The following is a 70,810-nucleotide window of genomic DNA, read 5'->3' as shown; positions in this document are numbered from 1 at the left end:
AAATTATGGACACCCCTAAGTTCTTTCAATGAATGAAGAAAAGAATGTCTGTTATTTTATATATATATGACACAATCTGCTCCACGGGGACCAAATAAATAGGCATTTTTAGCTATCACATGGGGCCTTCTATAAATCACCAAAGGTCTAAGCATTATTGGTTCTCAAGTTTGAAGTTTAAAAAAGTCTATTTTCTTATGTATTTTAATGTTTTTACAGGTCCATATTTTCAGGGCTGGATTTACCAGGGGCTCCAACATTTGGGGGCCCCAAAATTGCCCTTCCTTTTAATTGCACATTCCTTTTAAGCCCCAAAACACCATGTTTTTGACCAAAATTTGGTAACATTGCTATTGCTATTGTGCGCACTAGACCATTACCTAGCGGAATTCATCTTGGGCTAAAATAGTCGTGGTAAAATCGGAACAAATCGGATCACCCTCTAAATCAAAATTTAGCCTCCAAACTCTTACCTGGCCCAGGGCCCCAAAAGGGTAAATCTGACCCTGCATATTTTTGCCTTTATTGATCTCAATTGCAAATTTTGATGCATTTGGCTCCATGGACCAGATCGTGTCACATACATGTGTATGTCAAATATTATATTTTAAATGTTTCCACTATAATTGTACTTAGGTTGGTTTTCTTTGCTGATGAGTTGCACAATAATCACTAATCAATTGAGAAATTGTCAAAAGCCAGAGTGGTAACTCTCAGCAAGACAAACTTTATGATTTTGGGTATATACCAGAAAACAAATTGTATTAATCATATTATTTTATTATGTTGAGAACTATTAGGCGCCACTTTGCCTCATATAGGGTCCACAACTTATAAGTAATTCCCCCTAATACTTTTTAAAATAAGTCGAAAATTATTTTATGAAATGTAACAATTTAAAAAGGTATGTATAGCCCTATTTGTTTTACACATATGGACTAATTTATAGTGTCACATATCATTGCGTTCAGTCACAATGTAAGAAAAGAGGCTGTTTTAAAAGTTGCACCTGTACCTGAGCCCATAGCAGGTATTTCTTGAATGAACTTAACACATGAATAGACCTGACTGACTGTATTGTTGACTCCGAGTTGACTCCTATGGACTCTGTGTAAATCGGTCTCCTTTTTTACATAATGAACTATTGTGACTGAATGCAGTGACGTGTGACGCTATAATTTTGTCCATATGTGTAAAACAAATAAAGCTATCCATCCAGGCTATCCATACCTTTATACATGTTTGCCTTTTGTTAAATATTTTTCGATTTATTTCAGAAAGTATTTAGGGGGAACTTATAGTTCTAATGGTGCTAATTCATCAAACTCAGGTATGAAATCAAAGTGAGTCTGAATACTTTGCCAGAAAGAGTTTACAATATTACAACTAGCAAAAAGATGTACCATGGTTTCCTTCTGTTTTACAAAATGGTAATTAATCCTGTTACATCACTACTTCTACAGCGAATAGTCCTACATCATGTACTTCACCATTTTATTTGATTTTGATTTGGGCAATGATAAATCCAATTTGTGTTTAACTTATTATTTTGAAGGACTAATTAAAATAATGATTTTATATCCATGTTGCATTAAAAGATATAGGTTAAGAATGTATTGTAGGCCCTGTACAAACCACATTAGAATATTGAGAATGTCTCCACTACTCTATGAACATGATGAAGCCCAACTTGGTATAACACAAAATTTGAATCATTTATAGCTTTTTATATCCACTATTCAAAACTTAATGTGTCACCTGCATTCATTGATGAAAGCAAGTGATGCTTTATTGTTGTCTTCACTCATTAAACGCTTCATTGCATATGATAGTAAACACAAATTCATGTACCGTAAAAAGTTTGTTCTACTCCCAGTTCTACTCTGAGAATCTTTTACATAGAGTCAGAACTTCTACCGCAGAAAGCATGTCATTGAAATATGGCTCCATTATTAGCCATAGAAGTAGTGATGTAACAGGATTAATTACCATAGAAATGGGCTTACACTATTTATGAATGTATTGCCCTGCACTCACTGTTAGCGAACATGGATAAAGACCAGTATCGCAATTCTATAGGAATTATGCTGAGTCCATTGCATATGTTTCACTCACACCTGTAAGATAAGTGTCTTTGAAAAGAGCGGTATTGTATTTAAATAATGGTTGTACACACTACACATACACAAATGATGAGTGTCGAGTACGGCCTGATTATAGTGCAGGGCAATAGACTACAAAAATAGTGTAAATGAGGGTAAACAATATTAAAAAATGTTAAAAAGTCAGTATTTTTAAAGGTTTTTAGGGTTGGTCAAAAGAGCAATTGACCCCCCCTTATTTTAGGCATATTGTTTAGGCAGACCGTTTGTATTGATATCAATTCCCCCAAAAAAAAAAAAAAGTAGATATGTATATCTTCAATCGTATGGTAAACAATGATTAAAAACTGTATAAAAGTCACAGTATTTTAAAAGTTTTTGAGGGTTTGGTCTAAAAGAAAAGTCCAATTGATCTTTCCCCTGCCCCCTTTTTTATTTAGGCTTAATTGTTACTTTCACTCTCCATTATATATCACACAGATATTGAACATTAAGGCCCAGTTTCTCAAAGTATAGCTAGTAGTCTGGCTTCCAAGCCATACCAGTGCTTACAATTTCACACCATACATCACCTAGAAAGATAAATCAATATAATGGATCCACATTGGTAGGGATAGCCTGCTGGCTTAGGAAGCCTGACCACTAGGCAAGCTCCAATAAATCAGGTCTTAGAGGGCTACTCTAGTTGAAATCCATAACACGTTGTTAGGGATCGGATAGCAACGTGTTTTTTTATGGGACCAGAGAGCACATCAGACACAATAAATTGTATTCTGAATATGAGGAATGTTCTCTGATATCAAATGATATGTACTATGAAAGTTTTGACCTTTTGTATTGATATACATTTTATCCAAAAAAAACCACCTAAAAGTTTTGGGAAAATATATATCGATCGATATCTTCAATTGTATTTTATTCACGACTTGAGCTTTCACTATCTTGGCTGATGGCAATATCACAAGTGATTGTTGCAATCTGGTCCACTTTGTTTCCAGCGGAGGTTGAATGCACTCTCACTTCTCTGGCCACAGTTGTTTTTAGAAGTAAATCATATACCGAAGCTTAGCCTAACAGCGCTATGGGCTCCATTGACATAACTGGAACTTTAAAGCACAAACTAAAAGTGCCCTCCCATAACAATCCATCCAGCAAATACGGGCACGTATCCTTAATTCTTGTTGGGATTTCAGATGAGGGAGCTCTTTATTTGTACATGAAATTAACCCGAAATTACACCAAGGAAAATGAGCCCAAGTGTACCATTAGGCAAACTGTTACAGTATGTTATAAGTGTGATAAATAGAATAAGTGTCACAGTTGATTGTTCTGGCCCATTTGTATTGCCTATAATTCTCTATGAATTGGGGTTAAGAGTCTTTGTTAAGAATACTTCACTTAACAGTTGATGTGATTTTTGTGTGCTATGATCCACTGGCCACTGAGAGTGCATCTAATTTCAACGGAAACATAATGCATAAAAGATGCAAAAGTTCAAGCATGATCGGCCAAGATGGCAAAAAGTTCAAGACATGATCTACTGTAGCATCTGTTTAGTATGTTTGATACTGCCAGCTAAATGTGGCATCTCAATTATGATATCAGACTGCAATTTAAATGGGACTCACATAGTAACATAGCAAAGACTTTAAATGTTTTCAACATTGTTTGGAAAAAAGTTAGAAAAGGCTGCCAGAAAACGTTTAAATATTGGGTTATATAAAAGGTACAAAACATTTTCATAACATTCCAAAACATTTTTTTTTTTTAAAACCTTTCAGCATGTAGGCCTAGAATTTAAGAATTGAATATTTGGCGAAAAAATGTTGGAAAAACTATTTTACAAAAACATTTTGACAACATTCTAAAAATGTTGTGAGGGTGTACTTTTATACAAAACATTTTCTGTATGACTGTTATATAATCTGACATTTAAATGTTATTAAAACATTTACAACCAAAGCATCGGTTGAAAGCATTTTAAAAGCGTTTTGTGTTTGCTGGGAAACCATGGATATGTAGATCCATGGAGACATGCAGAAATGGAGTCATGTTTGAAGAAAAAAATCCCCATGGTGGTTCTCCTTTTAAATTTGTTCATGCTACATGTGAATAATATGTTACTCTTACTATTTGCAAGCTCAAATTATTAGATATGCATGGGTGACCTCTGGACCACTAGAATTCTAATTATATGTCAAATTGTCAAGATATTTACCTCAATATTTCTAACCATTAAATTTTTGCGATTCACAATACAATGCACCATTAACAGTTGCTCTTGCTGTGCCAATTTTTGACCTTCATGGTCGCCATCTCCTTTCTAGCCACATATGTTGTCATTTCCCATGATGCACTGCATATCTTGGTTGGCCTACCGCTGGGGGCACATCATATTGTGAATTGCCTGCGGCAACATCAGGGTTATGAACTGTGCAGGCCGAGAATACTACCCTCTGGTGCAGGAGGCCATTGAATCAGAAAATACCCTCCAGCGCTCAACCATGATCAAGTACTTGAGCTCCCTTAACACGCCTGAGTACCGGTACTACAAAATACTACTTAACATCCCACGTAGTGTGAGGGTGATGTGATATATAGGCATGGTGTCACTGACCAGCTAAGCCCAAGACCCGTGGCAAAGTGTCGCTGACCCAGTGATTGGCATGCGAGAGGTCTCAGGTTTGAATCCCACCCAGAGCAAACAACTTCTTTGTTTTTTCTCCTTATCCTTCCTTCTTTCCCTTCCCATTGCCAAAAAGCCCCTAGCGGGTTAGGGTTAGTGACCACTATCGAAACTCAATATCGAAACTCAATATAGGCTCAGTTAACCCTAATATGCCTGAGTACTACAAAATACTCCATGATGTATGCGCTGTTTGTGCCCATGTGGTGTGATGACGCAAGGCAAGGTTTTGCTTGTCAGCCAAGCCCAAGACCTGTGGCAAAGTGTCGCCGACCCAGTGCTTGGCATGCGAGGGGTGTCGGGTTCAAATCCCACCCAGAGCAAACAACTTCTTTCATTGGTTTCTCTCTTTATTCCTTCCTTCTTTCTCTTCCTGTCACCATGAAGCTCCTGGCGGGTTAGGGTTAATAATGCCCTAATCTGATCAATAGAAAAGACATTGAAAGTCAATACACACAACTCCACCAGTTCATCTTAGGAGCCCTTTTCAGGATGTGTTTCACAAATATTGAGGTAAATTATCTGAATATATTTGTGTTGAATGATAAAATATAATTTAAATATGTGTTGCTTGTACTCCCATAAACACAAAAATGCTTCTGGATTTGGTGTAGCATTTTAGAAATGTTTAATTATTGTAGACCAAGTTAAACAGATTTCAACAGCCATGTACTTTCCATATATATGTTGTGTTGATTATTCCATTTCATAAATAGATATGTTTTAATTTTGTTTTTGTTTAGATATGTTACATGCAGGTGCAAAAAGTATCAATTTGAATTACAATGCCTGGCACTGTGGTTACATGTATCTTGCATTGAGCTCCCCAAATATTTCATGTATGTAGTGACAAAAATGTGATGCAGCACATCAAAGAGGAATTTATGACAAGGTGCTTTTCAAGACTAAAAATATAGGAATGCATTGATTAGTTTGAGTAAATAAGGTGTAACTGGATCATGGAAAGCTTTCAAAGCAGAAATACTGAGCTCAAATTGACTGCACAGGCCAAATCCCACCCTTTGATGTGATACATTAAAATTTCACACAAAAAGTTTCAACACAACTACTTAAGGATGAGTAGTAGAAGCTGTTGTTGTTGTGGACCTCACTTTATTAGTATGTACAGTGACTGTATTTATAACAAGATTAATCCCACAGAGTAATTTCAAAATTATTTCAAAGGTAGCAAAGATCTCAGTGGAGATGCTAGTTTCCTGATGAAGGTCAAAGAACATCTAATTCTTGAGTTGAGATCAACGGTTTGAAAACTAACAATGTCTACCAACTTTTATTTTCCTTGTTTGAAACTTCGTTTGCATTGCATATGTGTATGATCTGATCAAAGGGGCACAAAATGCAGCAATTAATTTGAATTAAGCAAATAGTTCAAAAATATACAAGTAATTGGGCATGGGTGCAGCCCATCACTCAGAAGACCCGATAGTCAGAAGACCCACTGTTCAGAAAACCCATTATTCAGAAGGCCCACGCTAGTCATAATTTTCTGAGTAGCGGACCTTCTGAATAACGAACTTTCTGAATAGTGGTCTTTTGTTGTATTAAATTATGTCCCGCTACTCAGAATTTTTTCTGACTAGCGGGTTTTCTGGCTAGCAGGCTGTATCCAAGACCCAGAAGATCCGCTACTCAGAATGCCCACTATTCAGAATTCTGACTTGTTTAATCATTTTAAAGAACTAAGTTACCCCTAACCTCAACCCTAGCCCTAATCCTAACACTGAGAACTGGGCTTTTGGAGTGGCGAGTTGTCTGAAGAGGGTGTAATTCTGTAAAGGTTTTCTAATGAAATCAAGCCCTCTAGTCAGAATTCTGAATAACACCTTCTGAGTGACAGGTTTTCTGAATCCTGGGCCTTCCGAGTGACGGTTGCCCCCGTTGGGCATAGAACAGCTCATTCATTATTAATTGTATACATAATAAGAGCTTATAATTTCAAAAGTGCTGCATTAGGTACTATGGATCACACAATGTCCTTAAGTAAATATAATTTAAGTTTATGTTTCAACCAAATGTGACATAATTAAAGAGGTACATATTCATAATGTTAATGAAGTTACAGTTTATTGTCTTTTACTTAAGCATTGAAGAGAGAAAATACTCCTTTAATTTGTTGTATTCCGCACAATAAAAATACCAGTTAATCAGATCATAGACCCCTTGTCAGTTATAATTTCTTTGCTCCAGAAGTTCCATATCAAAAGTAAACCAAAACATATGTACTGGAAGTCCCTAGTCGACATGTTTTTACTGAGCAACAGGTTGGTGGTTGATAATGTGATCCAAATCTGACATAAGACAGTTTGAAGGAATAAAAAAGTGTCTCACTGGTCTCTCACCTAAAATGCATGTTTATTGATGGTTACCGGCCATAAAAAAAAAAAAAAAGACTCAGTTGACAGTGACACACATCAAAAAGAAGGGAATAAAAGCAGGATGATGAACGGAGCTCAGTATAAACATGTTAGACGACTCTACCATTTGTTTCTACACAATTCATTTTGTTAGTGCTACAATGTTGTATCTGTATTTGTGTCACAAGCGCTTTTTTCATTAACACATTAACTACATTTTCACCAAACCAAAAATCACACATGACATTCTAGCACTAACTCTGACCCAACAAATTACATGTAACACCTCTGGTAAATCAATCTTTTGATATTCGGGATAGCCCGAAACATCATGGCCCTAGTTGTTCCTTCCTCACCATGGGGCCATGAACGCAGTACCATGTTAGAAAGTCTGGCACCCTGAACTCATGTTGCGGTGATGTCAAATGGAAAAATGTAGCATGAAAAAAAAGTACTTAAATATGGATTGAAAATCAATGTCATTATCTTAACTTGCACAACTCACACAACATGCATGAATTCAGGTTGAAGCGCAAGAATTCTCACATCCAACTTAAAGGAGTCTGTTACATGCAGTTGGACATGTAAAATGAATTTTGCCTTTACAGGTAAACTCTCATATTGTCTCCCTCTATTACATGGAATCCAGCAGGTTTCAATATAAATCACTCTATGACATTCAATCTAGTATCAACTTTGAGCTGCCTTTATCAAGTTTCCCAAGAATAATTACTACAAATATATGTTGATGTAATGACATTGGGACATTATACATACACCCTTTAAAAATTTGCTGCATTGCATGTACACAAAAACATTGGAACTTGCCCACAAAATCAAACATATAAATGATTTGCAGTAAAAGTGATGTAACAAGACTATAAATGTAATTCACAAACGTATGTCAATGTATTACCACGCACTTGTGCTATCATTACAACTGTTCCACCGTATTCCTATGCATAGCACTGTAGATCGTCAAAGAGTTCATGTTTGTGTAGACACATCACTATAATGGTGATTAATACTGTTACATCATAACTTCTATGGCAAATTGGTACAATTTCTTTTGAAATAATAATGAAAAAAAAATTACCAATTTAAATACCAAGTTTTATCTCAGTTTCACCTAAAAGAAAATATTCTTGTAAGAGGAAAAAAGTCCCCCAAACGGTGTGGTGTACATCTTTGATAGAGCATAGTGGGTCTTATCCTCCACCTCCAACCACACACACCCCTTGCTGTCAGAACTGTTTCATTAGCAAGCAGAAAAGATGCAGAATTACACGTAAACTCATGCAGGGTGAATCATACCCCTTCCACTGACATGGGGTATGATGGTACACATCACTCATTTTTAAAATGAGGGTATAACATTGCACACCAAAATCATAATTCCAAATTACTTCCTGTACAAACACAACAAAGTTAACTCTCTCAAAATCAAGAATTATCATGACATATGTGTGGTATATCAAAAAGAGACCATTTCAGGCAGGTAATCAATTTTGAGTGTTTTACAATGTATCTTAAATATAGAGATATTTTGCTCCACAACGCCGCTTTCCCCAATGAAATTGGACATTCCTAAGCGAAGGTATCGAGTTCAGTATGTTATGGAATTATAAAATTGGAAATTGAGATATCGGCCATTAAAAATATTGTTAACAATGTTGAGAGTAGGAATTACCTTGAAAAATGTATCAAAAAATACAAGATGCCAGTTATATACCGGTCTGAAACTATCAGACAATATTTTAAACATTATTAACATCACAAATTTGCAACAAACCCAAATTGTGCAAAAAATCACCCGGGCAGATTTTTTGCTATTTCTCCATTTACGATCCTGCCCAAAAAGTGTTTCCTTTCGATATACCACGTCACATATTTACATGTTTGGGAAATAGCTATATACCCGGTACTGCCATCATCGTAACACATTTTCATACCATTCCATTGTCACTACTATCAACTTGCCTAATGGAATGTTACCTTTTTACGGTTATATCAGAAATCATCAACACACTCGATATTTTTGTTTCGTTTTATAATACAAATCTCAGAATATTAAAATACTAATAACAAGGCTTTTGAACAGATCCTTCCTGCCGTGCAAATTTTAATTGCTCTTAATTTTCCAGAGAAGCAACAATTTATTTTCTAAATACATACATGTAGGCTTTATTGTGGTTTAACCTTTTATCTGACAGCCATATCAAGGTACGCTTGAGCAGCGCAGCTTTCAACAAGGTTCAACCATGTATATGGTTCTTCTAACATTATATATCTAAATTATATGACAATTTCTTGCTCAGTAATGGTTCATAATAAAAAATAAACAGTTCAATTTTTCAGGATTGGAAATCTGAACCCCGGGATCTGAACATCTGATACAACTAGCATTCCCGGGTTTAAAGAACACTCTCTGATACAGCCTCATAAAAAAAAAAAAAAAAAAGTGATTTCTTTTTACTATCAGAAACCTAGGACTATAACATGATTGTGTGCCTAAATCTGTTGTTTTACAAAGATATTGTCCAATATGTATACTTTTGGGCTGTAGCCCAACATTACAACGCAGTAGCTTATGGGATGCTCTATACATGTGTATCTCATAAATTCTACATCCAAGCCTTTTTCATGGATAATATTGAATCATATACCTTTAACAGAGATTTTGTGAATTGCATTTCTTCATATCATACACCCCTTATGGGGACAATTTCGACAAGTGCGCCTACCCACCGAGTTGTCAGGTGCCAAACAAATATTCCATTATGTGTTATTTTAAGCATTAAGTTATGCTTCCTTGATGCATGAAAATGGTTAGTCCCTTGATTTACATTAGGCTGAGGCACAGAGTTAGCTTTGGATATTGTCAACCTGCTATGCTAATTGCCGGAGTCATTTTTTTGTAATTTTGAGAACAATAAAGAACAAAATGTGGTTCAAGCATGCATCAGTTACTTAATCACCCTAATTATTTTGGATTATTCCCTTTCGTTTGTATCATTGTCATCATTTGTTCTTGTGCAAAGCTTGGTGAATAATGTTTAAAGGCATACTTGAACCATATTTTGAACTTTGTTGTCAAAATTACAAAGGCAATTAGTGTAGCAGGCTGACGATATATTTCTAATGATTTTATTTATCATTCACCCAACTTTCCACGGTGGAAAATCAACAAAATAAATTAAATGGCCAAAGCTAACATTAAATATGGCACCTCCGTCTAATAATGATACCCGTGCACAGTATGCACCCCCGCCCACTCCACACACAAAAGCAAAGGTGCAACATTTTCCATATTTCCAAAATGGGCATATTTATGGGAGGTTATGTACAAACTCCTTTTACGTCCTGCACCCCCAAAATGAAGCCTGCATATGGGCTTGCCTTGATTGAAATTAAAGTCCATTTGGTTACCAGATGTGACATAAATGCATGCTCTAGTGGGTGAGGTATATCATGTCCATTGACTCTAATGCTGGTTTCATACTTTCTGCCGCTTGCTGCTGAGCTGTGTGACGCTTCTTCATGCCGCTTGTACTTTTCTCCAAGGGCTCCAAGCGGAAAGCCACTCTGAAAGCCACGGTTGCCCCTCAGCACCACTCCAAAATCGTATTTTGTTCTCACACGCCAGAGCGGCACCGCTCCGATTTGAATTCAACTCCCAACAGTGGTGCCGCCGCGGCAAAGCGATGTAGTGATCAATATATCGGCTTGCCGCTGGTCACCGCTAGCATTGTTGGTACGACTGCTAAGTGAAGTAAAATCATCTTCAGAACAGCAAAGCGGCAAGCGGCAGAGAAGCATGAATCCAGCATAAGAACTGACAATCAGAGGCATTCACTATATGAAATTTTGACAATGAAAAAAGCACTGAAGCAAACCTCAACACTGAAATGACCAGAACAAAAGAAAGTCAACTCTGAAATTGTGTTTCAGAAGTATTTCAGTGTATTTTCAGTATTTTGATACTTGCTATAATTATATATAATGAGCAATGATTCATAGAAGAAATTTACACAACAATAGCACTGACCAGCTCATTTCCGTGTGAAAAAAATCAATTTCAGTGGGATTAAGGAATCCCTGTAAACTGCCACGGTTGTGAACAATTTCAGTGTGATTTTATACCAAGAGGTCAATTCTTTTCAATTTGCCCCAGGTTAAAGTTTTCGGCGTTATTTCAGTGAAAATGAGCACTATTCTCATTTGCATAGCTGCATAACAAAGGGATTGTTGTCAGTGTGATTTTTCACACTGAAATTTTTTTCAGCATATTTTCAGTGCTGATGTAAATTTCAATGTGATTTTCATTGTCAAATTTTCATAGTGATTGCACTGTTCTGTACAACTGTCTTGAGGAAGCAACATGGATTATAAAAGGCCCTAATATTCTTGCCTATCATAGCCGAAGTGAGGAACTAGACATAAGGCTAATGAAATGAAATGATTAGTTTCCCGTCACATTTTTTTTCAGTGAAATATGAGTTCATGATTTCATTATTCATTATTTTGGAAAATTACATTATTGTCAACACTTTCATTTACATGGCTATTACCTATATTGTTGATAAACGACCATCTCAAAACAGGTAAATGATTAGATCATCATTACAGACATTTTGCAACAGATTGAGAAATGATTTGAATTTTTTTTTATTAAAATGAAAAGAAATTTGCAATTTTTGTAATCACTAGAAACATGATGAGGTAATCCTTAAATTGTCATTATTTGCCACATCCTCTACCCCTACAACTAAGAAAAACTGCTGATTATGATCAGCAGGGGATGTCAGACATTTTGAGAATTTCAATTTTGATTATTTCCATCTCAATTTCAGATAATTGACTTTTATATGAAAATAATGAAAGTTTTGGTCAAATTGAAAAAGTTATCAGGGCGGTGACGGAAAACTAATAATTTCATTTCATTAGCTTAAAGTAACACAACCAGATATCTTACAAAAATGCATGCAGTTGACTGTTTAGATTGGTCTATTCCAGTTGAAGTATAAGCTAGTACAGGGTGCTAATAGGGATGATTTGGAGTTAGCATTTTGTCTTGCTACTAGTCGAACCACTGACTTTTAACATCCTTACACATTAAATGATACAACTTAAATTATTGGTTCCATTTTTTCCAATGTCCCACAAGGGGTGGAAGATCACAAAATGGGCCAAAATGTAAAATTAGTTCTATCATGTTGTAATATACCTCAAATTGTTCCTCTCATTGCCAGGAATATAAAAGTCAAAGTCATATTGCATAAGGGTGCTTAGTTTAGGAGTTACAGAGTAAATTTGGTCAAATGTCAAGTATCACATGTATAGAACTCAAATTGTCAAAATGCACAGATTCAATTGTGTCTTGTCTCAAATTACTCCTCTTGACAAATGAAATAAGAAAATAATTTCATTGAGAAATGTATAACCTCAGAATCGGATGAAATCATGGGTATGCATTATTATTTCTTTTGAACTTTGGCTTCATTAAAGCCATAATGTGTGATTTGCTCCACATCAGGGCCCTCATATTTTTTTTAATTTCAACTTTTTGCACCATTGTAATTCCCATTGGTGTAAGACTAATCCTGAAAAATTTAACATTTATAATAAACCTGCAGATCCCCAGTTTTATTCCGAGTTCACTAATCGAGTGCTGGATAAACCCATTGTGTGCGTGTGTATCATTGAATCAGTCATGTACCGTAAAACTGTATGCATATCTCTATTCATCTTACATCTTGTTTGTACATCACATCAGTTGTGTATGTAGCTCTGCCAATAGTCATGATAATTATATGATCGGAGGAGATTCACATATTGTAAGCGCCGTCCATCTTGATCTTGATAATCTATTTGCATATCGCTATTAGTCTTACGTCTTGTTTGTTCATCCTAGATGTGTAAAACTACGACAATATTCATGATAATAATGCGTTCAGCGGGCTGATACATGCATTGTAGGCGCTGGAATAAATAGCAATTTTCATCGTTTTACCTCATTTGTTTAGCTCGAAATTAAAGGTCAATGTGATCAGCAGCTATCAGTGAAAAGTAACATTTGAAATATGAATCTATTCTTTATGCAAATCACACATTATTGCTTAATAACTTTGAAGGGGACATGACAATACAAATTTCACAAAATTGTGAATTAAGAATGTTTCAGATTTCTTATGTTAAGGGGATTAATTTGACACCAGTTTCGGTTAAAATCAGACCACTTTTAAACAAGCGGCTAGGGGACGCAGGGGTAACCTTGTCAATCAAATACTTCATCTATTGTGTCCAATACTTGATCCATCGGATAAGTGATCGATGTATCGATAAAATAGGATCCAGATCATGGAATTAAGCTATGGCGGCGCGCTTTTTTACTTTACGAGGTGATTCAGCCAGGTACCTGGATCAGCACTCAACAACAGGATGTCATGACCTTAATTTATTCTTTATGGTTACGATTAAAAAAAAAACAATAACAAAAATATAAACAAAATAATGATAATAGTATAAGAATAATAAGGTATATAAGATTTCTTTTATTTAAAAGAAATTAAACATTTTTTTATCATAGGCCTAAATATGAATTCGTAACGTTATACCAGAGAAAAGGCCTATATTAAAATGGGCTTTGTGATTTTTTACTTGTTAAAACTAAGCACTATAATAATTCTCATATTGTTAATACAAATAGGAATGCGTCTTTTGAGTAGGCATAATACGTATTTATTAGTATTATAGTTTTGCAATATTATTTTTGTTTTTATCTATATTGTGTTACCGTATTCTATTTTGAAAATATGTCATCATCCCAGCAAACACAAAATGTTTTTGAGTTTTTGACATCATTCGCAAAAGGATAAAAAAGGTGGCCATACAATGTCGGATTATATAAAGGGTATAAAACTTATTCATAACATTCAAAAACATTTTTTGATAACTTACTGCAAATATTTTCCAACATATCATTATTTAAGTAGTGACAAAATATTTGGCAAAAATGTTTGCAGAAAATATATTTCAATAACATATTGATAACATTTAAAAAATATTTTTGTAGTGTGTTTCCATACAAAACGTTTTAAAATGTTTTCATGACCTTTATTTAACCCGACATTATTATTAAAACGTTTTTACCAAAACCAAAACCCAAAAATATAGGCCTAACCTGTTTAAAACGTTTTAAAAACGTTTTGTGTTTGCCAGGATGGCATTTCAAACCTTCACATTAAAATGTAGATTACTTGGTAGCTTTATAATATAAATTATATTATAAATTATAAAAAACATAAAAGTTATTATTTTTATCATTATTTATAACATTGTGATGATTTTTCATTATTATAATAAATTTTTATTTCATTTCAAATTATTGTATATTTATTTAACTTTTATTCCATGCAAATTTATGCGCAACGTTAAACCACTCTGGTTAAACTTGCGAATTTCCACTTCCTCTGGGGATAATTGCCTATCGATTGGATTGATCATGGATATAACGTATGGTGATGTCATAAGCATACCTTTTTGACAATAGAATAACCATTGATTGACAAGGTTACCCCTAAATTATAAAAAAACATAAAAAGTTATTATTTTTATCATTATTTATAACATTGTGATGATTTTTCATTATTATAATAAATTTTTATTTCATTTCAAATTATTGTATATTTATTTAACTTTTATTCCATGCAAATTTATGCGCACACGTTAAACCACTCTGGTTAAACTTGCGGTCAATTTCGCACAGTGGTCCTCTGGGGATAATTGCCTATCGATTGGATTGATCATGGATATAAACGTATTTTGGTGATGTCATAAGCTTAACTTTGGTGGACAATAGAATAACCATTGATTGACAAGGTTACCCCTGCGTCCCCTAGCCGCTTGTACTTTTAAGCTCTGTGTATGAAAGTTTTGACATTTGACTTATTCGACCATACAACTTCTGAATAAAGCATTGTAGAAAATTATGACAATTGACTTTTTTTATTCCCTGTGATGAGATGAACAATTTGAGATACGTTACAACATGATGGGAATATTGCCGGCTGTGACCTTCAACCTCTCGTGGAAACCACAAGGGGCATAGAAAAAATGGAACTATTCAAATACTTATCCTTTCAGATTCAATGATGCCCAAAAACATTGGTTCCACTGTGTAGCAAAAGAAAATCCCAACCCCCTCAAGCCCTGTACTATATATATATACACCCTATGGAAGAATGTTTGACCTTGATGAATGACTCATTCTTTCATAAGTGAATGATATTGCATCTTCCTGCTGTCGACCTACAAAGAAAAGATGAAAAATAAAAAGTTGAGTAAACAAGGAATATTCCTTAACATGAGCAAGGGGTTTCTACGTGTATCTTTGGTTCTCTAAAATGTATCTTCTTCAAACTCAGCATTTATATAATTATAATGAATGTAAAATGGAAATCTGGCGTGGTTTTTATTATGCAAGTACATGAGCCTTGTGTACTGCACATTGTGCAGCTCATGTACATTAATATGTGATGCGATCAAGCAAAACCAGTCGGAACTCGGAAATATCAAATTTTCAGTTTCTTATAGAGTAGTAAAAGGCATTTACATAGCTGCATTTTGCAGAAAACCCCATTGAAATTGAACAACCAGTTCCAAAGATAGGAGCAATTAAAGAGTCTCCAAAACAAGAGGAAACAAAAGAAATATTTCCTTTCTTTGGCAATATCTCAAAATCAATATTCCCGAGTTCCGACTGATTTTGCTTGATCGCATCACATATGTAGTTACATTATTTTTAAAATCAGTAAGATGAAGTAATATCTCTGTTGTAGTAGCATATGTGAGGTTTGCATTACATTTCTAAATAATTGGCTTAATCTTTTATAATTTTACAGTCAACTTTGAGTTGCCTTCATTAGGCCAAAAAACCATATTCATAAATCATAGTATGAAGAAATATGATTTGAGTGGGTGGGGGTGTGAGAGACCCACTGAACATTACATTTCCGATTTGCAGCAAATATTTTTCTTTCCATTTCCGACATGGATTAAAAACAAACACATTTCGCATTGAACTTTTTTGACATGCTTTAGGAAACAAACATGTTTTTTTGCCTTACTGGACTCAAAACACTATTTGATTTTTGGGGGCTACTTTTGAATTAAATTGACCGCTGTAATTTAACTTTTTTGGGCTATACTTTCAGGGTTGCTGGGGTGGGCTAAATAACATAAATCCACATTTAGCTCGAACCACAAGTTTTCAAAAAGTTTGCTTGTTTCAGGTGCTACTCTCGATTAAAAATCGCCCCCATAATTTAATTTTGTAGGCCATTTTGGCATTTTCGGGGGTAAAATTGTCCTTAGCCCCGTCTATTTTGTGGGCTGCTTCACTATAAAATAATATTTAATTTGTCATGAAATTACATCTCTAAAATAACACACAAACTTCCTTTGCTTGTCATATATACATCTACTATCAATTTAATCTTATTGAGACTTTGCAGTACAAACCTAGTTTTTTCCCTTTCTCTTCCTCGCTCCTTTCTGGCTTCCTGCTGCTTTGCTGTAATTCAGTTTGGTCAATTTTATCTTTGGCACAGACATGTTCACTTTGGGCACTGTTAACATAAACATAAGACATGATGGATTTGTGCAAAAGCTTATTTCATACTACACAAACAGCATCATTAATTATCCCAGTTTATGCACTAGGCTTAACACATATGCACTTAATTGAGTTTGTATGACTGGGTACATATAATATGTTTCTCCTTGTAAGTGGATTTGTTGGCATCACAACAAAATACACAAATTTGAATCTGGTTTGTACCACAATATGAATACAATAGATGCTACCATTCCAAAAAAACACTTTCTAATTCCAAATTTTGCAGAACAACAAAATTAAAATATGATGAAAATTGTGCATTGTGGCTTTAAGTGTAAACTTTAAAAGGGTGTGATTATCAGTGGCTTCCATAGGTGACCAACACTTCCAAGCAGTAACTTGCTATAATCTTGCAATCCAAAAACGTGGGCCTATACAACATGACTGATATCGGAAGATACAACTTTAAGGCATTTTCGCTATGGTATTTCCACAACTTTTCACAATCAATTAAACTTTAATGATAAAAGAGGATACATTATGGTTTAAATTTGATATGTTTTTTTGTTTATTTGTTTGCTAGGATGGTCAGTACACCTAAATGTAATTAGGAACTAGACATTTATAATTCAACATACCTTTAACATTGTGCTCGCTGCCAACCGTCATGTAGAAGCCACTGTCAATGTTGTTCATGATGTCCATTGCAGTCTCGTCACCTTCATCATCAGTTCCACCTTTGTATAAAGTAGTAATATTATATAGTCAATATTAAAGATTATGTGTGGAGGTGCAAGTGTGTCATAAGTTATTAAACTTTGCTGTGCCTGTGTGTATCAAGTCATGTTTGCTTTCTTAAGGCTGTCATTTTGCAGAGCATCATTAATCTCTGAAAACAAATTATAACATAACATATTGCAATAACATTATGATCCAATTATGCCAGACAAATATGTGACAATTGATCCACCACAAAGGGCTATATAATACGATGACATTCCCCATAAGATTTGGCGTATATAAACACTTCATCTGATGAGGTGCCTTTGAGAACTCCTGAAACCACACTGTTCCTCTCTCAGATGGTTATCAGTCTGTTGTATTCTAACCATCATACTAAATAGCTATATGTGGTTGGTTGGGTCAAATTTGTCACCCTTTGTTGGACACAGGGGTTATTATACCATTACTCCACTCTTCAGGATATTTCTTTCAGCCCAGACTGTGTTGATGATCTTCAACAACATTTGTTTCAATATGGGTCATCATGCTTTCAACACTTCTGATGAGATCTTATCCACAAGCTTTGTTATTTTTAAAGCTTCTTGATGGCATCTTCAACTTCATACATCTATAGAAATTGGGCAAACTTGTTCAGTGTAGCAGGCTCCGGGATAGAGTTAAATACTAGTATATTACAATCTCTGGGGAGTTCTGTATTCAGGTGTTAATACTGAAGTATTCCTCCCAGCACATCATTACTTCCTCTGGGGCTGTTTTCAGTGAACCATGTTTGTCTTTGGCTGCAAATTGAGCTTTCTGTTGCTTTATCACCTGCTAGTTTTGTGACTTTCTTGAAGAGATTGTGGCTTATGTTCTTTGCATGGGCTTCTTCCATTTCTTGAACACATTTTTCAAGAAGCTTTCTTTTTCACTATTTCACTTAGGTATATTTGACCCCTTTGTTCAACTTCCAATAGCAGTTTTTGTTTGGAGCTGAGGGGCTTTTCACAAGTGGCACATTTTCCTGACTTCTTCAGTCAATCAATCCCTTCACTTGGCTAGCACTCCTAATACCAACTGATTCTTCTGTAATTTTGTTTGTGGTGTCTCTGAATTTAGCCCACAGGTCTTCTCAATCAGTATCAAGCGCAAGAGTTTAAAAGTACCACCAATCTTGGCTCTGAACTCTTCTGCAATCAGGGTGTTGGTAAGTATACTGACATCATGGCTCTTTGCAGTAGTTTTCATGTGCTTGGTTCTGATCGTTGCTGAAACCACATTCGCGATTACTAGATTGTGATTCGAGCCCACATCTGCTGAGCAGTACGTATGGCAGTTCAGGATTGCACTTAGGTTCTCCTGGTGAGTTATGATGAAGTCAATCATATTTTGTGTTTCCCACAAGGTGAAGTCCATGTTACCTTTCTACAGGCTTTATGCTGGAAGTGGGTGTTACAGACTGTCAACTTGTGGAGCATGCAGAATTCCAAAAGTTTCTACCCTCTGCTCTGATCTTACCAATACCATTGCACATTGTGGGGTCAAAGCTTTAATGTCAGAGCCTATTTTGCCTCTGAAAACCCTCATCAGGATAAGTTTCTCATTCTTATTAACTTTCTGAAGGTAGTGTATTTGTCAAATGCATCACTCTCTGCATCGCTGTGTATAGAGGTGGGGGTGTAAACATAGATGTTGAGTATTCATTCCTTCATTTTAAACTTAGCTGATATAATTCTAGGAGAGACAGATTCGTAGCTGACAAGGAAAAGAAGTGACCGTGATATCATAAGCCCACCACCTTCTCTTACAATGCCATCTTTCCTACATGTTAGAAGGATGACCAAGGATGTCAAGACTAAAGCCAAGAATTTTCTGCTTTACAAATGCTAAATTCCACTTTTCTCCGCTTTGTAATTTTAGCACATTTGTTGCAGCCCGGTCAATGTGACATCATTGCGCTGTTGCAAAGTTGCAATTGGGATGGGTGATTGGGCATCATGGCTGCAATGGGAGGTAGGACAGGCGTTGTACGGCAAATCTATGACGGATTTTACTTTATTTTGATGAATTTTGAAGACCCATTTCATTTAGTATTTTCTTTATTTCTTTTCAATTGTATTTTTTTCTTTTTCTAGGTAATTTTTGCTTATTTTTTATATTGTTTTCTCAGAAATGCGTTTTCCGCTTTACCTCCGAATTCCGCGATTTTCGCGGAATTTCCGCAACGAGGAGAATTATTGGCTTTAGTCAAGACCAAATCATCAAGGAAGATTTGAGTACAAAGGCATCTTATGGGAGCATGTGGATGTTGTCTGTCATAAATAATGAAAATAGCTAACATTCTGAGCAACTGAAAATGAAATTTGGATCAATTTAATGTGAAGTGTCAGAGAATACTGAGTAACTGCAAAAGTGTATCTTTTAAATGACTGCGGGTACTATTTAAAAAATATTGTCTGGATTAGATTATGACAATATATTTGTCATATTTGATATGTTGAACATAAAACATGCATTTAATGACTTGGTCAATAATAATATCCGCTTAACTTGTGTAACATTTTTATTTCTAAATGCTATATGTGGTTTTGGGGCTTCTCTACCATAGCCATTTTTTGTGCTGAAATTATTTCCCACAGTGCAATATGTATAGCAAAGGGAATGTATTTACAATTAAATGGAATCAATTGTTACACATTATGTCTACTGCATTGTGGCATTGAATATTGTCACAATTGACTTCCAGTAGAGAACACCAAAATCTGTTTATTGCAATCATGTGATAATACTGGCAAAGGTTAATCATTATACTCAATTTGCACTTTTCACATAATGATCCTGGAATTCACAACCCACATCCATCTCAATATTTTCAAGAAATCATTGAAACTGTATAATTAAAGTTGTATATACATATATGTTGGTATGCTCTTGCTCCCCGAGCTTACTGTTCTTCTTTATTTTCTATCAAAAAATAAAACAACAATTTAGCCATTGCATGTTTTGCAAGTTTCATTATTCAGGCAATTCAATCATCCACCAATCACAAACAGTCAGATAAACAAAAACTCCTACTCATGCTACCTCTGCGGCTACCTCCTCAGGTGTTATGATCACTATGTTCATACCATCTTCACTTTCATTGGGCCCATCCATACCTGCTTCATCTTCATCTGTATCCACACCTGCTTCATCTTGATCTGTTCATGTTATAAAGATTTCAAATATTGTAAAAGGATAAAACAATATACACATTACAGTACTTATGCAGGCTAGTGTACAAATTGTGTGTGTAACATATATAGCTGACATAGCCGGGTTCATGACATAGTGATAGTGATTTTTGGTAATTCTCGCAATTTTCGTTATATAGGTTAAATAAATATATTGTTCTCGCCAATTATGCTAAGTCCCAAAGCGGTAAATTCAGTAATTAATTAAATAATTAAATTGAGTATAACGAAAAGCAGAAAAAGTGTATCACATAGTGTATAATCATGGCATGATACACCACTATGTGCTGCACAATTTCTTATGTTTACTGCATTTTCCCGCTTTTACATACCGACTTATAACTTAAAAGAATCAATTTTACTTGTTTACAAAATAGTACGAGGAGGTGATTTGAACACTGGAGAACAGTTTTCATACAGTGAATTTTAAATGAGTGCAACCACATAAACTTGCTACAAATTAGTCCCAAACAAAAATGTTTGGTAGACTCAAACTATCTTACCTTTCCGATGTTGAGTAAGAGAGGCCTACTTCTTGCGTCAATCCCGAGATGCGGAAAAACCCAGTAGTCATTTTGTCCCACATAAATGAATAAATAACAAAACCCCCGATCCCCGGTGGACTCACCCAAAAGGTGACGTCACACCATATTATGATCGCCCTTATCCGACTTGGGATCCCCTACTCGGACCAAACTTGTAGGGGGTGGCCGGGGTCCGGGATAATCAACATCGGAAAGGTAAGATCGCACCGGTTATGAGTCTACCAAACATTTTTGTTTGGGACTAGACTCAGTACACCGGTCGATCTTACCGTTTCCGATGTTGATTAAGATACTTCTTGCATCAACATCTGAAAGATCGATCAGCAAGTAACCGACGGATGGAGGTACAAGATTGGTCAGCATCTGATCAGGGATCGGGGCGGTAACGATGGTTTTCGCGAGGTCAGAAAATATTTTCCCCAACGTCGGAAACAAAAAGACCACGCGATCACAGACATAAACCTCCTTACTTAATAAGTTTGGTGGTTAAGAATAGCGACACTGGTTCTTACCATGCTGAGTATTCTGTATAGTCTGAAAACCTGGTACCCGTACACCACCGTGATTATGATCGCCCAAACAATGTCCCGGTAAACCTCCCGCCTGCTCTGATTACTAACGTAAACGGAAGTATCGTAGAGAAGGGCGAAGGTGGCTTCCGGGCCACCGCCTGCTAGATCTCCTCAAGGGACAACCGAACGGTATACCCAAGATGATGAGATAGCTCCAGTGCCGAGTGGGTCGTGGGCCGCGAAACCTTCGCGATCCCCCGGACCCCAGCAACACCTGGACCAGCCATTGCGACAGCGGCTGGACCGAAAGGCTCTGTAAGGGTGATGAATGCGGTCGTGAGTCCTCGCAAGGCTTGTGTTCGAAGAAATAGTGCTGCAGCGCCTTATCGACACCCCAGCCTATCTTTGGCTTCAGCCGAACCTTGCCCAACCCTGGGGATTGGAGAGGGACGAATGTCGGTATGCACCGCGCCCGCTCAGATCACGAGAACAGAGCGCCCGAAACAGTGTCGCTCCAGTGTTTGTGAACACGGAAGCTAACCTCGAGACCGTGTGCAACTCAGCACCGCCGTCCGAAGCCAACGCCAAACCGAAAGCCATCTTGAGAGTTACGATTTAAGCGTCCGCTTTTGACGGAAGGTCAAAAGGGTGACCCTTAAGGTAATCTAAGACTGTGTTGGGATCCCTTAGGAGGATCACTTTCCTTTTGGTAGACACTTACCGTCGAGGCGTAGACTAATAAGGTAACCATCGGCTATGATAGTCGAATCCGCCTCGAAACCTCGGTGAATGGAGAGGACAGCTGACTTATAGCTGGCCCCAGTGGCCCGGTGAAGTCTTGCTTGGAACTTTTCTGTCAGAAGCGGCGGAACTAGCAGCACAGGGGCTCTAGCGGGAGAGCTATTTGTCTCATTGCACCAAGCGTAGTATGGAGCCAGACTCTGGCTATCCGTACGGAGGGTAGCCTTCCGCCTAGCCCCCGCGATGAGAAAAACAGCTTCTGGTGAAACGTGTCCCTCCGCTGCGTGTTCCCTGGTAAGGGCCATGCAGCTAACTGCAGGTGCTCTAGTGATAGACTGGGTACCTCCGCTCCGGCATCCGGAGTAGATCTGGTACTGGGAGTGCCAGCGCCTTGCCGCTAGCAGAATGACAATGCAGTCTTCCCACCCGATCTTGGCCACCACCCTCATGAGTAGTGAGATCGGAGGGACTGCATAAGCTGTCATCCCTCCCCAGTCTATGGACAGAGCGTCCCACGGTGAATGCTTGGGGTCCGCGACCCTTGAGCAGTACACCGGCAGTGGATGATTGCGATGAGATGCGAACAGATCTTTCGAGGGTGGTACATCCCTTGAAGATCGCTCTGAGCGACCTGAAGCAAGGGACCATTCTGCTGGTCCCGGCACCCTTCCTCGTGACAGATTGTGCGCGAGGATGCTGGTGACGCCCGCGATGTGTATCGCTCTCATCGTAATCTGCCTGAACTTGCACCACCCTATCAGGTGTCGTGCATGCAGGCTCAATCGTGGTGGCCCGGAGTCCCCTTGTCTGTTGGGGTAGGCTACCACGGTTGTGCTATCCGTCAGGACAACGGTATGTGATTCCACGATCACCTCCTCGTAAGCGAGGGAGGTTGATGTGAAACTCTGTCTCTATGGCCCCCATAGGCCCGAGACGGAGTCTCCGTGGATGTGGACCCCCAGCCCCGCTTTTGACGCTATGGTTGTCACTACGTGACATACCGGGGTGCAGGAAACCTGACACCCTGGGTCAAATTGGGCTGATGGGTCCACCACCAGAGTTCTCTCGCGCGATCTCCGACAACGGAACCGCGAGGGATATTGGTGATTTACTGGGCCTGCAAGCAGGCTAGAAGGTGTAGTTGGGTAAGCCTAACGAGAAACGGCAGTACAGTTCTACCATACTGGCCATTAGGCCTACCACCTTCATCCATGCCACAGCGGGTTTTGCCCGAGACTCGCCAAGAGTCAGGCACACCGCACCATGTTCGCCACCCGCCGGGTGAGAGCACTGCCAACCCCTCCGTGAGGGTGATCCGGCCCCTACAAATAGTGAGTGTTCTGCTGGGACCACGCTGGACTTTTTTGAGCTGATCAAAAATCCAGGGTCCCGCACCCCACGGACTATCAACCCCATGAGACCCGTAGTCTTCAGTGGAGTGCGTCCGTATATGAGCCAAACGTCCAGGTAGCAACTGATGTTGACACCCCTGTGCTTCAGGTACGCTGCCACCGCTCTGACCAAGTGTTAAACACCCTGGGAGCGATGGCCACGCCGGATGGCCGGTATCAAACTGGTAATTTTGATCCTGTACCTAGAAGCGCAGATGCCTCCGATCTTGAGAGGCGATTGGCATATGCAGATAGGCGTCCGAGAGATCTAGCGATGTTGTTCCCATGCCCCTGATGGGGCAGGCTAGCACCGAGGCGAGAGTCCCCATTCTGACCCCTTTGGGCATGAAGAACGTGTTCAACAGCCTGCGGTTCTGGATGGGGCTCCTGTCGCTGTCTTCCTTGAGCCAATGGCTCCAAGATCACCCGTAGAACGGGGTAGACCGGGACAATCGCCCGCCTTTCCCTGTCAGTAGTGCCCGACGCTGGGGGCCGCCTCTGACGGTACTACTGTGGACCTCTGAAATGTGCAGACGAATGTGGGGAGACTGGGTTGCCAGTCTGTAACCCCCACTCACCACTGACCATACCCAGGCGCCAGAGATGGTTTCCCACCTCTGGGTGAAAGCCATAAGCGGTCGCCCACTGGGAGATCCCCTGTGGAAAACCGCTGAGCCCCCAGGAATGCTCTGCCTAGCTTCCCTTGGAAGAGCGCTTGCTCTTCTTCGCGGCTTGCCAGCTGATCCTGTGCTACCCTTGCGCCTCCCAGAAATGGGTGCTGCAGAGGTAGTGGGCTCGGGTACTGTTGGTGGTGCACGGCCTGCTGAAGTCGGAGCTCCTACCCATGGTAAGGGCAGTTTCCGACCTCTTCAGAGTGCTCCTGCTGGTAGCTTATTTGCACGGTCCTCCACCGTAGCGCAGAAGCATCCAAAGAGAAAAAGGACCCTGCCTTTCCATCGCTTGAGCGATTGGAGTGGCAGGCCCCCCCCGGGCGCTGAGTGGACACCCTATGGGCTAGGCCCATGGAGCTCTCGTTGAGGCTAGCTGTTAGCACCGCTAATAGGCTCACCTCAAGGAAGAGCTCAGATGTTGTCTGAGCGTGATACGCTTGACACATCTGGGTCCCTCTCGGATCCCCTCAGGTAGGTCCTGTGGTCCTCCCTGCTTATCGCAGAGGAAGCGTGCAAGCACGCCGCGCCATAGCTCTACTGAGCTCGACAGCCCCACGATATCTACCCGTGAGGTTTGCCGGGAATGAGAGTGCAGGCGTCCCCAGTGAGGAAGCAGCAGCTGAGCATCCTACTGAAAGGATCCCTGGTCCTCCTCCATGGACTCCCCTTAGGGGTGTCCGGAGGAAGATCAGTGTTGTTGCTCCCAAATGGGGGCGGGGAAGGAGACTGTAGTGATGTCACTACCGGACTCAGCTTCCGACTCTTTTCCTCGCCCACAGTATCCGTATCATGCTCCGATGATGACGGTAACTGAGGACGGGCATCTGAAAGCGGGTAAGAAGGCATAACCACTGTGTGGCTCGCCGACTACCTGCCAGCAGAAGAGGGAGTACTCCCGCAAGACCCTGAGGTATCCGCCATGGCACCACTGGGTCCGCATGCTCTCGCAGCCGTCGTCCTAGCGCTTAGCAGCACGGGCCTACCCTGATCAAGATCTGGGTTAGCTCCATGCCGGCTGGCCTGGTCAACAGCTGATGTTGGTACTGCGTGGCCATCGCTAGGCGACACTTGCCACGGTGCTAGGCCGTGGAAGAAACACTTGCGGCGGGTACCACGGGCATACCCAGCCGCAGCTGACCCTGAAAGGATCCGCCACCAGGGTAACCCCATGGTACTGCAGTACCAGCACCGCCTCCCCCCTTGTTGCCACAGAGACTGTGGCGACTAAGGCGGTGCTGCGGTACCGGTGCGGTATCAGCGTGGGTACCCGTGAGGGTTCCCAACTGTGGACCGCTGTACCCTCGCCACACTGTGTTCCCTGTTTGGGGGATCAAGCTGTGTGCTGGCGTGGTACCGGCGCGCATTAGCGTAGGTGCCCGTGAGGGCTCCCGGCTGTGTACCACTGTACCCATGCCTCACTGCGTGCCCCGCACGGGGATCAAGCCATGGGTACCCCGCTATACCGGCTGTCCCTTGGCTAGAGGGAGCTTGCCTAGTACCACGGGTAGGTGAGCGTGCATACCCCCGATCAATCACCTCGCCACCTGAATAGGCAGCGTCAATCAATGGAGCTATGCCCTGTTGATTTGACAGTGATCGATCAAGAGAGGGTAATTGACCCATTGACGGTAATGGATCACCCACGCTCCGCTGGCTCTCGAGGACATAAGTGGGTTGTTGATCAGCTAGGCTGTTCAAGCTACTTACTGTACCCTCTAGAGCTTCGCCCAAGGTCGCTGTGTGTGGCGGACCACTCACGGCAGTTATGGGCGGGTGCATAGCGGCTACCACTGAAGTCAAGCCGTAGCTCGCCTTTGTAGCTGCCACCGAATGCACCTGGGTCGCTGTCCCGTGAGAGACTGCAGCCCAACCCCTGAATAATCGCCAGCCAGTCCCTGTGGACAGCCAGCAGCTATTCTAGGGCCCAGGGTATCACTCGGCGGTCCCGCCATGGAACGCTGCCGTGTGACAACCCCAGTTGGTTCTGCTAAGACTACACCCACAGCGTTAGCATATCGCCTCTGTTGAACCCATGCATGCTAGGGTTCAACCCAGGCAAGCCCGGGGGACCCTTGCAGGCTGCCCGTCGCTGGCTACTACTGTGGCTGTTTGAGCCTGTAGATATGCCTGCAACAGACGGGTGTCCTCCTGCTAAAAACCCGTGAGGATTTTCGCTAGAGGACTGGTATCCTCCTGCTACAAACCCGCTTAGGGTTTTCGCTGGTGGTTACCGCTCTGCTGCCTGCTACTTTGCTCCGACGATAGTCAGTGCTTTCGCTGGCTGCTGAGCCTTTGGACGCGCTTAGCAGTCCCGAAGGAACCGCTTGCTTGTCCGGGGACCGGAGCCCCTTAAGCAGACCTGCCATGACCCATAGGGGCTGTCACAGCAGAATCTACCGTGTCGACTGGTATCCTCCTGCTGCAAAACCCGCTAGGGTTTTCGCTGGTGGTTACCGCTCTGCTGCCTGCTACTTTGCTCCGACGTATAGTCAGTGCTTTCGCTGGCTGCTGAGCCTTTGGACGCGCTTAGCAGTCCCGAAGGAACCGCTTGCTTGTCCGGGGACCGGAGCCCCCTTAAAGAGACCTGCCATGACCCATAGGGGCTGTCACAGCAGAATCCACCAGACGACCTTACCAGTGCCCTTGGTAGATTTCTTCTTCGCCTTATGGCGATGACGGAGCCTATCCAAATCGTCAAGCTGGAACTCGGAGAGTCCTAAGCAAAAGAAAGACATCTAAGATCGTGAGCACTCCCTGTGGGTGAAAACAGAGCGGTGTGGGTCCCGCCCGTCACCAGGGAAGGGCAAGCCCGACAGGGCCGAGGCGAAGCGAGGAGAAAAGGGAGGGGGGGCACTACCCCCCAACACGCGACTCAAGCCCAGTAAGCAAACCTGAGCACGGAGGCCGGTCGCTAACGTTAGTGGTAAAGTAAGGACTGGCTAACTTTATTACTAAAATGTCAGACGGGTCCCTACCAATCCCCACCGTATGAATATCTGATTAACTCGTCTTTATTGGACGGTAATGAAGACATAACGATAGAGTAATCACCCTAACATAGCAACAATAACCTACCGTGACATGAAATACAATGTGTATGTACAAACATCTATTGTAACTTACAGGCTGCAATGGTTGTTTACGTGGGAAACAAAATGAATGGCGCCAACGAGCGGCCCATTTTGAATTGCTCGTGTGTCCCGTGATACAAACGGAGGCACGATATGTAGCTAAGTTTGATCGCTTTTTGTCACTTTTTCGTCAGAAAATGCCGTCAAAACTATCCTCAGTCGAACAATACCGGTTTGGTTTTACCTAAGGTGTGAAACTACAACCAGATATCTCGCTTTGGTCGAGAAAATTGATACACAGTGCTATGAACAATCGATAGGCACGTCTGTGTCAGTCGGAGACCAAGGAGGATAAGGGCGATCATATGGTGTGACGTCACCTTTTGGGTGAGTCCACCGGGGATCGGGGTTTTTGTTATTTATTCATTTATGTGGGACAAAATGACTATTGGTTTTTCCGCATCTCGGATCGATGCAAGAAGTATCTTAATCAACATCGGAAACGGTAAGATCGACCGGTGTACTGAGTCCAGCATTTTTTCTCAAACTAGTTTTACTCCAAAATACACTTGACAGTTGCAGTTTTCATATGTGATGAACCTGACAACATATATGTGTGCACCTGTAATGTATATGTCAGAATTCAGATTCACATTGTCTTTAAAATTAATTGTCCACAACTTTTGACACTAATCAGTTTGACTAGTTTCATTTCAAATTGATATAATCTACAAAAATGTCAGGAGCTATATACATGTAGATATAATGTCTTATTATTACTTTGTCTCTGTACATGCCGACAGCTTAATATTCATTCCGAATGATGAAATAACCTCTTGGTTCATTTTTGTATCTCTAAATGTAACAAAAGGAAAGCTGAAGACTGTACAGTATGCATATCTAGTGATATTCCAATCAAATTTGGACTTCCCCCAAATCAAATATCCAGTGACGTGGTGCCTGATTGGTATGAATTATAGGGACCTACACGTCCAGGTGCAGGTTCAGGATATGCTATATAGCTATCAAAAGAGTTGCAAGTGTTTATTGATAGCCATCCTCCCTTCTTGTACCGCATACCGCTTCCCCAATTCCTGATCGGCTCCTTCCTCCAGCCGGTAGAACTTGGCTGCCACTTATTCGTTTCAAGTGACCATATACTTGACCACTTCTTAATCATTTCCAGAAGTCATTCCTTCTCTGGCACATCTGATAGTTGCACTAACCCACTTGTTTGTTTTCCTTTGTCTCTAGCTCTCTAAGAACACTTTTCCACAGTCACAGTTTAAAGACTTAGCTTGGGCCATTCTCTCTTCCTCTCTCTCAGTGTCTAACTTATTTCCTTCAAATTCATACTTATGTATTGCTGCTCTTTTCGCTCTTCTCAGCCTGATCTTGATCTCTGTCTCACTGTTTCTGGTGTCATGAACCAAGGAACTCAAACCTGTCCACAATTTTAATATCACCCTCTTCTATCTTGATCTTTCCCTCCAGGAACTGTCGACAATACCTCGTCTTTTATTAGGCCAAAAATATGTTTTGGTGTCCTCAGAGACCGACTCAAAAAGTTTGGGTCGTTGTTTTTTTCAATCACTTTTTAGACAAACCTTAAATTTGGACAGTATCAAGAACATTATTTTACTACATTGGTTATTCACTCATTGTATTTATTAAATACATGTTTCATTAAAAACAAGAAGTATTTCCATTTAAATTGAGTCCAAAAATGCACATTTTTTTTACAGTAAAATGATCAAGCATTTGTCAATACTAGCCTTTTCAAAATGGAGGGAAAATTGAGAAAGAGCCCATGGAGGAAAAAAGGGGGGGGGGGATTGCCCTACCGACCCTCCAAATTTTTGTCTTGGAAGGGCAACCAAACAATTTTTTTGTCCTTCAAAATATCTATATGATGACCAACAGATCGTTCTACAGGTTTCACAATTTAAATTACCAATCATTTTACCCAAACTGTGAGCATTGATAATATCTTGCATATAAACAGCTGACGTCTTAAATTGTGCCATGCTGGACTCCATCGAACGGGGTGTGTTCATCAGTGTTAGTATTTACACACTGAGTGGAAAAGACAACAACCATACGACGAATTCAAAATATCTCAGAAAGACGCTGCAGCGTTCCTGATCAATCGTATCGAATATTTATCAACTGCGCATAACAAGTCATTAATTACACAAACCACAGCAGTATGTTTCAGCCGAATGAAAGTTCTGATAGGCAGACTGAGTTGGCTTGCAGATGTAATTCATTCAACTGTTTTGACACAACACCCTCTACAATCTTGGAAACAGTATAAATTTGTTCGTAATTAATTACTGTAAAGTTACTCTTTTTCAAAAGAGAAGTTACATGAGCAATCTTAAATGAATCAGTAAAAATACTGGAGATAAGACTTAAATTAACAATCCTAGTTATTACAGAAAGTAACTCATTATAACATATTACCTTGTAACATAGAATGTTACGTCATAATTTTCTACAACAATGTCAAGCTTAACCTTTACTTACGTATGACTGTGTTGTCGCTCCCTCGGGTTGACTGTTCAAATCACTTACTGGCCCATCTTCTCTTTCATTTTCAGTTTTCTCAACTGAGGATGATAAAAGTAAAGAGTATTTGAAGAAAACCACAAATATTTAAAATCAAAGGCAAAATAATGAAACTATAACTTAGAATGGGCCTGCATAGTTATGTAATATCAATCAAATGTTTCTGGGTTGTTTTTTTTGGAATATACATATTCCAACAGACAGATCCTAAAGGGTTCATGGCCTTGCCAACAATAATCTAATGCCTTATATTTTCAGATATATCTTCTTTTGTGCGTAAAAAAGAATTGGTGACTTCTCTCTCAATTTGCAAAGTGTAACATTTTTTCATACCGACTTATATGATCGACTGTTTGTTCATAAGTGAATTAAGAGCTGTTTCACCTACAATCACATGGCCAGCTGAACGTACAATGTCATGTGTTTTTTTAAAGCAATGCTGTGCGCAATCAATTTCACACATCAAAACATTCTGTAGGATGTATTATAGATGGTAAAGAAATATACAATAAATTAACATATTCAAGAACAGTCTTGGAATAATGTGGATAAATGTAGCAAAGAAACTAATAAACCTAATTGAAATATATTTCAAATTATCACAGGATTACAATTATGAAACCTCAAAACAATATTTCATATATACCTAAACCATGTCTGATAATTAAATGGATCATATCAAATCATAATCTCAAGTTTTGAGAAAGTTAAACAGCACATATAGCTGTTTAGTATCTCTCATCTAAATCTCAACACCCCTAGTGGTGAAAGACGAACCGGTGATGTGTGCGTGCTATTTAATGTGCTAGTTGAAGAGCTGCTTGAGCTGGTTTTTGAAGGCCTTTAGTTCTTCTATGGATAATGGTGATTGCGGTGTAGAAGGTTCCACTCTATGGCAGTTCTTGGAATGAAAGAGTACTTATAAGTGTCTGTGTTTATCTGTTTAATACAAAACGGGCAGCTCGGCATTGTACAGCCTCTAGCTTATAAGCTCTGATGTGTATAGGTCCCATACTGCACTGCAGTACTCTAACGAATGTCTTACAAGTGAAAAATAAGCCAGTTCTTTAATGTCTTTTGTGCATGCCTTGAGATTTCTTTTGATGAAACCTAAATTTCTATTGCCTTTGGCTGAAATTGTGTTGATGTGACTGTTCCACTTCATGTTGTGTGTTATGTTAACTCCCAGGTAGGGGTGAGACGTTGTTTCTTGCAAAATTTGATTGCTGAGTTTGTAACTGTGTTTCTTTGGATTTTGGGAGTTTCTTATCCTTAACATGAAGCATTTGGGTTAATTATTCCTTCATGTAATTTTACACGAAATTAGGGTTAGGGTTAGGGTTAAGGTTAGGGTTAGTTTAGGGTTAGGATTAGGGTTAGAATTAGGGTTAGGGTTAGGATTAGGGGTATGATTAGGATTAGGGTTAGGGTTAGGATTAGGGTTAGAGTTAGGATTAGATTACACAAAATAATTACATAGGGTTAGGGTTAGGGTCAGGTCCTCGGATACCATAATGGTCAAGTTTCAGCAAGAGCCTCTGGTGTGGTACCACATCAAAGGCCTTGCTAAAGTCCATTATGATGACGTCTGTCTGTTGCCGCTTGTCGAGGGCTTTGGCGAAGTCGTTTGTAGTCAGGATTAATTGGGATTCGCATGATCGATTGCGGCGAAAGCCATGTTGTTGGACGGTCAGTATATCTAATCCATCAAGATGTTGCATGATGTTCGAATGAACCATATGCTCCATCACCTTACAACATATAAAAGTTAGAGACACTGGTCTATAGTTGCTTGGCTTAGTGCGATCCCCTTTTTTGAAGATTGGAGTAACATTTGCGCTACTCCAATCTCGGGCAGTATACCGGTCTCGAGAGATCTCCTGCAGATGGTCGCTGGCGCTATCTCCTTTGCCCCCATCTTTATGATGTGTGCTGACACGCCGTCAGGTCCTGAAGCCCTGTTAGGGTCTAAGCATAGCTTTTCTATACCATTTGATACTGTTTCATTTTTGAGAGCTTTGGTATGACATTTCTGCTATAGGAAACCATTATGTAATGGTCAACTGGAGACCGCTGTCTAACTACGGGGTAGCAATATGTACAGTATCAACATTGTATGTTAATTAAAGAATCACTCTGCATTAACTTACAGTGTATCTTCAAATTTTCCTCATCTGCTGCCTGAATAATCCTCCTCAAGTCTTCGAGTGAGTAGGAACCAGGCTTCTTGAATTCAAGGCCATCAGGAAAGCTGATGGTTGTCACTTTGATCTGACCTTCTTTAATCTTCTTGTATTCAACTTGCTTCTTCTTCTTTAACACTTTTTCTGAAAAACAAACAAACAAACAAACATGTTAAAGTAAGTATAAAATAAATATACTTTTAACTGAATTTTACATATATTGCAAGATGAAAATGCTCTGTATATGCTTCACCCTGAAAGGTTGGTAGACAATGCTAAACATAACTGCATGTACATATGAGAACCACAATGGATGTGAACCCAAAAAATAAGTACTGTAAATGAAATGGATAATGTGTGTTAATACTGACATCGATTGTATATCCTCAGTCATGGATATTGACTGGCAACAGAATCATGTCAGCTTTCAAGTCGGAATGCTAGGACAATCAGTGCATTATACACAATCAATGCACAGTTCACCGCTCTCTCTCTCTCTCTCTCCATCTCCCTCCTCACTCTCTCCTTCTCTCTATTTATTTTACTCATGAATTATGTACACAACTCACCATATCGTTTATTGAAAAGCATCTGGACACTCGACACCAATCCTGCTCTGACGGTGTCATCCAGATTGGATATACCCCCTTCCACTGAAAACAAAGTATTTAGTAATAGGTTAAAAAATGATCATACAAGCAATAATTTTTCAGGTTATATTTTCATTACCAGGTGTCTTCATTTTTGGTGTGTGCATTGATATAATCAAAACAACCAACTCCTACTCTGCCAGTTAAGAAATTGTGTTAATTAAAACTACACTTAATATATTCTTCACCTACCTCTTCCTCCCACCGAATAAGTGAAGTTCCTAATGACTTCAAAATTATTCCTAGTTAGAAACTGTATGCCCATGGTGGACCCTGTTGCCATGTGCCCATGGTCCGCCCTAGCCGTCACAAAGGCACTTTCATAGCTGTACTCTTCCTTTAAGTGATTACACTGAAACAAAACAAAACAATTTTTATACACAAATTTTGTCTTTAGAAAATGGGTCTGGTAATTTCATGCAAATGACACAATTAGTGAATATGTATGCATGTATGTATGTATTCATTTTAAACTACACAGTACATATCAGTATGTATGTTTTAATCTCCAATGTTGTCATTGACATACTTGAAGCTTGAATGCATTTTTCTTTCTTACCTCCTTTGGTTTCATTTGTCATTTGTGTATATGTATAACAACACACTTGAATATCAAATATTGGAATATCCCATCACCACCATGATGGATGTATGTGACCTCAGTCAGGAATCAACACCATACTCTGTACACCATATGTCTGACATTATGTACATTATTATATGGCTATCTGTACAAGGTATTGATGGCTTTATTCCAAAAGAACCAGTATTATTCTTGATCATTATATCAGACTCTTAATATATTAAAAAGAAAGTGGAAGTCTGAATCTTATGAACTTCTTTTTGTCTTTCCTTTTCAGCTTTTTTTTTTCAATTTTCTTTGAAAACCTGACATTCTTTCATGTCCATAATTAATCTTTGAGTATTTGACACACGTAATGTCCATCTTTGGACAATCATGCATTTTTTTATGGTAAATTACAACAATCAAGATATGTATTATTATGGTAAATTAAGGTGTAGACATAATTATGTATGTATACATATTATGGTACAACAGTTGGTGAGCTGATCCATAGCCTCACTTTATCCCAATAAAATTTAAATTTTGATATTTTGATATCAAAGGCAAGCTCTTTTTTTCTTAATACCCTGTTAAATTTAAAACCAGAGAGATGCACATCTTTTATATAGCTTTATACATGCTATGACTATCAGCTAAAAGGGTAATAGCTTCATCCCCAAATGTGGTTATATAACCATAACTAAGTTCGTGCACTTCTATGGGTCATTGGAATATGCATTTTTGCTTCTAATATTGAAATCGCACTGATCAATCTAACTCAAAAGTTGAATTAGGCCTGTTTTGATCATAAGCCTCCATGTAGAGCAAAAATCAGATCACATACTTTTAAGATGATACATCTGTGAAAGAAATCTTTCGAGTTTTGAGCTTGTAATTTTCGCCATCAAATAATGTTCAGGTTTTGCCACTGCCACATACAACACTTGCGATTCTCTCCATGGGGGCTTTCTCAAAATCATTTCTGATGCTCATTCAACACTCATTCTTACAATATTTTCTGAATTGTGTTAAGCCTACCTAAAATCTATTTTATCAGAACTTACCAGCTTTGTAATTTCTTTAGTTATGGCTTTAACTCTCGACATTCTTTCCTTTGATGATAATGCTTGCTCATCAGCCTCCTCATCGACTATCTCCTCTACTTTTTTCAGCTCCTCTTCATTCTTTTTTACTCTCTCCCACTCTTTTGCCATTTCTTTCAGTGCTTCTTTTTTCTTCTCATCAGTGCTCTGGTCTGAAAAAAGGTAAAATATTCAATGTAAAGTACTGAAGCTCTATGTCTAACAAGTAGATTATACGACCATATTCACATACATGTAGACTATAGTCGAATTTTGATAAATGAAAATATATTATTATTAATCACGATGAACGCATAATGTTGGATTCAAAATTATACAGATATTTATTAAAATTAACAGTAAAACGGTCATAAAGAGTTTATATAATTAGTGACAGTAAAAGTAAATTGAATGCAACATATATATTGTATAAATCATAATCAATGGCTCACTTCAATCTGATTTTGGAATCTACCCCCGGAATCTACCAGTTTGTTGATCGCGAAAGCCAGAGTAAAAAGTCCGACTATGTACATTGGATTGTAAGCAGAATTTTACCCCAGGACTTTGTTCTCTAACACACCCTATCAATCACAATTGTTTATCAATCCAATTTAACCACAAGCAATAAGCATGGTAGTACAAGACGTGCTAGATGTATGATAAAAGACACTTAATTTCAAAATATGATTAATTGCCGAGCTTTGTAGATTTTTTGGTTCTTTTTTGTTTGTCTGTTGTTTTAAATTTTTATTTTTTGCTGTTGTTTTTGTGTTTTCTGTTTGGTAACTTTTCTGTAAAAGGGGATATGGCTACCTCTGGCCTTATTGGCCTTTTGACCATCTCCTCCATGATTCGTTGATGGTATTTTGATGTAATGATATTTTAGTGCGTATTTTGTTATTTTAGGTGAATTGTGGAAATGAATAAATGAATGATGAGAGTTTAACTTTCGCGCCAACACAAAAGCGCCGCAAATACCACAGAGAGTTGTGTACAATGTAGTTCATGGTAATGGCATGTGCCCGGAGGATTTAAACCATAACAAGATCTGGGCGATCAATCACAAGGCAGATTCATTCAAAGATGCATTACATCATGGCTAATTTTAGTAGGCCAAAAATCTGACAATCTCATCCATAGACAACCGTGTTAAACAAGTTAAACACAATCAAAATTAAGTAAGTAGTCCACTTGGGAAGCGCTCACAAACAGAGGGAGTACGGGTACTGAAAGGTTATCAGAGGTGAAAATGCGAACAAAACCAAACTTGCACTTAAAATCCAGGCTTGTTCCTAGTGGTTTATTGTTCTTGTTAGTGTTACACTAGTTTTTTAATGATTAGAAATGTTGGTAATGCATGTACTTACCTTTGCTACGCAAGTAATTTGCCCTAAATGCCCGATGCAACAGCTGAGCCCTACTTGTGGTTGCGTTGGAGGTAATAGTTGAAACATTGAATGGCTTACGCCTCTCCCTCACAACGCCCTCCTCCTTATCTTTCTTTTCCTTCTGGTTTTTGATCCAGTTCTGTAAAGTTACAAAATAGTAACAACATTAACTTTACCAAAGTATACATTAAGATTCAACAGCATAATTTTTTTTCCATGGTCGCATGTCATAAGGTGTGCATATGCAAAATGGAGGTGGTGGAACATACATTTTTCCGCACTATGTTCGGGATAAATTATTGTAGCACCCCTGAAATTATTGTGTAAAAGGTCTCATTTTAAAGCGTAAAGTATGAGTAACAAATACTGCTACAATTAAAGCAATACAATGTTGTTGGTTCCGTCGGAACCGGGGTGGCCATGGCTGCGCCACTTTTTTTCATCAAAATAGCAAAACATACTGCAGTTACTGTCCGTTTTCCTATACACAATACACAGTGCTCTCACCATTGACGCGTGACCTCTACAAATGATGTATGTTGGAAGAATGGACACTTGCTTAGTTAACATCACTGTGTGAAAAATAACCAGCCAATATTTTTAAAAATTTATTCTCCCAAACTTCTAGCAAATATGTTTCTCTAACATGACCTAAAATTACAGCTAGGTTAGATGTTCAGAAATGGTTGCACTTTTGTAAAATATGAGTGAGGGCAAAGCATAGCCAACTCCCGTGTTAATTGAATGGAGATTTGACCGAAAATATTGAGCTATATTGGTAACGGGCAGCTCCGTTCTGAAGGATGCCACAAAAAACGGTACAAGCTACATTTAAACTATTCTAAATAGATTCTAGAAAATATAGTTTTGTAACATGTCCTAAATTTTTAGCTAATTTAGATGTTTGGAGAGGGTCGCACTTTTGTGTTTTAGGAAGGATATGTAAACGACAGATAACACCAAAAATATGAAGAAATTATTTCCAAACCGTGTTAAGTCAACAATCATTATGTTGCTCATTTTGAAGAATGCTGGTTAACAAAAAGCAGGTCTTTGTCTCATTTCGTGAACAAAGGTACACATACCATTGTTTCCTTTCGCTTCCTTTATAATCGGTTACCCAACTGAAGCTATAATACCAGCTTTATTGCGATGTCGCACATTGAAAACAGACACTTGTGCACAACCAGAAAAGATCTGATTTAATCAGTTGAGCTGCTTCAATGAGTGTTATTTTGGTTTCATAGCTTTTAATGGGGTTTAAGGGATGAGTCTATAGGAATAACGACCAAACAAAGAAATTTTTGTTTAAGCCGTAATATTGTAGTCTTTCAACCCTTTCACAACTTCAGCTGTGTAACATACAAAAATTCCCGCTAAAAAGTGGTTCTTTTCATTTTAGAAAATACATTAATAATCGCATTGGACTTTTCATTATCGCATTTATAAGTGACCACCAGCCTATAATGTTCTAATCACACTATAGACTGGGATTACATGTGACGCCATTGCCAGGCAATTGGTCTCTATTGTTCCTTGTCCGGAAATATGCCCACGCAGTCAGGGACCGTGCTTTTAAAACTCCCGCCAGATCACAATAAGGCCATTGAACTGCTAGCAGCCATACGTACTCATTGAAGTATAACGGTAGCACGTTCCCTTACCGACTCATTATTAATGTGTGGAAAGGGGTCAGGGACGGCATTCTGATCATTCTAATCCTTTCTTTTGAGGTCAATAGATAAAAGAAAGGCCTTGAACACAGGTGCCGAGTTGTAGATAATATTTAATCATCAAAGCTGATGGCATAAGAAATTTCGAGGAGGCAGCGCTTATTATTTCTTGTAAACACAATCTAATGTGGTACTCACTACATGTAGAAGGCCGGGCGGGTCTGCAAATTAGTGCATGAAGCTAGTAAAGATATAGCTTTATGTTCAGTTTAATCAATTAAAATACTGGTACTATGGCTGGATATCAAAAAAATCGCGAGGCATTAAGTATTAATTTTTATATTATTATGACAAAATCCAGTCCCTTCTCAATTGAATAGGCTCCGAGATTAGACTTTCCTTTCCAAAGATACATTATATGGCCTAGAGGACATGATATAGGCCTAATCTAAACCCATCTTCGGTATCCAGAAACCTTCACAGTCTGAGCGGCGCTTGCACTTCGCATGATCGCATTAAACTAGACAAAGTTCGCTAAACTGAGGCCTGCTTCAATTGCCAACCTTATCGAGTTAGAGGGGCGAGTTTGAGGTTTCATAGTCATCTATTACCTATACCATTTTTCACCCCGATGTGGCAGTGATGTCAACGCTGTGAACAGCTGTTTCGCTCGCCAAGATCTATGCGGTGTCTTTAAGCGCGCGTGCGTTGTATATCGAACTCCAGCGAGTGATGCTGCGCCTAATACAATTCGTTTCATATCTCTTTCCCGCCATGAGTGTCGCAAAATACATCATCTCCCCGGGGAGTACAGAGTTCTGTTCATTGCATTCTGGAAAACGGACATTTCGGCTGGTGCCTTCATCACGATAATGGCGCGCGATCACGAACACCGGCAAGCGGCAGAGCAACCAATGACAAGTCTTGATTGTGTCCGATGTCTGCAATGCGCGTGCGCCTACCACGCCGCCATTGCAACCGGCATGGTAGTATGAATTCTGCACAGAGGAGTAAGATATCTTACTCCTCTGTGGAAACCAGCTTTATACTGATCGTGACCCGGATGTGACGCCACTGTCACATCATAGGTGAAATAAATCTCGGTACCAGCGGTTTGTGCTCCTCCGTCAGCGTTAGTGACGGAGGAGCACGAACCGGCTGGTACCAAGACTAGGTGAAATGGTATTGAACAACGCAAACCAGCCAAATTTGTCATAAGTTTGAATAGCCATTAGAACAACCGTGAATATAGTGTCAGAAAGTCTTACACATCTTAGTATAACCTTGTCGCTTAGTGTGATACTGAATGCAGCGCCATATTTGGAATATATTCGTACACGGTGTGGGCAAATAGTTGCTCAAATGTAGGCTAAGCAGGCCTAAATCATGAAAATCGCATAATCGGAATAATACTAACCAGTAACGGACACTGAGACAGCACTACGCTTGAAGTTTGAGGTAAGAAAGCTTATCCTTGTTATAAAAAACAAGGAAAAGGCAGTCATTTTTATCACAACGCGATATTTTAAAAAAGTACATTTTGAGAGGGCCTACGCTGGTTCTTTTGATTCTAGTGTAAAATCTGTTCATCACATGTAGTCCGATTTGGTATCTATGGTCTCATCAAAGTCTTGAGAACTCTTTTTGATGTTATGTTGGTTAACAAAAACGATACTGTTAAAAATAGCGGTATTTATGCAAGCTTAATGTATCTATTGTGTAAAATGCATTGAAAATTGTCGGCTAAAGAGGGCATAAATTAAAATCGCAAGAGTAATAGCAACAATAACTATCTACATTCCAAGCGGAAACGCTTTTCAAAAACATACCACCTTTTTCTTTCAATCGCTGAAACCGAAATATGAAATTCCAGGCCATCTGTAAAAAAGTGCGTGAGCAGAAATGACCATGAACTTGGGTCACCAAAACAAGTGTTTATATTGGTGTCAGGCCTATCATAGTGATACAACAATTAGCCCCCAATAATGGCTTTCATTTGAACCGTTATTTGTTAAACTCCGATTTTTACTTTTTTTTAAATCAATGAATGTATCAAAAAACTTTTCGAAAGTCGATTTAAAATGGCATAACCCGTTAAGTCCTGCAAAGGTCGAGATGAATTCTACTGTAGACATGACTGCATCATGATGCAGATTTTGGTATCAGGTGAAAGCTCATTATACATTTTTCTCATTAACTTGTTGAAATTAGGCATTCCAAATTGGGAATTTCTGGAGAAATCATCAAAAACAATTGTTGATTTAGTCTCGACTGTGGTAGTACGTTTGAGACTAAAATTCAACAGTTTTTCGATGATATCTCGGAAATATGCCGATTTGGAACTCATAATTTCACTACATATGTTAATAAGAAAAATATGATCTCTCATTTGATATCAAATTATTACGTGATCATCATGATTATGTATCACGCTGTATGTACATAATGTCAGTAAATCCATAAGGAATTAGTCGCATTTACAAGAATACATGAATTTTTGCATGAATGTTTGAAAGGAACAACATTTTATGTTATATTGGAATTTTAAAGAATTTGATTTTCCAATTAAAGGTCACCTTCCTTTTTTTATTTAAAGATATGAGTGTGCATGCCTGGTGTGCATGTAGCTGGTCATATGTCATGAATTGGTCATCCTTTGAATAATAACATAATGTTTAAAATGATAAAAATATCACCAATTTTGATTGACTTCAACACAACTTTTATGAATACATTTTAGACCATTATTAGCATATATTTCTGGAAAGCTTATATTACAAATATATGCCAAATCAACAAAGTATAACATCATAATACAGAGTGGGTAAAATATACATGGTGGAATATCAACAAAGTTAGCATTTTCCTTAATTGTCAATGTGAAGCCCATATTTTCTTTTTCTGAAAGAAATGTAGCTCATAATAAATATGGAATTAGAAAGACATTGCATGGGCCCTTCAAACAAATTAGGAAGAGTTTGGTATCCCTTGCGAGTTGCGACTCTTGTTAACATACAGGGTGGTCAAAAATTGTAAGATAATTTTACAATTTGTATGATATTATCAATCAAAACTTTTTCCTCCATGTCTGCCACTAAAACTTATAGCATAATTGAATTCCTCATCAAAATTTCCTTAAAAATATGTTCACAAGCAGGGTGACTCAGGCAAGAGATAAGCCATTTAACTGTGTGCAATCCTATGGGGCTCACCCGCCCCGGCCCCTCCATCGACACATCTTACATTATATTGAAGTATAAATCTCAAAATAGTTGCCCAATTAACTTTTAGAGTCACACCTCAGAACAAAGGGCCTAAGTGGTTACAGAAGTAATATTTTGACCCACATGGAAAAAATCAATTATTTAGCATAAATTGTAAATTTGTTCCCAAGATGTTATATATGATTTGTTTGTTTGTTGTTGTTGTTGTTGGATTTTCTTAATTTATCTTTTCATTGGTTGTGCTATTTTACTTTCCTACCCAATTTGCAAACTTTATCCGTATGATCAAAATAACTGAAAGCTAAATATAAAATGAATGGAAATGCATTTGAAAAAATAGGGTCTTTTGGTGACAAATCAGATGTTGCAAACGTCAACAAATTCCAACCTCATCTACTCTTATTCCTCTCCTCTCCAACCTCATCTACTCTTATTCCTCTCCTTGCATGGGTAGCATCTGTCAGGTTGGTGTTGTGCCTTGTCAGGATTTTCTTGACCCCCTCATCAATCCATCTTCTTCTTGGTCTTCCTAGAGGCTTGGTACCGGACAGTTTGCTGTTGTAGGTCCGCAGGGCTGGTTGATTTGCGGGTATGCGCATAAGATGACCAAACCATTTGATGCGATGGCTTTCAATCTGGTCTAGCATAGGCGTGGTGCCAACCATGTCTCTGATGACTTCATTCCTAATTTTGTCCCGTCGTGTCTTGTTTACAGCTTTTCGTAGGCATTTCATTTCACAGGTGGTGATCTTCCGTTCAGTCTTTTTGTTCATAGCCCATGTTTGTGCCTGGTAGCAGAGAGTCGGAGTATAGATTGCGTTGATGATTGTTCTTTTTGCATCCATTGGTACGGCTGGGTGGGAAAGTATAGACCCAATCATGAAGGTGATGTTGTTTGCTTTCTGGCATCTGGTTTCAATTTCTCGGTCTATCTTCCCGTCTTCAGTAAAGATGCTGCCCATATACTTAAACTCCATTTGTTTACATGTACAGTAAAACAGCCTCAAAAGCTTTCAAATTAATAAATAGCGTACTAACCTGCACTTGTTTCTTTTCCAACCTGGTTTTTGCCATCACTTCTTGCACCATCTTTTTCGCCTCCTGTGTCCCACTGCTCTTCATTCCTTTATCCCAGTACTCCTTTAATATTGCTCTTTGCTCATCAGTAAACCTATTCCTGTAATAAATCAGCGAAGTATGTATTTTGTATGAAAATATATGTTGTAAGCATTTTTGTATTGACAGTGTGTGCATTTTCCCCTACCATTTTCCCATATAGTTTTGTATGACTATTAAAACATTCCCATATAAGCATAAGTTAATTTTGACCTTCTACCACATGATCTCTACATTCTCAGACCATTATCTTTTTCCCAATTCTTCCCACTTTTTTTTTACTGAATACATTTAGGAACTAAGAGGGCTGTCATTTTCTTTGGAAGGGGGTGGGTCATGAATATACTGAGGGAGGGGGCTCATAGAATTTTTAGACCAAAAATAGGGGGTTATAATTTGTTTACACCAAAAATAGGGGGGGGGGGTTATAGAATTATTAAGGGCTGGTGACCCAAAATTTTTGTACGCTGCACAAGCAATCTTTTAACTTACTATCAAAATGTATGCACAATCTTTAGATATATGATTCAAAATGTTTGCACGGTCCGTGCACCTTCTATACACTTACGATCAAAATTTTAACGCACTCCGCACACTTTTTTCGCATTTAAGTTTTTGTGCGCTCCGCGTCTTAGTTCCAGCAATGAATAATTTGTAGTCAGTCTGTGAAGGCAGAAGGGGGGGTCATAAAATTTTTCGATCTGAGATATGATGGGTCGTAAAATAATTTAACCCGCGATAGGGGGGTTATGAAAAAAATTTACTCCGGTCACCGACATATTCATGACCCACCCCCTTCCGAAGAAAATGACATCCCCCTGAAAGAGTAACCAATACGTAAAGTCAGTACCAGGGTCAAATTAAAATTCTCAAAGACTGTCTAGTACAACATTAAGGGATCTAGAATGAGCGTTTATGGTGGTTCGACAATATTTTTTGTGGGACATGAGAGCACCTCAGACGTATCGAATTGCATTCTGAATACGAAGCATGTCTTTCTGATATCAAATAATTTTCATTTTTGAAATTCACGATATAAAATACAAATTTTATGACAAATTTGATAGTTTTCAAATTTTTGATATATACAACAATCATCGAAATAAATTTTATAAATCTAATGATAAATTCTTAAAGTGTATGTAGCTGGGAGGAAAAGCCGACGATCAATTGAAAATTTTGAAGATATGGATTTTTTTCCCAAAAAACCTTTTTTTTTTTTTTTGGTGTTTTGGAAAAAAAAATCCATATCTTCAATACGAAAGGTCAAAATTTTCAATTGATCGTCGGCTTTTCATCCCACCTACATACACTTTTAGTATAAATCATCAGATTTATAAAGTTTACTTCAAGTACTGTTATATCAAAAATATAAATTTTTAATGATTTGCCATAAAATGTGTATTACATTGTGAATTTCAAAAAATCAAAATTATTTGATATCAGAACGACATTCTTCGTATTCAGAATGCAATTCGATATGTCTGATGTGCTTTAATGTCCCACAATAAATACTGTCCAAACGTTCATACCCCTTCCCTTAACAACAAAAAACTGATTGGTCATGTGATGTGAATTGATTAAGGTTTAGGAAGGGGTGGATGGAGCAGGTTTATGCTGAGCAGACGTGTTTAAAGTATACGGAATAGTGATACTCCCGAATGATTTTTTTTCTGTATCTTCATAACACAGCAAGGTTTTGAGATGGCTTGTATTTAATTTAAGCCATAACTTATCCGTGAATGTGATACGGACTGATGACAAATTTCACAGAATTGGAGGTAGAAATCAGAAATCAGGATTTCATTTAGGCCTAAGAAAGATGGGTTGATTGGCGTAACATAAAAATTAGGGTAGGTAGGTAGGGATTATTTTTTAACTTTTAAAGCTGTAAATTGCACTGATGCGATAAGGCCTTGGAACTCTTCTTCTTCATTTTTTTATTTGCTTTTTTATTTGATTTTTAAAAAATTTATAAAAATATAACAAGAGTAAACTTAGATGAAACCATCACTACAGATAAAGTGCTCAACTAAAAAGGAGCAGAAATATATTTAAATGTAGTGAATCTTGGTATTATTTTAAACCATCATTCGACACAGCACTGTTTCGTATAGGTGTTGGCACACCTACACATCATCAGTGGAATGAGAGCACAAGCAATATAAATATTTACTTTTAAAGAAAAAAAAAGAAAAGAAAAAGAAAAAAGTCTATGGTATGGTCAGGTCTAAGTTTAGGATAGGTCGGGTTTCGCCAATCAAACATTTTAGGCCTTATAAATAAAACTGTAATAATTTTTAAAAGTGAATAAAACATAATGAAGAAATCAAAAAATGTGTGTTGTTGTTTTCATGTGTATAAAAAGTGTGTATACTGTGTAATAAAAACTTTCGTCAAATGGACCATAAAACAGAAAAGACACGGAAAGTGACAGTTTGGTAGTGTGCCCTCCCCAAATTGATCTGAAATTGTATAAAATCCCATAGGAAAATTGCAGAATAATGGCTTGAGCCCTCTCCTCATCAGACCTGGTGATGATGACCCCATGTGATGATATGATGACCCACGCTATGCTAAGGGAAAAAAAGAAAGAGAGGAAGATGAAGATAATTTTCATTTTCTCGGGTGCGGTTTTGAATCACCGACCCCTCGGGTATAAGACACACGGACGGCCATACCTTGCCACGGAGGATTACTTTGACCGGCCAAGCTTACTTTGACCATTATATGTGCTTGCGCATGATGATGCGATCACATCACATGGAATACCTGCACTCAGTTTCTTTTGCTGTTGTCGCTTTTTGTGGCTTTTAGATGGGTTAGGGTTAGTGAACAAAGGAAGGAACGAAGGAAGGAAGGAAGGAAGGAAGAAGATGAACATGATGAAGAGAATTTTAATTTTCTCGGGTGCGGTTTCAAATCCCCGACCCCTCGGGTGCTAGACACACGGACGGCCATGCCACGGAGGACAGCCTTGGCCGGTCAAGCTTTCCGTGACCATGTACTTTTGCATGATGACCCAATTGCATCACATGGAGCGCTCGCAGTTTTTGCATTACAAACTATCTCTATTGCAATGAGGACATTTGATTATTAGGTACGATGTCATGGCTCAACAGAGCATTCAGCCAATAAGAATAAGCCCTGTGTATGTATCACACAGACACTTTACATGCAATCATATTCTGTATAGTATTAGTAAACATTTTTGAATGAAATTTAATAAGGAATTCATTACCCGGTAATTCAAATACCATTTCTTTTGGTGCAGGGGATGGAGAAAAAAGTTTTGATTGAGAAAGTCACAAAAAATATTTATATAAAATTAGATACAATTTTTGAACAAAGTGTATATCTTATTCAGTGGCGTAGATTTCTTTTTTGACATTTGGGGGGGGGGGGGGGTGTAGTTGGACACATTTCTTGAAGTATTGTTTAAAATCCACCACCATTTGGTAACAGAATAAGGTAGTGATACAATTATGCGCGAAGCGTGCAAAAATATTGCCATATTGAAGCTAAACACAGATGTCCAGAAAATACAATGCTAAGATTTGACCCAGATGACCTTTGACCGGACACCTCTGACCCCTGCATGATATTCCATAACCTTCCCCTGGCCATGAGGTATGAGGTTTGTTGCCACCGAGTTTGAGCCCTGTACCTCTTACAGACATCCAGATAATGAAATTCTAAGATTTAACCCCAGATGACCTTTGAGCTGACCAGTGCAAAGTGTTCCAAAATGTTCCCCTGGTCGTTAATTTTTTTGTCATCGAGTTTGAGCCCCATACCCCTTACAGATCCAGAAAATGCATTTCTAAAATTTGACCTCTGCCTGACCTTTGACCTGACCCTGCAAAATGTTCCCCATGAGATTTGTTGTCACATGAGTTTGAGCCCCGTATTCCTTATAGATATCCAAAAAAATGAAATGATAAGATTTGACCCCATACAACCTTTGACCTGACCCCTGCAAAGTGTTCCAAAATGTTCCCCTGATCATTAAGTTTGTTGTCACCGAGTTTGAGCCTGTACCCCTACACTACAGATGTCCAGGAAATGCATTTCTAGAATTTGATCTCTACATGACGTTTGAAGTGACCCGTGCAAAATGTTTCCCATGTCATGAGATTTGTTGTCACTGAGTTTGAGCCCCCTTACAGATAATGCAATTGTAAGAATGTACCCCCTTAATGACCTTTGACCCCAATTCAGTGTACAAGTTAAAGACACTGGGTAAAGTCAATGCATATGGCTCAAAATAAGCTAAGGTGTCATAAAAGTGTAACACACAATTATTTTTCCAGCTCTTTTCTTTTGGTCTCCAACCAGGTTTAAATTATAGTATGCACATATATCGCTCATAATACACTAAAAGAAAGATAAGATAGACCATTTACTTCACAAATTTAATTTTCTAGTTTGACGTTATAACAGACACAATTTTGATGATTTTCTGCAATCAAATAAAATTTATAAAGTATTACATAAGGTATTTTGTGGTTATTTAGTGTAGTCAGCAACTGATTGTTGAGCTGTCAAGCCATAACATACGCAAGATGTCTGTCAAATGTAACATACAGAATAATAATTTGGCAAAAAACAGTAGTTCAAGATGGGAAATTGAATAAAGATCACATGCAGTTTATAAATCACATGTTTTAAAACACTTTTATAAACTCTAAACTATCATCATAATGTGAACATCAAGTGAAATTTTTTTTAACAAATTATGATGTTATTTTGACGACACATACAAATCTTATGTATGTTACTTATCAAAATGTTTGACAGACAACACTCAATGGATTGTGTCATCAAAAAGCTTCTGTGATAGTGCCACAAAGCTAGGTCCTATGTCATGTAGCATATTAGCTGTATCACCCTAAGAGGAATTACAGCACCGTTTGTGATGTTATATTTTGACAGACATTTCAAGAAAAATTTTAAAATTGTTATATGTTCAAAAAAGATGGCAACTTACAAATTGATTATAATATGGAGAAATGAAGTTATTTACAATAGATTTACCCTTTAGTTTATGCTTCAAGTCTTTGTTTATAAAAAACTGAGGGACTTCAAAATCAATCAAAAGTTTGACAGACAATAGTAACATACGCAAAGGCAAACTTTTAAATCCTTTTCTTGATACTTATAATTCATAATGCCTTTTCTGTTTTTTTTTGATTGGTTTACTGCACCATTTTGGGAAACAGGTCACATGAATTTCTATAAGGATCCATAAAAAAATTAAAAGCTGTTGAAAAAAGTTTTGATGTTATAAACAAGAGTGTAAAAATAGGCATTTTACAGCTATTTTTATTATTTTTATTATTTAGAGTGAAAGGATTTTACTTAAATTGAATACCACTGCAAAACTAGTATTCCATTTCTAAATTATTAAAAAAAGATGTCAAAATATATGATGGACACCTCAGCATATTTTGAGCCAGCTCTCATTGAGCTATATAATCATGTGGCAGAAGAAGCATTTTGAAGGTATTTGGTTATATACAAGAAATTCCCCTTTGACCCCAAATTTGTCGGGAAGGATATGGCGGTATGCTGATCTGGGTCAATATGTTCTGGGCAGATGAGGTCCGACCAATTGCCTAAGACCTTGTGTGCGATCATGTGTGACAGGCAATTCCCGATAATAATCAAAGTTCCCTGCATTAACTCTGGTCTTAGCCAACCACAATTTGACCTTTGATACTTTTCATACTTGTAGCAGGGAAACTGGAATACTCCAGTTTTGATTTCTAGTAATGAATACCACTGCAATAGTATAAAATAAATAAAATAAATGATGGCATTATTACAGCTCCTTTCATGTATCCAAGTGCTTTGCATATAAGGCAAAAATAAAAAATAAAGATTGTTTGCTGCTTGTCCTCCACTGACCGACCCTAGTCTGGAAAATCTGGAATTTTTTTTGTTTTTTTGTTTTACTGTACAAATGAATACCGACCATAACAATAGGCCTATAGTTTTAGTTATGATTAATTGGGGTGCACATTCTCTTTTTCCTTCCTTTTACCTCATTTTTTGCAAATCACAAGGGGAATCACCCCTTGGGGGTTGTATTAGTACATGTAGGGAAGGGTTCAGACTTCAGACCCCGGGCTTCAGACCAAAGAAAGCAAAATTTTAATATCAAGTATAACAGAAATATATGGTTTCAAACAGTCCTACATGTACTATGACACAAGCCCGGACACAAGTGTTCCAACTATTTATGGCAGGGATTTGTAGCTTCATGAGTAGAGTAAAACCAGGATGACAAGACAGGGTGTTGGGGGGGGATAAACATGAAACCAGCAGGCTAAACCATGGTCAGACAGTAAAATGACATGGGTAGGTTTATTTCACCTTGAAGGCATGGATAGTCTTAGAAATAATGGGCTAATTTTCCCCTGGGATAATGGGTCATCTTTGTTTCCAGAGCTAGTAATAGTCAAAGCATGGACTGTAGAAATAAAAGACTGTAAAAAAATTTCACAGTCTAGTCCATGGTTATATTGTCTGGCAGTTTCATCATCTGACAAAATCAGTGAAGTGGCATTTGCTAGTATCACAAAACACAGGATTGGCAGTTGAAATCCACTTGGTTTTATAAATGATTTTGCATTTTGATGACCAAAAAACATTAAGATCATGCACAAGACACAGTTTTTTTTATAAAGTGTGACAGTCTAACCATTTTAAAACATAAGGATGACTTGCGCATCAATATTGCAAGTGTAGCACGATTTTTGTGACAACACCAGGGGGGGGGCACTCTACTTTAGAAGTGACCAGTATGTGCCAACCAGCGTCGCGAAGTAGGGGCTTATCGGGTACAAAGCGTTATTTTTTAAAGGGGGTCATTGGGTAGGCCCCCTATAATATTTTGAAAAAACGGGGTCATTGCACTTGCCAAAATGATACTCATGAGTATAAGATTTTTAAAAAAGGGTCATCGGGTAGAAAAGTTAAGCAAAATTATGAAACTTTCGGCATAATTTTGAAAAAATTGAGCAAAATTTGACAATTTCGGCATTTTTTTTGCCATTTTGATGATCATGCTATTCTAGAAAATCTAGAAAAAAAGGGGTCATTGGGTAGCCGCAACCAAAAAAGGGGGTCATTGGGTAGCCGCAACTAAAAAAAGGGGGATCATCGGGTATGACTTTTAAAAAAGGGGGTCATCGGGTATAGTCGACTTCAAAAGAAGTGCAAGGTATAGTCGACTTCAAAAATATGCAAGCAAAAGGAAGCTTGCCAGGGCTGTCAACTTTTTGGAATTGCTTGGCGTGTGTGTGAGGCATTGTCGAATAGAATTAAATTGTTTGCAGACTACAATGTTCATTGTGAGAATGAAGTGTTCTCCCCATGTCCCAGTGTTGTATTGAACAATAAAGTGATGCTGCTATTGTACCATAGAATGGGGGTGAATAGGGACACAGGGGTGAATAGGGACAAAAATGAGGAAATATAATTTTGTCACATTTGATTTTAAAAAACACTTATCTTTTTTTACTTTCTACAGATTGAAAGCGCAACCAAGGTCTCAGAATAAAGGGCTATCATTTACTTCAGAAGGGTGTTGGTCCCAAATATATGGGGGGGGTCATAAATGGACTAAATAAAAAAAAAAAAAAAAAAAAAAAAAAAAATAAAAAAATAAATAAATAAATAAATAAATAAATAAATAAATAAATAAATAAATAAATAAATAAATAAATAAATAAATAAATAAATAAATAAATAAATAAATAAATAAATAAATAAATAAATAAATAAATAAAAAATAAATAAATAAAAAATAAAAAATAAATAAATAAATAAATAAATAAATAAATAAATAAATAAATAAATAAATAAATAAATAAATAAATAAATAAATAAATAAATGAATGAATGAATGAATGAATGAATGAATGAATGAATGAATGAATGAATGAATTTGGAACATATGGGATTTGTTAAAGATTTAATGCAGCTCCCAGTTATAAACTCGATCCTTATTCGATTTGTATTTTGCATACCCTGAAGAGAATACAAAAATGTGCACAAGGGGCACATAATTTGCCCTTTTGAGGATGGGGCATGTTCGCCCTATATCTTCCCTGAGCGGACTTACCCCACATAGGCCTATGTTCAATTTTTTATACGGTAATGGTGGGGCATCATGGGTGGACATAAATATACGCCCTCAAAAGTTTGGCTCATGGGGCTACAGGAAACAAAGTTCTACAATCTAGAGAGTGCCAAAACTGTCCCTTTAATAGATTCCCCATTCTATGGTATTGAAGTGAAGTAATCTACATGTAAGATCTAGCAGGGGTCTAAAATTGTCAAAACAGCATTTCGATCGTATTTTTTACACTTTTTCTGGAAAAAAATTTTATAGGCCCTATGGGTGAATAAACTAATGTGCACGGGAGCTGTGAAACAAAACCCTTTTTTAATTTGGCCTTGGGTTTTTTTTACCATTCAATTCTGTGTAAAATCAGTGGCGTAGCTGGGATTTTTTCCAGGGGGGGGGCAAGCCTGTATGGGGCGGGGGCCCAAATCAAAAATTTTGCCGAAAAGGTTGACCCAATTTTTTTCCCTGTGGTTTGAAAAAGTGAAGAGCAAAAAAAAAAAAAAAAAAAATTTATAGGCGCTAGTGCCCTAAAACTAAAAGCAACACATTTTGATATAGGCTTTATAGCTTAAATAGTACCCTTTTTCCCATCCTCTCCCTTTTTTCTTCTCTCTCTCCTTTTTTCCTCTTTTTTCCATGCGCTAGGGGGCGGGGCCCAAATAGCGCTAGGTGGCGGGGCCCAAACAGGCAATTTTTGCCAGGGGGGCAATTTCCCCCGCCAGCTACGCCACTGTGTAAAATTCATGAATTGCAATTGCAAGGTGTTTGTCAACACATTGTATAAAAATCAAGGAGCCCTCTAATATTTTTGTTATTTCCAATGCAAGCCCTACCCATATTATGCTAGCTTGAAGAAAGTGCAATCCCCACCTGATGCCAATGACAATGTGTTTGAGAACTCAAGTTCTAAACATGTCTTTTCATCACACATGCACAAATTTAGAAACAAAGTAATTGGAAGCAAATACGAAAAATAACAAAAGTATTAAATCGGTGAGGATGGGGAATATCGTTTCATATTCGGAATCCCGTTCGGAATATTATTTACCGTCCATGATTACTACATGTAGGCCTTTGAATAGTACTGAGCTACCATCATCAAACCATGGGCAATGCCAATGTGGGTGACCATGAACAATAAACCCCGGGGCACTCACTGACATGACTGATACAGGCCTACAACGGGCCTACAACTGTAAAAGGACTAGTGTCGTGACTTACCTTGTGCTTGACATAATTTGATCGTAGTAGTTCGTAGTATTTACTGAAATTGCAGGTTGAAAACTGCTGAAAGTTCAACTGTCAACTGTAGCCCGCCCCTGAAATGATTACTCAGTAGAATCCGGCTGAAGTTTGGGCAGCGATCAAAAATCAAGTTTCATCCTCCACACGGAAAAATAGAGCAACTCCTATCTGGATTTTGCTGATCAAGATTCGGCTTTTCAGTTCGGGGGCACTGCTAATTCAAAGACGTCTCTGATATCAAATACTCTTGAAGCGTCATGTCACCTTACAGTAGGCCTATCATATTTTCAGAGACGTCTCATAAATCACATACTCCCTAGTTTCAAAACCCAGTCGCAAACGATATAAGTAATTTTGATGAACGTCCCAGCGCAGTGGGAATAATTTTGTGTATAGGCCTTATCAGGGTTGTAGCTAGCCCAAGTTGAGCATCTTGAGTGCCTGCTAATTTTACTATCCAATTCATGAATTGGATAGTAGGGGGCCTATTGGGATTTTTTTTACCTCAAAACATTTGATTTTAGCCATTGCAATCTAAGTTTGTTCTGGGACCATTTGTCAGAATTTGCACATATAGGCCTAGATATAATTTTTGCACAGGTAGATATTTGCTAAACATAGGAAAGCTTATTGTAATACACTCAGCTTCGTTCCGATGTGCTGCATCGAGTGCCGAGCTGCTCCGAGCTGTCAACAAAGCTCGACGTATATGATATCACAGACCCCCGTATGTGAAATCACTGACCCGTCTTTGAAATCAGAGACGCCCGGTTATTACGAGTGCCCCCGAACTGAGTTAGCCATATTTAGCTGATACCTACTATTTCATGATGCCTCTGTTGCCACAGTGCTTTAAAATGAGCTAAGAATGACATCAAGAGTCACCAAACTTTTGAAGTAGCAGGGCGCCATCTATAATCTATTATTATTTAACTCGACTTGAGGCCCCTGTATTTCACTTAACAGCATGGGCCCTGGGAGCAAGGCAAAACCCCTTCAGGTCTTTAGGTGGTGGTGCTGGGGGACGGGGAAGGTGAGCGTTATTAATGACCAGTTCGTAAAAATATCACCTTCTCTGTTTTTGAAGTTGCGGCGTTAGTGCACCAGTGACCGTCACTATTAGAGCTGGGCCCCGGGATTAGCCCCCCCGGCCAGCGGCCATTGCATGGGCTACTAGGGTCGGACAGATATGCACTAGGGGGAGGGGGCTGGTGAGACAGGTCTTGGCCCCGTTCTATGTCAATCCTAACTGTTGCAATGGTGCGGTTTGCGTGTCATATTTGTGTCATATCGAATTGATTTACTATTACTTTAACATGATATTTTTGGAAATAAAGTGTTCAAAACGCAGTTATGATGCAGCACCGAGGGGAAGTGGCCGGATCACCGTCGGGGGGGGGGGGTGGCGGAGGGGACATTGAATCGTCAATTATTTGACCTTTGCCCTGTTCCTATGCCCTGTCATGGTAGGCCTAGCTCTCAGGAGGCCTACTGCGGTTTGTGTGTTAGATTTGTGTTATACCAAATGGAGTTACTTGTAACTTGACACAAATATTCTGTGAATAAGGACCCCAAAACGCATTAGGCCCTAATGCCCTGTCGTTGAACACATTGTGAGGGGAAAGGGTCTGTGAATTGTATTGTCAAATTTTCCTGCGCATAATGTTGTCCAATAGTGCGGTTTGCGTGTTAGATTTGTGTTTTACCGAATTGATTTACTTGTAGTTTAACATGATATTTTTGGAACAAAGTGCTCAAAACACAATTCTACTGTCGGTGCCCACTGTGATGAGGAGGGGGGGGGGGGGGAGATGAGGAACCGTTACATTTCCGTTCTCATATGCCTACCTTGCGGTTTGGGTGTCACTTAGTGTGTATACCGAATTGATTCAGCACTACTTTAACATGCTAGTTTGGGAACAACGTGCTCAAAACGCAGAGTAGGCCTATATGCTGCCGTTGAACACCGAGGGGAAGTGATTCACCAGGGAGGGGGATGAATTGTCCTTATCGAATTATAGGCCTACAGCCAGACATAGGCTACATTTGTCCTGTTCTTACCGTGTCCGATCAGTGGTAGGCCCTAGGTCCTCTCAGATTATTGCGGTTTGCCTGTTAGATTTGTGCAACGACCAACTAAAGTTTGTACTTTGACATCAATATTTCGTGAACAAAGAAACCAAAACGCAGAATACGTTCGGCGCCGTGCAATATTTATGAGCCCCCCCCGGGTGGGGGCGGGTAAAATTTCCAAACGGTTCGTCAAAAACCGTTTTCCCCCCCCCCCCTCTTGGCCCGAAATTGTATGGTCAAATTTCATGCGCATTAGGCCTATGTTGTCCAATAAATAGCATAGTGCGGTTTGCGTGTTAGATTTGTGTTTTACCTAATTGATTTACTTGTACTCTAACATGACATTTTGGAAACAAAGTGCTCAAAACACAATTCTACGGTGCACACTGTGATGGGGGGGGGGGTGGAGATGAGAAACCGTTACATTTCCGTTCTCGTAGGCTTACCCCGGCCCGTACGCAGGATTTCATTGGGGGTGCTGATTTTGAAAAAGTGGACCTTTTTTCAAGGAAGGGGGGGCGATTTTGAGAAAAGCGTACTTTCTCCCAAAAAGTTTGATCTTTTTTGTCCAAAACAAAAAAGCGTAAAAAACTGAAATTTTGGGAATTTTTCTATACTTTTCCAATTTTCGGGTGGGGTGGGGGGCTGCGTACGGGCCTGGGCCTACCTTGCGGTTTAGGTGTCACTTAGTGTGTATACCGAATTGATTCAGCACTACTTTAACATGCTAGTTTGGGAACAAAGTGCTCAAAACGCAGATATCAGATATGATGCCGTTAAACACTAATAGGCCTACAAGGGTAAGTGGTTTACCAGGGAGGGGGTATGAACAGTCAATTAATGGCCTTGGCATTAGGCCTACTGCGGTTTGCCTGTTAGATTTGTGCAACGACCAATTAAAGTTATTATACTATGACATCAATATTTTGTGAACAAAGAAACCAAAACGCAGAATACGTGCGGCGTCGCAGGGTAATAATTATGAGGGGGGGGGGTTCCAAACGGCTCACCAAAAACCGCCCCCTCTTTGCCAAAAAAAAATAGTTTGCCCCCTCTCGGCCCACCAAAAATTCTTCCCCCGGCCTGCACATGTCTAATTTTTGGGATCCCAATTTACAAACTTGCTTGCCAAAAATCGCTTACCCCCCATCCTTTGGCTCACCAAAAATTTCTTTCCCGCCCAATTTTCCCCTCCCCCATGGCTCATAATTACTGCACAGCCCCTAAGCTGACTGTGAGTGGAAGGGGTCAAGGGGAGTAACAAGAGCATCAGGGGTTATGAACAAGGAGCAGTTTACAAATATAGGCCGCTAGGCCTACCCTATTTTGGCCAAAAACATGCTGTTATGCAACGGGCAATTTTGGGGCCCCAAATTTTTGGGCCATGGACCAGACCCATCTGGCCTAATGGTAACCCCAGCACTGCTTTTAACATCTCCATTATCAGATCAGCGTTATTTAATTTTCGCCTTAGTGCTCGGGCCTCTGAACCATCAGACTTCCGTCAACCCTATCCCCCCACTTGCTACGCCCCTGAAGGGGTCAGGGATATAAGTTGTCAAATTTCCTCTCCCCTGGTGTTGTCAAATGAAATTATATGCGGTCTGCGTGTACATGTGCTTTACCAAATTGACAGGAAATTTTAAGAACAAAATGCTCAAAATGCAGATTTACTGCTGTAATTGGGAGGAAAAGGACTCATTTACCCAATTCAAAACGAACCATGGGGAGAGCGTAAGTCTGAATTTAATCTACAGAAGTTGCCAATTAATTTCAGAATTTTTTTCCAAGTCAATATCCCAGCAAATCGCCACCGCCTGGAATTGAACCCGGGACCTCATTATGCACTAAAGGCAAGTACCCTAACCATTGTGCCACGCTCTGCCCTAAACCTCATGTAGGGGGCCTACTTCATAATTGGGAGGGTGAAGGGGATGAACTGGAATTTTGAAAGTGGAATCACAGCTACCAGAATGCACAGGGGGCACAGGAGGGGAAAACGTTCCACAAGCCTCAATCAACCAAGAACATCAGTTTGGACTGATATGTGGAGTATTTTTTTTTATAGATGCCAACAGTGTGGTGTGAGATGGTGTAGCTAGATGGAAACTCAATGGAACCAGAGCCTTTAAAAGCTGCCCCTTAGCTACACCACCACATCTGGCATGAAAACACCCAACATTGAAGCCAGTCGGTCCAAACCAATTTACTTGGTGGATTGAGCCCCTGGTTATGAAAGTATAGTTACTGTTATACCAGCCATTCTCTTTTAATAAATGGGAGAACCAAATGATATGGGTTCCAACAAGAGCGGAAATTACTAAAAATGTGACATTTTCACCCCAACTATATTGAGTAAGCTAAAGATGATAATGCCATTGCACAGATTCAACACTCATAATTCAGTAACTCGACAGTAACAGGTTAAGGTTCTCTACTGATTTTATTTTCATTGTTTGCAATTGTATTAACAAATAAGTTTATTCAACTTGGTAAATTTGAAAATTACTAATATGTAGTCTACTTAATCATTTGCAATTATGAAGTGAGCTTGTTAGTTCAGCAATACTATTGTTTAATATAGCAAGTTATCATAGAAATACCAAGCAAACATTGTGCTTTCCTTTTCAGTTTTCACAGCCAATTGTTATACACTCAGAACGCTACTGACCATCATTGTTATGCATAGTCGTTCTAAAAGCAAAAGATGATTCGATTGATACATATTGAAATCAACACAATAGAGAGATACACCTTTTTGCTTTGAATTAATTTTCTCGGTCAAATTAAAAACATGAAGTTTACCTTTTTTCAGTAATGTCACATAAAACATAGTGCTTGGATATACCTGTTAAAAAGAAATCCTGATGTTAAAATTGTGTCTTATTTAGGGTTTCAAACTAATATAGTTCGCTCCCCATATATTATAGGTTTGTCAGAATATTCGTTTTGATATCACCATTTTTCACTTAAAACTGCCAAAATGTCCAACTTAGTACTTCATTTAGAATACAATCAGCAGAAATAATTGATATTTCTATTGTTGCATGCGAAATTCAAGGGTATATTGACACATTGATTTTGAAAAAAATTGGTAGTAGGAAGTGAAAAAAGGTTACATAAAAATTGAAATTCTGACAAAACTATGATATATATAGCTCATATATGATGTGCTTTAGGGAACAAACCAAAAGATCGATGACGTCTTATAAACGTAATTAGTTTCGTTTCTCAGTCGACCCCCTCCCTCCCTGCCAGAAACGTAATAATGAAATGTTGAAAATTTTGACATGATAACAATAATGACACATTTTTCAGACCGATGTTTTTGTACAAACGTAATCGAGTATTTTTACCCCCTCCCCCCTAAACGAAACTAGTTTCGTTTATAGGACGTCATCGATTTTTTGGTTTGTTCCCTTAGAAAGTTGGGAAATATTTTCATTGGTGAATTATATTACCGCTACTTTGAAAAGCTGAAAAGTTGCCCCCCCCCCCCAAAAAAAAAGCTCATTGGCTAAGTTCAGGCTTGTCAAAATCGAAAATCTTACACTTGAAGACCAAATTTCTAAGTTTAACACCATGATTTTAAAAGGGCATTTCGTGATCCACAGCATCATCCCCCCACTTTTCTAAAAAAAGTTGAGATTTTTATATCACTGGAAAATTCTGGCTACATAATGTTTATGTACAAAATATTTCTTGCAGATTAATTCGTTTAGCAAAGATATCTCGAAATTTGATTTTCGTTCTGGTATACCGGAAAGAAATTACAACACATTGTCTATGGAGCATTGTAATACACATAATAATGCATAACTCGCAAACGCAAAATCAGAATCAACTGAAATTTTGGGAATAAGCTTTTTAGTGGATACCTACTGAAAAATATCATAAAAACAGGATGCTAGGATCACGAAATACTCCTTTAAATAAAAATGATTATGGTATCAATCATTATGACTTTCTTCTGATATTTACTGAAAGAATGAAAATTATTGCTTTATATTTGGCCTAGAAAATGTATTTTAATTGCTCACAATTTTGCTCATTTCAACGCCAAATGTGAACGTGCTGTGCCTAAGGAAATAACCGAGTGAGCCTTGCACAACAATAGCCACCGAATGACCAGTGTTCTGAGTGTATAGTGCCAACAGTCCCAACAAACACAAAACTGTTTTCACAGAAAACATTTAAATGTTGAGTTAAATACAGGATATAAAATGTTTTAATAACATACATGAAAGCATTTTTGAAAACTTAGTGCAAAACATTCTAACCTAATGTTAAATGAGTGTTGATAAAATATTTCACAAATATGTTTGCCAAAAATATTTTATAATTACATTTTGACGTTTTTAACATGCTGTTGTAGTGCTTTTTCATAAAACATTTTAAAATGTTTTCATGACCTTTATAATTACAACTTACCATTTAAATGTAAATTTTGTACACAATTTTGTGTGAAATTAACAATTAATCAGAGGTGTTGTTCCTTTCCAGATGGTTTGTTGTGCTAGAACAACGTTGTATGGTCCTGCGAGACTACAACTTCAACCAACAATTGCAACAGTCTCATTTTAAACAGGACTTGCTTTTCCTTTTCTTAATATCAGGGCAGAACAGTTCTCTTTGGTTATTATAATATGTTCTGATTATTAGCTTTCATGTCCATCTACACAAACACTATTTACAATAAATATGTCCTGTCATATTTAAGAAGATGCACATCTTGAAATCCGATTGCTTTGGCTCGAATTTGGTAGTGACATAGACGCTTATTTTGCTGGTGGCAGTATCAAATCATACAAGTAAAGTTAATTGCGCAGAGCATACACACACATGTACAAGGACACTTTATCAGCACGCTTAAGTGCAAACGCAAATAGGAATTGTCACTTCCGAACTTGAGGTAACCCAAAGAATATCACATCATTACTATTCAATTGTTTCAATGCAGTGGCAGCACACTCATCATTATACCTAATCTCCTAATTGATGTGCTGTACATATTCTTTAGTCTGAATACAGAAATGTTTGTGTAGAACTTGCTTTCCCTGATTACTATCAAAGTGAAATACACTTAACAACTTGCTGTCAACAACAGGTATTAACTTCATATTGCAGCACTGGATATCATGCTTGTAACAATCCAATACAAAACTGAAAATTGAATATGACCGACTTCATTTTGATCTTGCTTGATCACACCACATACAATAATAATAATAATAATAATAAACAAAGATTTAATAAAGCGCCCTATGCAACAAAGCCTCAAGGCGCTTCACAGAAAAACATGCCAAACCTAAAACTACCAAATATAACTTAAACTTGCACATTATATACAACATGATAACATACAAGTATAATAATATTACTACAACATGGTGAGATAAAAAGCAAATAAATATAACAAATTTTAAAATCAGTACAAGAAGCAAGTATGATTATAACAATGTACAAAGTAAAATACAAATTGAGATACCAAAATATCATAAGAACACAGAAAAAGCGTGATAACCCAGGAGAGGAGAGATTGCTAGCACTTACACTCTCAGCGATGATAAAGATCATCTTGCTCCCATTGATTAAAAAAAAAATGAACAGATTTAAGTGTTCTCGCAACCGATTATTTATCAGTTCCAGGTTTAAAGGGGTATAACCTGATCGCTAAGAGCCTTATCCCCAGAACCCCTGATTTTACCAGAAGTGGTATAACGCTTGGTATCAGATGAAAGATACAATTTTTCTAATTCACTATGTGAAATTTCAGGGCTTAAAGATATTTAGTTTTTTTGCCTTTTGGTTGACCAATTAATGAATGCACGGTGTTCCTATGGGGCTAGAAAATTACATTTTTAGCTCTCTCTATCAAAATGAATTGAAACACCGATGTGAAACAGAACAGATGGGAATTGGTGGCAAAAGTCATTCGATCAAGAAAAAAACCTTCATTAAGTAAATCGGGCCACCCCCCTTTAATAACACATGTCACTTTCGAAGACGTACTGACAAGACAGAATTTTATCAACACTTTAGTAACATTATATTACAATGTTTGATAAAGTATGGAATTCGGCTGTTTTTGAAATGATAGGTCCTTGCAAAAAGTTCAGAGATTTGATTTGCATTGCAAATGACCCTGCCATGACTCTCCAGTCTGGTAGGAGGGATGAGATCTTCTGTTCGAATAGAAGCAGAGAGTCCTTCGGCCAACTTACGACAATGGTCCTCCCTTCTATCAGCTAGACAGTCAAGCTGGCAAAGATTAAGAGCGTTGTTATAACTATCATACAATTTGCCCAAAACCATTTTGCAAGCTCTTTTTTACAGCTGCTCCAAAGTTATGATCTTGAGTTGTGGTGAGGAAGGAATGCCAAACTACATCCACATACTCAAGTAATCGCTGAACATATCCTTTGTAAGCTGAACATAATTCCTGGACATTAAATCCAAACATATTTAAGATCCTGTGAGCATATACAACTGACGATTGATTTTGGACACAATTTTAGCCATGTTTCTATCTCATTTGAGGCTGTCCTGCATCCAAATACCCAACATTTTTGCCTCAGAAACAAAGTTGAGAGGAATATCATTGATTGAATTATTATTGGCAGACCATTCACTGAATTCATCTAAAACAGTTCTCGACAGTGGTCAAATCATCAACATATTCCAACACTTTGTTTTGGGCACACTATTTGATACAGCATCATTAATTATAATCGGATGCCTATTGGGCTTCGTTTTGTACCTTGTAGGAGACCACCATTTATGACATCAGAAAGAACATGTTTATAAAGAACACACTGTTGTCTATTGCTGACAAGGTCAGGCAACCATGGCACAATAGACTCACGGACTCCAATTTTGATGTATATGTACAACCACCACCACATGGTGTATCACTGTAACTTCATAAATTCAATTTACATTTTGTATACTTCTTGCCCCTTGCAGTATTTCGTAAATTTCACCATAAAATACAATTAAACATGCTTGACATTGGTAAGTCAGTCACATTGGACAAATTTTACAAGGATTGTCACTAGCCATTTTTCTCAAAAGGTAATTACCTTATTCCTTTTGCCACCTCAGGATTGATCAGGTAGAAGAATGTATCACTTTTTACATTACTAATGTTACGAGTTGGCCTAATGAACTGAGTTGGTCTGCCTTGCCAAACACTACTGATATAAATTTCAATTAGAATGCATATACACTACATTTGTAAATACTTCACCATATAAATTTCAAACATGTTGACATTAGAATGCATATACACTACATTTGTAAATTAGAACACTTTCAGAGAAGTATGATTCCTTGGTTGCGCCAACTGGTTCCGATCCTGGCGAAAAAATTAACATTGGGCCAAAAAAAGGGTTTGTCTCACAAACATTTGCCAAAAAAAGAAAAGTCTAAGTGCTATGCGATCATTTTTTTTTTTTTTGTTTTGTTTTTATGTCGGCCTTCTTCTTCAACGCTAATAACAAATCCATTCTGCATGACAGGATTGGAACCAGTGTCTGCAACCAATAAATCGTACTCCTCTGAAAAGAGCTATGCCAATGTGATAGGTGATCATTCAGTTGTTTAAAAAAAGTTGGGCTAAAAACCACCCTTAACTTTCTTCATCCGAATCCTCATCTGGGTCATCCAGTTCTACAACATCCATTTCCTGTTCAGTCACCTCCCGAATGGGCATATGATGTTTGAGGTGATGAGGAACAGCTGAAGTGCTTATATACTTTGAAAATAAATTATGAGCCTCTGAGAATTGAATTCTTGTATTGCATGCCTTCTTCTTCAACGCTAATAACAATCCTTTCTGCATGACAGGATTGGAACCAGTGGCTGCAACCAATAAATCGTACTCCTCTGAAAGTGCATTCAAAACTGAGAGCATTTCACATTCTGTGATTTGCAACTCCTCTTCCGCACGTAACATCCTATTTCTTGCATCCATGAGATGTTGTCTCTCTGTGGTTGGGATGTGATCATTCATCTGTTTAACAATAAAGTTAATAAATAAAAAATATATAAATACATATTTTAAATTAGAATGAAAGTTCATCTGTGTTGGTAGTAAACATAATTTAGAGGTTTAAACCTTTGATCTGCTGATGAAAGTCAAGTGTCGACTGCAAATTCCAGGTACGCAAATTTTTGTGTTGTGATCAAAGGTTTAAACCTCTAAATTACATACCGTAAAACCCTGTCTACATGCGTAAATATGCCAATACAATAGATTGGTCTTACAATAATACTTGTTTATATGTGCTTGGATCTATAATTTATTTGCTCAAACTCCATAATGGCGTCTGGATTAATTTAGCTTTATCAGAAGCACTCTATATGCTTGTAGACAGGGTTTTACGGTATTATTAAATCAACACACATTTGCCCACACCCTCCACATACACATATAGATTATAATTAGAATGACTGTCGATGATTTTGTGTAATGCCCATGCCTTTTTCCTACAGACCTTCGGGAAGTGCATTTTGATGAAAAAAATGAACACCTAGTGTATGTTAATTCCTGCTGTCATTAACAATCCAGATAAACTTGTTCAAACATTTGTAATGCTTACGCATGTTCGAACTTTCACCCAATTTATAATTGTAAACAACACAATCATATTACAGGTCTGAAGAATATACATCATGGCTGTACCATCAACTTCCATTGACGCTTGGGGGGGAGATGCACTTAATTACAACAAAAAAGACCATCCTACTAAGTGCTCAGTGCTTTAAGCATTTTAATAATTTTCTTGTCTTTTGGTTGTGTTTTGTAAAGATGCTTTGTTTTGTTAATTTCATCTGATTTTATGGAAAGGCTAATTTTAAGCCTGTTTGGTCTTCCAGCCTCTTCCTCCATGTTTGTATATTTTGTGGTGCAATGTTCTTAATTTTTATTGAAATCAATATGAATGAATGAATGAATGAACAAATACATAAAAAACATTCTTGAACCACAAACATGACCTCCTACATGACCTTTAACGATATTATGCAAATACATAAACTGGTCCTCACGCATGGACTACATCATGAGGGTATCATCAAATCCATCAAGTTCTGTGCATGCAGATTGCTGAAGCATTTTAAGCATATTTTTACAATGACATGAAATAACTTCTAGATAACCTTTGATCTTACTTCTGTTCACACTGCAGGTGTCATTGAACACAAGGACCATTGTCCCCAGGTGCATCAATATCTATTAAAGCATGCAATCCTGAGATACAAGCAAATGTTAACCTTTTGAGTCACAGACAGATAGAAAGCCACAGCCAAAAAAGGAACCATACTATGCATTTGTCTTCATACATTAGCAGTGGCACAAAATCTAGTTATTTAATTTAATACCAAATTTGTTTTGACAAAGAAATTAAAAGTAGGGCTGATGTCATGTTTCAGTAACCTCAAACATCTATTTGAATACTTACTGTTACTTGGCTGCCACATCCAACTTTCTTAAACAACTCTGCCATCGGATCACAGATATCACTCCATGAAAGTTGGTCGGGTAGATTTCCAGATCGGTTGGTGAAGTTGCTCTTGTTAAAGTCACTTATTGACCGCTTCATATTCTTACTTGCCCGTAACAAATTCTTGACCAGCCTGTTGGCAATAGCCTGTCCATCTGTAAAGAAAGCAGCAAATAAAATACAACGTCAGGTTTGATGTTTATGTTTGGGCTTAGAAGTAGGTAAAGTTCGATAGCCAAAAATTACCAATTTCAAGACCCACAGAAGTGTTAAACCTGCAAAAACAACACTGACCAACAGGAATACAAGAGTGCACTGGAACAAGTGATGAAAATCACTATGCACATAAGCAGACATAGAGAACCAAACAACCAATGTAGGTACAGGCAAAGTTCGATGGCCAAAAATTGCCAATTAGCCCCCAGAAGTGTCAGGAAAACAGTAAAAAAGTGTACAATGATAAAAATCACTGTGCACATAAGCAGACAACAACAACAAAAAACCGACGTTTCGAGCAGATAAACTGCTCTTTTTCAGGGACAGACAACAAAATATAAAATCAAACAGCGAAAACTACATGCTGTAGTTAAAAAACAAATTCAAGTCAAAATCTGAAGGCAAGTTCAAATAGAACTCGTTAGCAAACACAACAACAAGCTCAGAGCAAAATAAGCTGTGTCTATACTCTATAGAAGCAAGTTTACTAAATAACATAGTCCTCAATAATTACTAGTTTTGTACAAATTCCTCAGTACAGTAACTTTTCAACCTCGCATTTATATGGCGAGGACCCCCGTCTTTACAAAATTCTATTTCATGAATTCACAAAATAAATACAACAATTATTGTTTTTGTCTTGTTCTGACATTAAGCATAATATTATAATTCTATATCTTGTCTGTGAATAAAGTATTCATTAAAAAAAATGAGATTATGTAAACATATTTGCTATCTAACAAAGAGTGCAAATTTCACTGTTATTTTTGTCCAAAATCCATGACTCATAAGGGATGTTTTAAATTTCTTTTCTCCAAGCAAGTGTATCAGATAGTTGGAGAGTGACAGAACCATGGTGTACAGTAAATGGGAGTCCAGCAGAAGATATTGGAGGGCAGTGAAAAAAAGTTTCCGAGTCAAGGAAGTTCACTTAAAGTAATATTGTAATAATCTCAATACATTGCAGGGCCGGTTTTCGTTGGTATATTAATTCAGTTCGGAAGGTGAACGATTTGGCCAACATATTATGCAATTAAAAGATCAACATTTTGTGTATAGTAGACATAACACGATGTAAAGAAAATACCATTGGGGCAAATCTGCAATGTAAGTGAAGGGATTTGTATGAGCTTGGAACGGTCCATGGTTTTCCATGGATTAGCATGTGTTCCTCACGGACCAACCTGGGTAAACAAACAAACAAACAAATAAACAAACAATAAGTTTGCCCTGTATTTTCCACAGGCGGACTCGTTCCCCCTTCTAGAAGTTGTAAATAAAAATCATGTTAAGAAGTTGGTCACTTTGGACTCATACATTTTAGAGATAAAAAATAGGATTTTGTCTTTAGCCTAGCCAATATCGTGTCATAATGGATGGGCTGGCCAATATTTCGAATAGTGGATGCCGGTGCAGCCCTCTGTTATGATAAATTATATCATTCACAAATCTGAGATGGTTTAACTTCTCTCCATTGATATTGACGCCATTTTCGTCTCACTGAAGTGACTGGAATTTGCTTTCCAGGCCTGCTGTAAGTAACTTTGTCGAGATTGGTTCTTCCTGTCTCACTCCTTTTTTTTAAAGCTAATCTTTGCACTTTTTTGTGCAGTTTGTGTATATATCGCTCAGTAGATTTATGTATTTGCTTTCTATACTCCTTGTTGATGTAATGCATACAACACAAGGAATCGTAGTGCATTTTTATAATTGATTATTATATATAAAGGCCACACATAATGGTTTATTATACTTGTGCCATTTTTCCTTTAGTTGGTTTATGATATGTATATATGGTCCATGATGGAATAACAACTTTTGACGCCTGTTTGCTCTTTGGGTTGGTTGCTATCCAGAGTATGTGTGCACATACCCCCCCCCCCCAATAAAAACATGAATTCTTACCACTGTACTTCTTCTGTAGATTCTGTATGAATCTATAATCCATAGCTTGCTTATGTAATTGCATCAGAATTTTCTCTTTCTTCTTTCTTTCCAGTGACATTTGGTGAACTTTGAATATCTGGTCCATTTTTTGCCACCGTCTGTTGATTCCAATGTCCCTTTCATGTCTTTTTGCTTCAGCTTTCAACCTTAGGAGAAACAAAATTGTATTAGACTATTACTTCTATGTTGGAATGGGTGAGTAACTCTGTCTCATATGTTGAAGATATGTATTATAAGAAAAAGGAGTATATCACTGGCTGAAAACAAATATCAATTTTTATATCCTTCATTAATATATTCTCGTTCATTAATTGGTTAAACGGGCATCATGTGACCAAAATAGTTTCAACCATTTTGCAAAGCTGTCAAGAAGCTGATTGATCAGGGAACAGGGTACTATTTGAAGTACTATTTTCCCGGAGGTTATACGCACTCAGAGGGAAATAGTACTACTATTTGAGCGCGAATTACCTCATAGTCGCACCACAGTTCCTAGTGGTTGGTGCAACTCACAGGGATATCAGTACTAGTTCCGGTGTATTAATGTGTAGCAAGTCATGTTGTCTTATGAAGCTTTAGCCACTCAAATATGTGCGTAATTTGTGCATGTAGGCCTAAGTGCATTTATTCGAACTATACCTGCCTAGCACTGGCTAGGTATGCCTATGTCTATGATAAAGGCCTTGCGTTTGTAATACTTTAATAAATAAAGAATATATTAATGAAGGATATAAAAGAAATATTTACTGCTCTAAATTCGGGATCTGGTGGAATCTATTGGTGAATCTCGGTGAACTGGAGACCGTGAGCCTACTATTTTCCCTCGACCTGGCGGTCTGGGGAAAATAGTACGCTCACAGTCTCCAGTTCACCTTGGGACCAATAGATTCCAACTATTCATGAAAAAATGCAATAAACAATATGCCACATTGATTATCAGCTGATGAGAGACTGTGACAGTCTTTTGTTAAAAATGGAAGAGCTCTAGCATGGCTGTGTTATCAACAACAACAACCAGTGCTGCAGAGAGCCATTACAGGCCCAGGGGTAAGATGAACACACACGCCCCTTTGATCAGTGATGACTTGCTGGACTTCAAGTGTGTGTGTGCGTGGGGGCAGCAGTGGCGTCACAATTTCGTTGTGAAATTGGGGATGGGGGTTGGTGTAAAATCCTTGAACACATGTTGAAGTGGCCAAGCTAAATTGATCAAATATGAACATTACAGGAGACATACGCATGAGCGTGCAAAAATTTGCAATTTGTAAGTGGCCTATTGCTCCCAGATTAAGTTTCTCTGAACAACTTCAACGCGAAGTGCAGTAATTTTACCAAATTCAATGCCAATGTCAAGCTTAAATGATTAAGTGTGAACACTGAATGCGACAAATGCGTGCAAAGCAATTCGAAAGTAGAAACTTTTGCTCCCAGATAAAAATTTGAAATTTCAAGCTAAAATGATCAAATATGAACATTGAAGGGGGCTATTGCAGCACAAATTGCATAAAAATTGTTATTTGTCTTGCTAAAATATTAGCCTAGATTTGGTTAGAAAAATTTGCATAGCATTGGGGGGATGACTGCATGGACTAGGTCTATCCCATGGTTTATATTAGACAGGTTCTTGATTCCTCAACTGACTGTTTACGGTGGTCTTAATTGCTTCCATGGAGAAATGTGCCCGATAGAAGGTCAACATTTTTGAATAACTTTTGAGTACCCATAATCAAGGAAAATTTTCTTCATAAGAGGTTGCGGTCCGAGTGTGGGCGTGTTTGTGGGAAACACTTTTCAAGCCTAATGACATCGTAACATCAAAAGCAGCAAAATTCATCTACCATTTAAGAGTGTTCCCACGATTAAGCTGCACTCTCCAGCATGATCATTGTGACAAAAGCAGACAGTAACATAATTCAAGCGAAATATCTATTAGAAAGTGCATGTCAAAGGCTATCTTGTATTTTATTGCACAATGCAACAAGCAAAAAAGAGAGACCTTATAATAGACACGTAAAAGGCGAAACAAATTTTAAGAGAGAGCACTATTTGCAGTAAGCTTCTGGAAAAGGTTATTCATAGTCAAGTTTTGCAGCATCTCATCAACAATAATATTCTCACAAACAGACAGTTTGGTTTCTCACCCAAGTCTTCCACCACGGATGCACTCTCAACTGCTCTTTATGAATGGTACAATTTTGAGGATCGCAAAAGCATCGCCATGGCTCTTTTTGACCTATCCAAAGCCTTTGACCGCGTCCCCCACAGCCCTCTGCTCCATAAACTCAGAGCTGTTGGTATTTCCGGTCCACTCCTCTCTTGGTTCAGGTCTTACCTGTCCAACAGGTCCCAGTTGGTTGCTATCCGTGGTGTGGACTCACAATCTGTTCCTGTGCTTTCTGGAGTTCCCCAGGGCTCTGTCCTGGGGCCTCTGTTGTTTCTTGTCTATGTTAATGACTTGTGTCTTTCTTCCTTTTCTTTAAACAGTTCTCTTGTTCTTTATGCAGACGATACTACTCTCTTCAAGCCTATCTCTGCTCCTGATGACTTGGTTGATTTCCAATCTGACATTGATACCATCCATTCTTGGTTCTCCCTTAATCACCTTTCTGTCAATTCCTCCAAAACAAAAGTCATGGTCATTTCCACTGAGAAGGACCCTTTTCCGGATCTCAATCTCACTCTGAACAGCCTGCCTATTGAACGTGTGTCATCTGCAAAATTTCTTGGTGTCTGGCTGTCTGTCAAGCTTTCCTGGAATCTTCACATTGATAACATATGCAGAAAAGCTCGCAAAATCATCGGTTTCATTCATAGATCTTTCCAATCAGCCCCCTTCAGCATCCGTCGTTCTTTGTACTTGGTTCGCCCCATTCTGGAGTATGGTTGTACTACTTGGCATCCTCTTAACATAACCCTTACCAACCGCCTTGAGTCTACCCAAAGATTCGCCTGTCGTGTCATTCTTCAGTCTTGGAACCTCTCCCATGAGGACCTTCTATTGGATTCCGACCTGCCTCTTCTTAGTAAGCGTCGTGATGTTGCTTCTCTGTGTCACTTATTTAAAATCTTTGCCAATCTTTGTTCTTCTCCCAACCCTTTCCAGCCTTATCCCAGACCTGGTCTACGAAACCTCAATTCCCGCGCTGTTCAAGTTCCTTTCCACCGGCTTTCATTGTCCCAGAGATCATTTTATCCGTTTGCCTCCTCCATCTGGAATTATCTCCCTGAAGCTATTGTCAATGCTTCTTCCCTCCAGGCCTTCAAATTGGCCATCCAGTCCCACCTCCTCTAACCAGTTCACATAATTTATGTTTTGTTTTTATTTTATTCTGTATTGATTATATGTATTTTCTAGTAATGTTTCTGATTTTAATGTAAGGGCAATCCTTCAATTTATTGTGTAATCAATATTGGATCTGCCTGGCCTTGTGCCAAATGTTATAAATAAATAGTGGTCCCGTAATTAAGGCAAAGAAAACATACCATGGGCCCGTAAAAGGAAGAAAGGAGACCTTAGTGGATATGAAAAAGCTTAAAAAGCAAGGAAAAGATAATTAATAGACCTGTAAAAAAGAAAAAAAAAGAGACCTTAGATGGCCCGTAAAAAGCAAAGAGATATCTTAATGAACCCATAAAAAGCAAAGAAAATAGACCTTAGTTGGCCTGCATAATAAAGCAAAGAAAAGATGCCTTAATTACAGGGTATCTTTTCTTAACTTTTTCACAAGACCCCTGTGGTCCTTTTTCCAGGCCTTTACATGCCCATAGTAAAGTATGTTTTCCTTACTTTTTACAGGCCCCTAGGAAACCGGGCCCGGGAGTAATGCCCCTTTAAGGGGAAGCTGCACTGAAAAAGTGATTTTCTAAAGTATTTGACCTGTGCACTTGTAAATTGATGGGAATGTGTGTGCTGATCAAACTTAGCGATTCCAGCCAAAAAAAATGATCGTCGTTATAACGGTTGCCATGGTAACGGCGGCCATGTTGGATTTTCACATGATGTCCTTGAGCGTCATTTTTCTCAGTCGTTCTTTGGTATTTTTTTCTGAAATTTGTTTTATTTGACAATTTTAGGTCTAATTAAAAAATTTATAGAGGGAATTTTCAAAAAAAGGTTGTACGATTACGCTACGGTGCATTAAAATTGGTAAATTTGCGCATTTTGGCAGGAAATTTACAAAAACGGGTCGTTTCCATGGTTACCATATGTTTTTCAAAATTTCCTTCTGTAAATATTTAGATACAGGTATGTCCAACATACTTGCCAAAAATAAGCTCAAACAGATACACCATTACCAAGAAAAGTGACGCGCAAGGTAAAAAATGACGCGAAACAACATCTGGCAGAAAATGGCATTTTAAGTCTAGAAACACTTACTATGTTAATTAGGCAGCAATTATGCATATCAAATATTATAAAATCATGTTTCTGACAACAATAACATTTATACTAATTATTAGCACTCTTTATAGACAATAAACATATTACATTATTCAGAAATTAATTTTTAGCTGGAAATTCCTTAAATATCGCCCTTGAAAACAATACAATACATAAGAAATACATTACGTGTATTAGTATAGGACAGAATTAAATTATGACTTTTTTCACGTCACGTTGTTCCTTTGATTACTTGCAACTTCTGAACCAAATGTCCGATTTGAATCAAATAAAAAGCAAATAAAGGCCCAAATTCTATAGATTTTTAATTTAGAAAAAACATAAAAAGACTAAAATACCTCTATTTCACAACAATCCTGGTGCAGCTTCCCATTAACCCCCCCCCCCTTGTTGGCGGCACTGACAACAACTACTATTATAGTACTTAAATCACCACCACTATCTACTTCTTAGTGTATCAGGATGTCCAATTCACATTTGGTGGGATTTTCAAAACAAGTCTGCGAAAATTTGAATTTCAGTATGTTATGATCAATTCTGGTTGATTAATGTCTGTCGCAAACTTTCTACTTTTATAGAAATGAAACTAATTGATAACTGGATGGCTGCATAACTACTAAATAGCTGAAATAGTTATAGATATTTAATGAATTAGACCTACCTGTTTAACTGCTGGCTAAATCCATTTCTTGCATCTGCATCCTCACATTCACAGAGTGATTGGCTGGATATGTAATATGATAACAGTTGTAAAATTAGTTGATGTGACAGGCAAGCTTTTTTAAATAGTGCATGAACTGCAATAATGGAATGATTTTAATTGAATAGACTACCAATCTAGTATTCAAAATCATAGAATTAAACAATAATATGAATTGGCCATTCAGATAAAAACTCAGGGAGACAATGTATAATGGCCATCGATTGAAGGCACTGTAGCGAGTGCGGTGCATAAACCAATGAAAAGACCCTTAATAAATATAAGTTTGAAACAAAGTGTAAAGATCCGACAGCTTCGTTTGGACTCCACAGTAAATAATTTATTTTCATTAATTTGAAGCAAAAATGAGCCTAAATATTATAATGGCACACTATATTATCTGTAGAAGAAAACACTCACAATAGGGTTCAGCTCACAAGCAGATAATAATAAAATATAT

The 70,810-nt window shown here is 38.2% G+C and overlaps 2 protein-coding genes and 1 long non-coding RNA gene across 4 annotated transcripts in view; all 3 read right to left on the bottom strand.

Moving 5' to 3' along the window:
* Nucleotides 1-15,078: 15,078 nt before the first annotated feature.
* LOC140144459 (uncharacterized) lies at nucleotides 15,079-17,515 on the bottom strand. The gene is made up of 3 exons (XR_011857893.1): nucleotides 17,421-17,515; nucleotides 16,686-16,792; nucleotides 15,079-15,473 (listed from the first exon to the last, which is right to left on the bottom strand). It is a non-coding gene; the product is annotated as an uncharacterized lncRNA (long non-coding RNA).
* Nucleotides 17,516-20,590: 3,075 nt separating this feature from the next.
* Nucleotides 20,591-51,722, bottom strand: LOC140144453 (uncharacterized). Of its 2 annotated transcripts, XM_072166263.1 has the most exons (9): nucleotides 51,483-51,721; nucleotides 42,047-42,185; nucleotides 36,091-36,250; nucleotides 34,703-34,893; nucleotides 33,266-33,425; nucleotides 32,993-33,076; nucleotides 32,391-32,567; nucleotides 30,199-30,281; nucleotides 20,591-20,705 (listed from the first exon to the last, which is right to left on the bottom strand). In XM_072166263.1, the coding sequence occupies exons 1-9, from the start codon at nucleotides 51,494-51,496 to the stop codon at nucleotides 20,628-20,630; spliced, it is 1,086 nt and encodes a 361-aa protein (XP_072022364.1). In that variant the 5' UTR covers nucleotides 51,497-51,721; the 3' UTR covers nucleotides 20,591-20,627. The 2 variants fall into 2 exon arrangements, with proteins under 2 accessions (XP_072022364.1, XP_072022365.1); XM_072166264.1 differs by lacking the exon at nucleotides 32,993-33,076 and having other exon boundaries at nucleotides 51,483-51,722.
* Nucleotides 51,723-61,030: 9,308 nt separating this feature from the next.
* LOC140144442 (uncharacterized) overlaps nucleotides 61,031-70,810 on the bottom strand; it is a 26,170-nt gene continuing 16,390 nt past the window's right edge. The window contains exons 9-12 of the mRNA XM_072166253.1: nucleotides 70,312-70,374; nucleotides 65,207-65,394; nucleotides 63,044-63,240; nucleotides 61,031-61,593 (exon numbers count right to left, since the gene is read on the bottom strand). Coding sequence (XP_072022354.1) covers nucleotides 61,210-61,593; nucleotides 63,044-63,240; nucleotides 65,207-65,394; nucleotides 70,312-70,374 — 832 coding nt within the window. The 3' untranslated portion in view covers nucleotides 61,031-61,209. The remainder of the gene's footprint in view (nucleotides 61,594-63,043; nucleotides 63,241-65,206; nucleotides 65,395-70,311; nucleotides 70,375-70,810) is intronic.

The sequence above is a fragment of the Amphiura filiformis genome, unplaced genomic scaffold, assembly GCF_039555335.1.
Source record: "Amphiura filiformis unplaced genomic scaffold, Afil_fr2py scaffold_55, whole genome shotgun sequence".
NCBI classification, from domain to species: domain Eukaryota; kingdom Metazoa; phylum Echinodermata; class Ophiuroidea; order Amphilepidida; family Amphiuridae; genus Amphiura; species Amphiura filiformis.
The sequence above is the reverse complement of the archived record's forward strand: the minus strand, read 5'-3'. Positions and strand labels throughout refer to the sequence as shown.

Bases quoted from the DNA above. Each gene is read 5' to 3' on its own strand.
- LOC140144453 (XM_072166263.1), bottom strand. The intron at 33,077-33,265 runs GTAGGTGAAGAA...CTTTGTTTTCAG, and splicing joins TTATTCGGTGGGAGGAAGAG to TGGAAGGGGGTATATCCAAT. The intron at 20,706-30,198 runs GTAAGTAAAGGT...TAACATGAACAG, and splicing joins GAGCGACAACACAGTCATAC to ATCAAGATGAAGCAGGTGTG.